Genomic DNA, 72089 nt, shown 5'->3' on the forward strand with positions numbered 1-72089 from the left:
ATTGATTGATTAGTACTTGGACACCGTTTTATTATTATCTGCAAATGCCTTGCTTTGATTGTTACATGAGTTTCTCTCATCCATGCAACGCCCGTCATCCATCCATGTGCCTACAGTATTTTAATCTTGCTGTTTAGTATAATCACTACTGCTATCTTTGTTACTCTGCTGTTGTTATTTCACTACTGCTACTGCTATAAAACTGTTACTACTGATAAACTCTTGCGAGCAAGTCTGTTTCCAGTGCAGCTGAATTGACAACTCCGTTGTTAAGGCTTTCAAGTATTCTTTGTCTCCCCTTGTGTCGAATCAATAAATTGGGTTTTACTTCCCGCGAAGACCGTTGCGATCCCCTATACTTGTGGGTCATCAAGACTATTTTCTCGGCGCCGTTGCCGGGGAGCATAGCTTTATTTGGAAGTTCACTTGGATTGATATTGTTCGCTGCAAATTCTCCATCATGGGTAAATCTCGCGATTCTAAAGTCGCCATATTACCATCCACTACAAGAAAAGGTACAACTCTGAGTACCTCTGCTGCTCTTGATTCACCATCTATGATAAGTCAACTTGTTTCACCACCGCAAGCTTCACTTGCTGGTACTTCTGCTGAATCTGAAAACTCTCATAATATTGATGATGTTTCTGCTGTGCTTGATGATAGCGGTTCATTGGGATCTTTTCTAGATGCTACAATTGCTAGGTCTAGACAAATTGAAAATGCTGAAACTCCTAATGAAAATGCTGCTACACCTGTTAATTCACCTGAGTCTGTTGATTATTCTAGCGATGATCCTAATGAGGATTATGTGGAGCTTAATGATGATTTTATTAATAGATGTAATGCTACTGCTGATGCAAGAAAAATTAAAAAGTTTCTCGCACAATATACTGTTAGATATAAGCTGTCTCCTGATCCTAAATTTGCCACATCTCCTATATGCATTAAGGATAAAGATTATGATTTTTCTCTTGATCTATCTCATATAGCTATTGTTGAGAAAACACCCTTTTGTGGTACTGAAAAAGAAAGTGCTGTAGAACACATGAATGAACTCTCTTCTATGAGTAGCTTGTTTTCTGATGATGTCAAGATGCGTACTTATTTTGTTGCTAAATTTTTTCCTTTCTCATTAAAGGATGATGCTAGAACTTGGTATAATAATTTGCCTCCTGGCTCTATTAAAAGTCCAGGTGATTTTCTTGATGTTTTCTTTCGGAAATACTTTCCTGCTTGTGCTCAACATGCTGCTTTACAGAAAATTTATAGCTTTGACCAGGAAGACGGAGAGAAATTGCCAGAAGCATGGGCAAGATTTTGCTCTCTTATCAGAGCTCGACCTGGACATGATTTGGAAAAGCATGATTTACTTGACATATTTTATAGTGGACTAACCGTTGAGTCTAGAGCATATTTGGATAGTTGTGCTGGTTGTGTTTTCGAGAAAAGAACTCCGAACGAAGTCGAAGAATTATTGGCTAAAATAGGCCGGAATCATGATGATTGGACTACACCTGAACCAGCCCCGACGCCGATATTGAAGAATAGGGGTTTGATTAAATTAAATGATGAAGATATGAGGGAAGCCAAGAAATCTCTTAAGGAGAAAGGTATTAAATCTGAAGATGTGAAGAACTTACCTCCCATAGAAGATTTATGCAAGATAATTCCCCCCTCATCCATGATTGAGGTAAATTCTCGTCAACGCTTTACTAGGGAAGATATTCCGTATTCAAAACCTCCTGCTCAATGCTTAGATGAGTTTGATAATTATATTGTTAAGCAAGAAAATTTTAATATGAGAGTAGAGAATCATTTAATGGAAAATTCTCAAGCTATTAGTAATTTGCATGATATTGTGGAGAGAACCTCCAATGATGTTAAGATGCTTGTTAAACATTTTCATATGATTCAAACTCAAATTGATCAACTCACTAAAGTGCAAAATGACTTGTTAAAAAATAGTTCTAAAGAAAAACATGCTTATGAAGTAACAACTAGAGGCGGTGTTTCTACTCAGGATCCTCTATATCCTGAGGGGCATCCTAAAAGAGTTGAACAACATTCTCAACGAATTGAACCTAGTGCTCCTTCTAAGAAAAAGAAAAAGAAGCATAAAAATGTTGTAGAATCCTCTGAACCTGTTAATGATCCTAATAGTATTTCTATTTCTGATGCTGAAACTGAAAGTGGTAATGAACATGATAAAGATAATGATAAGAATGATGCTTCTGATAAAGAAGAGGTTGAAGATGAACCTGAAAAGCATGCTAAAAATAAAAAGTACACTAGAGAAGATTTTATTGCTAAAAAACATGGTAATGAAAGAGAACCATGGGTTCAAAAACCAATGCCTTTTCCTGCTAAGAAACTAAAATCAAAGGAAGAAGAACACTATAATAAATTTTGCGATTGGATGAAACCTTTATTCTTGCAAATCCCTTTGACTGATGCTATTAAATTGCCTCCTTATTCAAAGTATATGAAAGATATTGTCTCTAATAAAAGGAAAATTCCTAATGAGGAGATTTCCACTATGCTTGCTAATTACTCTTTCAATGGCAAAGTTCCAAAGAAGCTGGGTGACCCAGGTATACCGACTATTCTGTCGTGGTATCGTCACGGCATATGCCATAGGGTGGCTAACTAAGGTGGTTCCTAGGTGATCTCACGGCGGTATCCGGATGCGGGTATGGGGACGAGCGACACGGCGACGTACCCAGGTTCGAGGCCCTCCGATGGAGGTAACACCTCTACTCCTGCTAGAGATGTATATGATGATCACACAATACAAGGTTGCTCCTTGAGCTGTGTCCGGCTGTTCCTGGGAGGCTAAGGAAGACAAAGTCTCTCTCTCAGGGCAGCGCTAAGGGAAGTGGTGAGGTGAGAATGATCGATCCCCTGCACGAGAGGGGGTAGTGCGGCTTATATAGGCGCCGGCACTTTACATATAAGACCCTATAGTCTACGCGCCGGCTTGGCCGGCTCCGGCTTCCGCTCCTTCCCGAGGCAATGACGTCAGGAGCCGTTGAGGCCTCATGACCTGTCCCATCCGGCTGCCGAGGTCAGCGGTATGGAGAAGAGGTGTCCCTGTCGCCATCAGCCACTGTAGCCAGTACGGATCGGCGTGTGCCATGATGGCCTGTCCGGCGCGTGGCACTATTGCTCCACAGTGCCCCGCGCTTTACGAAAGATGTCAGCGTGGACTTTGGGAACCCGGATCACCAACCCGGATCCTTCTAGTGCAAGACTCGCCAGCCTCGAGTCGGTCTGAGGTACAGACCCCCAGTCGGATATGGCTTGTAGAAGCCGGCCCAGCTACAGCATTGGCGGCCGTAGCCAGGCCGACTAGGACCTAGAGCCAGCCGGCTTCCGACCAGCCGGCCACGGCACCAGCCGGCTGCTCCTCAGCCGGCCTTTGCCGCGAGCCGGCCAGTGGCCAGCCGGCTGCTCCGCGTCCATTGCCCTACCCGGGGTCTTCCCCCCGACATTAGCCCCCGAAGCTGGCAAGGTCCTGCGTTTGGAAGGACCTAGGCAGGTTTTCCTGGCTTTTGATCTCTTGAATATACTTAGCGGCACTGGGAGGGGCCGACTGAGAATTTCCATTCAGCCGGCTGCGCCCTCATCCGGCTCGTTCCGGCCGGCTGCTCCTAGCCGGCTACTATTTGCACTTGTGCCGCTTTTGCTTCCTCACAAGTTTTGGCGATGTCTCCGCCTTGCTGGGCAAGTTTCGGGCCGAGTCGAATTTAATATCCGGCTCCGGCTTGCAGCGCGCCGGAGTCTCCGCCGCCTCGGGTCCTGCGCCCGACTTGACTGGTCTGACGTCAGGCCTCTGCCGCCGGTTCGTCTGGTCACATCACTGCCTCCTCCGGATCCGGTGCGGTTGTGGGCGACGTGGTGTGGCAGTTTTTAGTAACCGTAGCGGTCGTGGGGGAAGTTATTGCACAGAAAATCCGGGCGACGTGGCCACGTCCGCCACTTGGAGCCCAACCGTCCGCCGCGGGCGGCTATAAATGCCGCGCGGGGGGGAATCGAGGCGGCACTCCCCGCTCCTTTCTTCTTCCTCGCGCCTCCGCTCCGCTCCGCTCCGGTCGAGCTCCTCGCTGCTCTTCCTCGCATTCTCGCTGCTCCGGCGGAAGCTTCTCACTGGCGAACTCCGGCGAGCGTGTCTCCGTCAAGCCGCCACCGCCACTCCGTCGAGCCGGCGCCACGGGGCCCCGAGTCTCAACCGTGCGCCCTCCGCCGCCGCCGTCGCCGCCGCCGTCGCGAGGTTCCTCCTCTCCGTTCCGTCTCTCGTGGTCCTCTTCTTCCTCTTCTTCGTCGATGGCCTCCGCCAGTGGATCTTGGAGGGGATCGTACATGAGGGACGATGACATCGAGCGTCTGGTGCGCCTCTGTCGGATTCCGTCGACGGTGACCACGAGGGCGCCCGGCGCGGAGGTCGAGCCCACGCCGGAGCCCGGCGAGCGCGTCGTCTTCGGCGCGCACCTCGACCGCGGGTTGGGCCTGCCGGCGTCCAACTTCTTCCGGCACTTCCTCGAATATTTCGGCTTGCAGCCGCACCATCTGCCGGCCAACGCCTGCGTCCTCCTCAGCTGCTACGTGGCCTTCATGGAGGCGTACGCCGGCTTGTGGCCGGATATAGATTTCTGGAGCCGGCTGTTCTTCATCAAGGCGCAGACCACCGACGGCCACCTACGGACCTGCGGCGCCGCCTCGATCTACCCCCGGCCGGGTACGCCCTTCCCCAAAATTCCAACGGTTGACTCGGTGAAGAATTGGCATATGTCATTCTTCTACGTGCGCAACGAGAACCCGCTCTTCGACCGGATCAACCTGCCGGAGTACAATCCGGCTCCTCCAGTCGGCCGGATCAACTGGGGCTACAACGCCCGCACGACGGACCCGGACGCGGAGGTGAGCCAGCTCTGGGACTTCCTGGGGGCCGCCGTTGCGAACGGGCTGACTGCGGAGGACCTCCTCTGCACCATCGCCGAGCGCCGGGTGCTGCCGCTTCAGATGCGCACCCACAAGATCGGGCACATGTCCGGCCGGTTCGATCCGACCCGGACGTCCAAGGCGCCGCTCACCAAGGCCCAGGTGGCCCGCCGGGTGAACAACATCACCAAGGCCGCCATGCTGGAGGACTGGAACTACGGGCTGGCGCCCCGCAACCGGGACTTGCCGCCTGATCTGGTAAGCTTGTTGTTTTGTCGACTTCCAGCTGGCGGCTGCGTGGCCGACTTCTTTCTCTGCCGACTTCCGGCTTGCTGTTTTACTTGTATCTTCTGTGTTTCTAGCTCTTCGACCGCCAGAACGCCGAGGACGGCGACCTGGCGACAAGGAGGTGGACGCCGGATCACGTCGATCCGGCTGACCAAGCCGGCGACCAAGCCGGCGACGACGACTTGCTGCAGGCGCCTGACCAAGGCGGCCAAGGGGAGCACAATCCGCCTCCTTCGCCAGAGCAGCAGGAGGACGACGAGCCGGCGACGTCCACCACGGGGCCGATCACCGCAGTGCCCCTGCGCGCGAGGCCGCCTAGCACCACGGCGACTTCGGCGCCCAAGGGGAAGAAGCGGGCCGTCGACCCCCGCTCCACCGTCGCCCTGGAGGCGAAGGCGAAGAAGCTGCGTCGGGCGCAGCCGAAGAAGGTTCCGGAGCAGGCCGGGTGAGCTCTCTTTTTATCTTGTTTGATTCCTTTTCTTTCCTTTCTCTTTGTATTTATCTTTTTCTTATTTGATCGGCTAGGGCCCCTATCAAGTTCACCCAGGGCGGCGGCTCCCGGCAAGCTCCCCGTGTCGTGTCGCCGCTTCCGCGACAAAGGAGGGAGCCGACGCCACAGCCTCCGTCGCGTGCGCCTACGCCGCCGCCACCTGCGGGTACTCCGCCTCCCGCGGGGGCGCCTTCCTTCGCTGTGCCACTGGCTACAGCACCTGGCCGCGGGACGCGGGCCGAGCCGACTCGCCAGCCGATGCTGGACGACATGTTCCCGCGCCGCGCTCGTCTTCTGGACCCAGCCGCTGGGGCCGGCATGGGCATGCCGCCTTCGACCCGAGCTGGAGCCAGCGGGGCTGCGCCGCCTGCGACCGGGGCCGGAGCCGGGCCGAGCGTGGTGGTGCTGCCGGAGAGCCCGGAGGGGGAACCTCAAGCGCCGGAGATGGCTGCTCCGACCGGGCCGACTGCTTCGCCCGGAGCGCCTCCGCCTCCGGAGCCGACAAGGGAGGAGCCGGCCAGGAGGGAGCCGGCAAGGGACGAGCCGGCGCGCATGGAGGACGCCGACTCGCGCGCGTTGGTGAGGACGGAGGGCGCGTCGGCGCCGCTGGGGGGGCTGCATGTGGCCAAGGGCGCCCGGCTTCTGCACGTGCCGTCCGCCTCCGACTCCAGCCTTGGCTCGGCTGGCACTATGGAGCAGGCGTGGCTCCGCGCGGACTCCTACGAGGTGACCAGCCGGGAGGGGAACCCCGGCCAGGCGTCGGTGGAGATGTTCTTCTCCGGCTTGCAGGCCAACCTCAAGGCCAGGGCTGCTGAGGCCGCGGCCAACGTCACCAAGGTGGAGGAAGCCAGCAAGGTGAGTACTTCATCTGTTTTTCAATTTGGTTATTATCCTGGTAGCCCTCCGAGGCATGGGCCGACTGCTCGGAGCCGGTCCGGGTTTCGTCTGGTTGTCTGACTCCTTTTTCCTTAGGCGGTTTCGGAGCGGCGCACCCAATTGTACAACCGCGTCGTCACCCGCTACCACAAGGCCAAACTTGACCGGGCCGACTTGGCTCGCGAGCTGGAGGCCGTCAAGGGTAAGGTTTTTCTTTTTTCGACTTGATATCTTCTCTCTGATTTTGTTTAGCTGACGCTTTTTTTTGGCTGTCTTACAGCTGAAGCCGCCAAGGTCCCGCGGCTAGAGGCGGATCTTCGGGCTGCCCGCGCTCAGTGCGCCGAGAGCGAGGAGGCGGGCCGGCCTGCTTCCGCCAAGCTCAAGGTGGCTGAGGGGGAGCTGGTGCGGCTGCGCCGGCTTGAGGAGAACCACCTCAAAGAGCTTGCCCTCCTCAGAACGGCCGAGAAGGAGAAGGTGGAGGACCTGAGCAAGCGGCTGACTGAGGTCGAGAAGCAGCAGCTTTCGCTTCAGGAGGAGGTGACCGCCAAGTCAGCGGAGCTGTCGGCCACCGCCAAGCGCTGGGTGGAGGAGATTGGCAAGCTTGACCGCGGCTTGTCGGGTGAGTGCACGTTCTTTTTCTTTCTTTCTCTCCCTTTGCCGGCTTTCGGCTGTCGGCTGCCGGCTTAGGTTGGCAGCCGGCGGCAGAAACTCTGATTTTTCCGCTATCTCCATCTTCGGGCTGGGGGCAGTCGGTTCTTGCCAGCTGCCGCCAGTCTTTTTCTTTTGTCCTTCGAAATCTCCATCTTCGGGCTGGGGGCAGTCGGCTCGGGCCGGCTGCCGCCAGTCTTACTTTAGAGCTTCGGAATCTCCATCTTTGGGCTGGGGGCAGTCGGTTCTTGCCGGCTGCCGCCAGTCTTTTTCTTTTGTCCTTCGAAATCTCCATCTTCGGGCTGGGGGCAGTCGGCTCGGGCCGGCTGCCGCCAGTCTTACTTTAGAGCTTCGGAATCTCCATCTTCGGGCTGGGGGCAGTCGGTTCTTGCCGGCTGCCGCCAGACCTACTTTAGGACTTCGAAAATTCGCATTTTTCAACTTATTTCGGCTTCGACAACTTCTGACGTTTCTTCTTTGCAGCGGCCTTCCCGGAGGCGCAGGATGCGGCGTTGGCGGCTGTTGGTGTCGCGCGCGAGGCCAGGAGGTGGGCGACTGGCGAGGGCAGCGCGGAGTACTTCACCATGGAGGATTACATGGCCTCCATGGCCGCCCGCGTTGAGCCCATCACCAAGCTCGGCTGGGAGCTCCGGAAGGCGGCTGAGGAGCTGATCCAGACGCTGTGGCCGGCGGAGACGCTGCCACAAGATCTCTCCAACCTCATCTCCTGGCTGGAGCGGGCGCCGGATCGCTTCCTCGACTGGAGGGAGTCTGCCACACGCGCCGGAGCCGACATGGCGCTGTCCTTCGTCCTCTCCTGGTACAACGAGGTGGACCTTGGGCAGCTCGAGTACCGGCGGGCCGGCGTGGAGGACAAGCTCCCGGAAGAGATCAAGACCGCCCGGCTCCTCCGTGCCTGCGCCATCGCCGACTTCGTCGACAAGGGCCTCTTCATCGCGGACCCGAACCCGCCGTCTGAGAACGAGTACGAGATGGACGATGAGGAGGCGGAAGACGCGCCTGAAGACGACCCGGCAGCTGGCTCTGCTGACGCTCCTCCGGCTGGTCCTCCTCCAGCCGGTGCTTAGTTTACCTGTTCTTAGGTGTTTATTTTGCCAAGACAATTCGTTAAATCCCCGGGATGCCGGGTGCACGTGTATGAATATTATCATCCTTTTATTATGTCACACTTTAATGTGTTTGTTAATCATGTGTGTGCCGGCTTGCTTTCTTTCGACTTGTTCGCTTTTTCCCATCCGCCCCACTCTTTGGCTTTGCTCTTGCCGATCGTACGTCCGACTTGCGATCCGTCGCCGGATCAAGAGCGGGCCGCTGGGTGAGGCCGACAGTATTTCAGTCGAACGAGCCGAGTTCGGCAATTCGACACTTTTATGAAAAGTTACAAGTCAATTCGCTTTCACTCTTTCCCTTAGTCGTCTTTCGCGTGCCGGCTCCCTAGGCCTTACTCCCGCCAGCCGGATAGCCGGGTTGCGGTCTGTAGCTGGTCGGAAGCCGGCTGTCGAAAAACCGGATCACGTTACTTAGCCGGCCACGTGAGAGGGTGTAAGCCAACTGGCGAAACAAGGCAGAATACGCGAAAAACTTGTTGGAAACGGCGCTCTTGGCGCATGCTTTTTCATAGCTTACAAAAGGGATACAAGGGATACATACATTCCTGCTCTAAAGTGTAAAATGGGTGGAGCAAGTTGACATTCCAGGGACGTTTAGTCTCCTCGTCAGCCTTGTCCGGCTTGTTTTCTCTAGCCTCTTGGGCATCTATGAGATAGTAGGAATCATTGCCTACTGCCTTGCTCACGATGAAGGGACCCTCCCATGGGGATGACAGCTTATGTTGTCCGGCTGTCCGTTGGACCAGCCGGAGCACTAGGTCTCCTTCTCGGAATGCTAAGGGCTGGACCTTCCGGCTGTGATAGCATCGGAGGCTCTGCTGGTAGATAGTGGATCTCGATGCAGCCAGCAGCCGGGCCTCTTCGACCAGGTCGACTCCATCTTCGCGAGCTTCTTTGGCTTCGGCTTCTGTGTAGAGCTTGATCCTTGGCGCGTCGTGCTCGATATCAGTCGGCAGGACGGCTTCGGCCCCGTATACGAGGAAGAATGGTGTGAAGCCGACTGAGCGGTTTGTCGTTGTGCGCAGGCTCCACAGCACATTGGGCAGCTCTTCAATCCAGCCAGCCGGCTGCTCGCTCGAGCGGCTCCACCAGCCGGGGCCGGATGCCGGCTAGGACCAAGCCGTTAGCCTTCTCCACTTGTCCGTTAGACTCCGGGTGCGCCACAGAGGCTAGGGCCATCCGGATCCCCATTTCCCCGCAATAGCGAGAGAAGATGCCTTGGGAGAAGTTGCTACCGTTGTCGGTGATGATGCTGTGGGGGTATCCGAATCTCACGATGATTTCCTTGAGGAATGTAACGGCTGTGGAGCCGTCCAGCTTCTTGATTGGCTTGGCTTCGATCCACTTGGTGAATTTGTCAATCATCACCAAGAGATGTGTCATGCCGCCTCGCGCCGTTCTGAACGGGCCCACCATGTCCAAGCCCCATACGGCAAACGGCCATGTGATGGGGATGGTTTTCAAGGCGGAAGCCGGCTGGTGTCTCTTCTTAGCGAAGCGCTGACAGCCGTTGCACTTCTTCACCAGCTCTTCTGCGTCTCTGAGCGCAGTCGGCCAGTAAAACCGTGCCGGAAGGCTTTGGCCACTATGGCTCCGGATGAGGCGTGATGTCCGCACTCTCCCTGATGGCTTTCCCGTAGGAGTTCAATCCCTTCAGCCGGCTCGACGCACCGCCGGAACACCCCACTTACGCTGCGTTTGTACAGCTGGTGGTTGATGATTGTATAGGCCTTGGCCCTTCTCTCAATCCGCCCGGCCCGGACTCTATCATCGGGCAGCACACCGTCGGTGAGGTAGGAGAGGAATTCTTGTGCCCATGAAGGTACGCATCTTATCTCGAATACGCTAACCAACAAGGCCTCCTGCGTGGGAGCTTCCGGATTCGATCGCATGGTCGCCGGGTTCGGCTTGCTAGCCGGCGGGTTCGGCTTGCTAGCCCCCGAGTTTGGCGATGAAGCCCCCGGGTTGGACTGAGAAGTCCCCGGGTTCGGCATGATAGCCGGCGGGTTTGGCTTGTTAGCCCCCGACTTGGGCGATGAAGCACCCAGGTTCGGCTGAGCAGCCCCCGGGTCAGCCGGCACGAATATTGAATCCGAGTCCGGTGACGGTGTGATGGACGGCTTCTTGAGAACCGCCAAGGCGACACCCGGTGGAATGGCTTGCCGGGTTGAGCCAATCTTGGACAAGGCGTCAGCCGCCTCGTTGTTTGCCCGTGGTACATGGTGAAATTCGTAGCCGTCGAAGAAGCCGGATAGCTGCTGGACGTGGAAGCGGTATGAGGCCATGTTGGCGTCCTTCGCGTCCCAGTCGCCAGATGCTTGCTGTATAACCAAGTCGGAGTCGCCGAAGCAGAGTATGCGACGCACGCCAATCTCCTTGGCCAGCTTCAGCCCATGAATGAGCGCTTCATACTCCGCCACATTGTTGGATGCGGCGAAGTGGATCTGCAGGACGTAGTCCAGCCGGTCTCCCTTGGGAGAGGTGAGGACGATGCCGGCTCCCAAGCCGTTGCGCATCTTCGAGCCGTCGAAGTGCATCTTCCAATGTGTGAAATCCGGCACCGGCGGCAAGTATTGCATCTCGGCCCAGTCGACGAAGAAGTCCGCGAGGATCTGCGACTTGATGGCTGTGCGCGGCTCGTAGAGGATGGTGTGGGCGGCTAGCTCCAGAGCCCATTTGGCAACCCGGCCATTAGCGTCCTTGCTGCCAATGATTTCCGCCAAGGGCGCTGTGGCAACCACCTTGATGGGGTGCTCTTGGAAGTAGTGCTTGAGCTTCTTGGCCGCCATGTACACGCCGTAGGTGACCTTTTGGTAGTGGGGGTAGTTTTGCTTCGACTGGGACAGCACTTCGCTGAGGTAGTAGACTGGGCGCTGGACCAGCTGCTCCCTGTCGGCTTCTTTGCGCTCCACCACCAGGACAACGCTAACCACTCGATTGGTGGCTGCGATGTACAACAGCATCGGCTCCATTGAAGCCGGCGTTGCGAGGATTGGCGCGGTTGAGAGCACGCGCTTCAAGTCACGGAAAGCTTCATCCGCCTGCGGTGACCAGACGAACTTGTCCGCCTTCTTCATCAATTGGTACAGGGGCAGTGCCTTCTCCCCCAGCCGGCTGACGAAGCGGCTTAAGGAAGCCAGGCAGCCAGCAAACTTCTGGACGTCCTTGAGGCACTGCGGCAGTTCCATCTTCTCCAGGGCACTGATCTTCTCCGGGTTGGCTTCGATCCCTCGCTGCGAGACGAGGTAGCCAAGGAGCTGGCCAGACGGCACACCGAATGTGCACTTGGTCGGGTTGAGCTTCATCCGGAATCTTCGCAGATTGGTGAAGGTTTCTCTCAGGTCATCAAGGAGGGTAGTCGTCTCCTTGGTCTTTACAACGACATCATCCACATATGCGTGAACGTTTCTACCGATTTGATCCTGCAAGCATTTTTGCATGCACCTTTGGTAGGTGGCGCCTGCATTTTTCAAGCCGAACGGCATAGTCGTGTAGCAATAAGCCCCATACGGGGTAATGAACGAAGTCTTTATTTGATCATCCGGATTCAAAGGAATCTGGTGGTAGCCCGAATAGGCATCTAGAAAAGACAACAGTCCACAGCCGGCAGTCGAGTCTATGACTTGATCTATGCGCGGCAGGGGAAGGGGTCCTTCGGGCACGCCTTGTTCAGGCTGGTGTAGTCGATACACATGCGCCAGGAGCCGTTCTTCTTCAAAACCAGGACCGGGTTCGCCAACCAGTCCGGGTGCAGCACTTCCATGATGAAGCCGGCTGCCAGCAGCCGGGCGATTTCTTCACCGATGGCCTTCCTTCTTTCTTCGGCGAAGCGCCTGAGAGGCTGCTTCACCGGCTTGGCTTCAGGCCGGACGTGGAGGTGGTGCTCATCAAACTCCCTCGGCACACCCGGCATGTCTCTTGGAGTCCATGCGAAGATGTCCCGATTCTCACGGAGGAAGCTGGTGAGCTCGCTTTCCTATTTCCTGCTCAAGCCGGCACTGATGGTGACGAACTTGTCCGGCTGCGCCGGGTCCAGCAGGATCTTCTTGGTGTTGTCGGCCGGCTGGAAGTGAGTCGTCCCAGCCGGGTTGCCTGCAGCCGGTATGTCTGTCTGCGCGGCCTTGGCGAGGGCGATGGCGTCGTGGATGAGCTGCTTCTCGGTGGCGATGACCAGCATCTGGGCCATCTTGGAGCTCTGCGTGGCGCAGTCCATGGAGCGGCGATAGTCGCCGGCTACGGTGATGACCCCTTTAGGGCCAGGCAGCTTCATCTTCAGGTACCCATAGTGGGGCACCGCCATGAACTTGGTCATGGCCGGCCTGCCTAGGAGCGCGTGGTAGGGACTGACGAGGTCCACCACCTCGAACTCGATCTTCTCGGTGCGGAAGTGATCCGGCTTCCCGAACATCACCTCCAGCGTGATCCGGCCAATCGGCTGGCAGCAGTGGCCCGACACGATGCCATGGAAGACGGTGGGGGTGGGACGCAGCTCGGCTTCTTGGATGCCTAGCTTGCGGGCGGTGTCGCGATAGAGGATGTTGATGCTGCTGCCGCCGTCGATGAGGACGCGCGAGAAACGCACGCTGCGCCGGGTCGTGCCGATGGTGGGGTCGAGGACCATGGCGTAGCTGCCCGGCTTCGGCAGGACAGCCGGTGTGTCGCGGCGATCAAAAGTGATGGCCTGCTCTGACCAGTTTAGGTACTGGGGGACCGGTGGTATGACCGCGTTGACCTCGAGGGAACGGCGCGCTGGCTCGTCTTGTCCTCGGGCTCGGAGGTGAAGATGATGTAGGTAGCATCTTCGGCCAGATATCGGCCATGGTGCACTTGGTTAGCCTCGTGGTGCTCGAGGTTGGCGTTCTCTGCGCCGGCTGCGCCACCCGGCCCGCCGGCTGGAGGTGGCGGGGGTGGAGGCGGGAGGGGTTCACCGCTTGTCAGCCGCTTCATGAAGTGGCAGTCGCGGGTGGTGTGGTTGGAGGGGTTCTTGCCGCTGTGGTACTTGCACGGCGAGTCGAGCATCTGCTCAAAGGTGTACTTCGGCTTCCATTGCCGGTCTTGCTTCTGGCGGCGGCTGCCGCCTGCCGCGTTGTCTGCCACGGCGGCCACATGGGCGGAGCCGTACCGGCGGTCCGGCTGGTCGCTGTGACGCTTGCCGCGGTAGTTGTCCCGCCGGCTGCCATGAGAGGCGCCGTCCGCCGGCTTGTGCTCAGCCCGACTTGTGGTGGTCCCGCCCGGAGGGAGCCGGCGCCGGTTCGGCCGTCGCCTTGCCGGCTTCTTCGGCCGGGCGCGTACTTGTCGGCGATGGCCATGAGGGCGGCCATGGACTTGGGCTCGCTGCGGCGCAGCTTGTGCCACAGCATGGTGTTGGGCCGGCAGCCGCCCATGAAGAAGCTGATGGCCTGGATCTCGTGCACGCCCTCGCAGGAGTTGCGCATCTCGCACCAGCGCGTCAGGTATGCGCGATCCGTCTCGTCCGGGCCCTGCTTGCACATCTCGAGCTGCTGGGGGCGACCCGGCCGGCGATAGGTGCCGGTGAAGTTGCTGATGAAGGCCTCCTCGAAATCAAGCCAGCCGTTGATGCCTGCCGGCTGGCAAGTTGTTGAGCCAGTGCGGGCGGAGCCGACCGAAGCATCGGGGGAGTAGCGCACCGCCCAGCGCTTGTTGCCTCTGGAGATGCCGACTGCGGTGGAGTAGTCCTGCAGCCAGTCCTCCGGCTTGGCGGTGCCGTCGTACTTGGGCGTGTCGTGGGGGAGCTGGAAGCCGTCAAGCATGGGCTCGTTGGCGATGCGGGGCCCGAAGCATTTGGGGCAAGCCGGCGCCTCCTCTTCCGTGATGCGGGACTCGACCAGCCGATCGAGGCGGTCTCTGGCGTCGGCGGGCTCGATGCGGGGGCCCAGGCGGGAGCGTGCCGGCTGCCGGGTGCCGGTTCGCTCGGGAGCCGGCCTGTGCTGGCGCCTTGGCGCCGCCGGCTCGGAGTCATGCTCCTCGTTCCGGTTTGGTGGTGGCCGGCTGCGGCCGCTGCGGCCGCTGTCCAGCCGGCTTGTCCGGCTTGAACCTGCGCCGATGGCGCGGGAGTCTCTGTGCCGGCTTGGTGCGGGCGAGGCGGACTCGGCCGTGTCTCTGTGAGGGTCCTTGCTGGTGCCTGCAGCAGCGCGGACGTGAGGGGCTTTCGGAGCACCATACCTGTGGTCCTTGGTCTGCTCAGCTGCAGCCCGGCACAGGTCAGCTACGCGCTGGGTCTGGCGGCGCAGCTCTTCTCCTTCGAGGAGGGCTAGCTCCTTCGCAGCGGCTTGGGCTGCGAGGATGTTCTTGTCGGGGGTGTTGTAGACGGGCAGCTCCATGGAAGGAGCCGGCGCTTCAGCGCCGTCGCGCTCGATCTCGACGCCTAGGCCGCCTCCGCGCTTGCGGATCATGCCGGCTCGGCTGGGGTTGTTGCCGCCTGGCGTGAAGCCATGGGCGTGCTCGTACTCGCGCTGGGTGATGGCCAGCTGGCGCTTGGCCGCAGCCAGCTCGTCGGCCTGCTGGAGGAGGAGCTGGCGATGTGCCTCCAGGTCCGCCTCGACGGTGGCGGTGTCGCCGCCTGCGGTGAGCGGAGAGCTCAGCTTCGTCCGGACTTCGTCCAGCCGGGATGGAGGTGGAGGCGCCTTTGGGCCCGAGCCGGAGGCGTTGGGGTCGATGTTGCGCTCCAGGTTGGGGCCGCGGGTGCGCGGGTTCTTGGTGGGGAGCTCCTCGCCAGCCATCATGACTTGCACGACGGCGGGGCTGGCGGGAGCGCTGCTGCCGGCTCGCGGAGGAGGGCTTGCGCAGCGCAGCACCTGCCGCGGGTAGCGCGGCAGTGCGACGGTGGCGACGTAGACGTCGTGGCCGCCGAAGGAGATGACGCTGCCGCCGGCTAGGAAGGGCCGGTCGACGAAGCAGCCAGCGTTGTCGCTGACGCAGTCGAGGGAGCCGAATCTCCAGATCAAGCCTGAAGCGACTCGCTCGCCGGTGGTGATGGTGAGGCCCGTCCGGATGAAGACACCAGCCGAGGATGCTGAAGGCCCCACGGTGGGCGCCAAATGTCGTGGTATCGTCACGGCATATGCCATAGGGTGGCTAACGAAGGTGGTTCCTAGGTGATCTCACGGCGGTATCCGGATGCGGGTACGGGGACGAGCGACACGGCGACGTACCTGTGTTCGAGGCCCTCCGATGGAGGTAACACCTCTACTCCTCGCTAGAGATGTATATGATGATCACACAATACAAGGTTGCTCCTTGAGCCGTGTCCGGCTGTTCCTGGGAGGCTAAGGAAGACAAAGTCTCTCTCTCAGGGCAGCGCTAAGGGAAGTGGTGAGGTGAGAATGATCGATCCCCTGCACGAGAGGGGGTAGTGCGGCTTATATAGGCGCCGTCACTTTACATATAAGACCCTATAGTCTACGGGCCGGCTTGGCCGGCTCCGGCTTCCGCTCCTTCCCGAGGCAATGACGTCAGGAGCCGTTGAGGCCTCATGGCCTGTCCCATCCGGCTGCCGAGGTCAGCGGTATGGAGAGGAGGTGTCCCCGTCGCCATCAGCCCACCGTAGCCGCACGGATCGGCGTGTGCCATGATGGCTCGTCCGGCGCGTGGCACTATTGCTCCACGATGGCCCCGCGCTTACGGAAGATGTCGCCGTGGACTTTGGGAACCCGTATCACCAACCCGGATCCTTCTAGTGCAAGACTCGCCGGCCTCGAGTCGGTCCGAGGTACGCACCCCCGGCCGGATATGGCTTGTAGAAGCCGGCCCAGCTACAGCATTGGCGGCCGTAGCCAGGCCGACTAGGACCTAGAGCCAGCCGGCTTCCGGACCAGCCGGCCACGGCGCCAGCCGGCTGCTCCTCAGCCGGCTGCTCCTCAGCCGGCCTTTGCCGCGAGCCGGCCAGTGGCCAGCCGGCCGCTCCGCGTCCATTGCCCTACCCGGGGTCTTCCCCCCGACATATTCCTTGTTCTATTAAGAATAATTATGTTACAACTGCTCTATGTGATTTGGGAGCAGGTTTTAGTGTTATGCCTTTTTCTCTTTATAAGAGACTTTATTTAGATAAGTTGATACCGACTGATATATCTTTGCAAATGGTTGATAAATCCACTGCTACTCCTGTTGGTATATGTGAGGATGTTCCTGTTCAAGTTACTAATAACTGCTTGATATTAACTGATTTTGTTGTGTTGGAAATGCCTGAAGATGATAATATGTCTATTATTCTTGGGAGACCTTTTCTTAACACCGTAGGGGCTGTTATTGATTGCAATAAAAGAAAGGTTACTTTCAATGTCGATGACAAGGAACATACCGTTTATTTCCCCAAGAGGATTGATAAAGTATGTGGAGTTAATACCATTTCTAATGTGAGAACTATCAAAGTGGGAACTATTGATTGTCCTATATATGAGCCTAAAGAAGGATATCAAAATCTTATGATTGGATCCATATCAATACAATTCAAGGTAACATGATTGATTTGAGGTTTATTTCTTCTTATGCTATGTAAAATTTATTTGGTGGCAAGACTTGATCAACCTTGTTAACAAATATCTTTTATATGCATAGAGGAGGTAAACAACATCTCTTTCTTCCTCCACTTGTTCTACTTGCTGTAGCACTTTTGTTTTGCAAAGTTCTTTAGTTGTATAGAGATTTCAAAATCTTTTTCTGCCCAGTAATAATAAATTTAACACCCAGAAATGTGCATTTTTCAAAGTTTTCAAAAATTCACAAAAATTATACTGTTGGTCCTGTTTTTCGAAGACGCACCTGGGAGCACCTGGGGATGACCAGTGGGGCACACCAGGGTGGCTCCCCACAGGCCGGCGCGGCCTGGAAGGGGGGCGCGCCACCCTGGCGTGTGGGCTCCCCCTTGCCCCACTACTTTATCTCTTCCTCCCACTCTCTTCTCTCTCCCGAAAAAACTCGCACCAGATTTCTCTACTCGTGTTTCTGCTCAAGAGCTCAAGATTTCTCGATCTCTTTGCTCAGCCCAGATTTCTGTCTGTAATTTGGCACATTTGCTCTCCGGTATGTGACTCCTCCGATTATCCAAGTAGAATTTTATTTGGTTGAGTATATCTTGAATATTTTGCTGCTGTAGATAACATGTTTAGTGAGCTTGCATGCTTGTTCTAAGTTGTAGAAACTAGTTTTGATGCATGATTAGCACTCTAGCAAGTTCCTATAGTAGTTTCCCTCAATTATATGTCACCAAATAAAATTTTATAATGTTTGTTGAAAAATTTCAGAAAAGGAAGATGGATAATTTTAACTTTGGAGAAGTGTTTGAGAGAGAGACGACAAGCACGGGAAGGCCCTCTAGGACCGCCACTCGATTCAGGCGATCCTACAATGAGGATGTCATCGCGCCAAGCTTCGAGCCCGAAGAAGACAACAGAGTCCCTAACGCTTCATCTTTCCCATGTTATGACTTTTTGAGTAATGCAGGGTTGCTGGATGATTTCTTGACCCTCGTTGATAAGGCGGGCTTAACCGCCTATATGGGAGATGAAAGGGAGCAATACCTCATGCTCACTAAAATCTTCGTTGAGAGCTTCAAGTTCGACAACAAGCACTATCACCCGACAGTTGCATTCAAGATCTATGGTAATCCTGTTACTATGAAATTGAAAGATTTTTGTGTTGCATTGGAAATTGCCCCTGTAGGTACAGCGAAGAGGATTGAGGATAATCCCAGGGCCTTGCTTGAGCTCTATCGAGAGATCACCAATGATGACTGCCGCACCATTTAGCGTGGCAAGATAAGAAACATCCAACTCCCCGCCATTAAGTATTTTGCTTATTACCTTGCTACTAACATTCTTGGTAGGGAGAACACTAGCAATATTTCTAGCTATCATCTTGCTTTCTTAATTGCTGCACTCACTGGAGAGACACCTTATCATCTTGGTGCTCTTATTGCTCGCCGCTTGTCTAACAAGGGGCCTATTTTTGGAGGAATTATTGCATCACGCATTTTAGCACATCTACAACTTCCTCTTGATCCTTCTGATGTGCAATTAACTCCTATAAGACTTGATATTGCTGCTATGAAGAGCCATCATTTTGTTACAGCTGACTCTAGTCCAGATAATATGGTCTATAGAATGTTGTTTGCTGACGGGGATGAGATCCCTTTGCCACAACCAGATTTGTTCAGTATTGACAGGAAACCATGGTCGCGCTCTAAGGAGGAGGTGGATGAGAAAATGAAGATACAAGGCTTTCACCAGCAGCATGACTCCGAGGACGCCGAGCCCTCCTACGACTACACCGTCACGTATCCGGGTGCTTCTTCCAGCTCATACCCGGAATATGATCCATCTTCGTCGTACTACGGAGGTGCTAAATCATGGGCACCATGGGATTGAACTCCACTTAGGCCAAAAGCCTAAGCTTGGGGGGAGGTATACCAGCATCACTCATTCTTTGCATATTATGGTTGCTGGATACTTGTATATACTTGTTTAGTTTCTTTAAGTGGTTTTCTAATGAGAGGGAGATGATATTTGGGGAGGTGCTGCCTGAAAACAGATTCTGGACTGTTACTAAAAAAATTCTCAAAAATAGCCAGAACGTTATTTTGCGAAGCCAATTTTTGTGCATGTTCCCCAGGTTGTTATCTAACTTTCATTAGTTGAACACTTTTTCGATTTGAGCAGCGGAAGAATTTATTAAAAATCGATTACTGAACTGCTGTCAAGTTTGACGAATTCCTGCTGATTTGTGTTTATGTGACTCTTCTAGTTTTCATTTTCTTTTTTTTGCTTTGTTTCTTTCCTAAAACACAAAAAGAACAAAAATATTTCTGTTGTTTCTCTTCACCATTTATTTATTTTGGTTTCTTGCATTTATTTTGCTTTATTTGCTATCGTTGGTTTGCTATAAGAAAATCCAATTTTTTTTTGCTTTGTTTGCTTGTTTCTTTTTGTTCTTGTTTCCAATTTGAAAACACCAAAAATATTTGCCGTTCTTCTTTGGTTTGTAAAGTTCATTATGATTTCAATGGTCTCCGGTGGCTGGAGCGTAGTTTTCATTTCATATTATCCAAGCTACACAAGTGAAAGGCAATAATGACGATCTACGACAATTCGATTGTGGTGAGAGGCTGGTATGAACTCTATTTGTTTTCATTTTTGTACATATACTCATCCATGTGAGCATGCTTAGTTGGTTCATGTGAGCTATATGTCATTTAAGAAAGTCTAGTAGTTCATGATCTCTCATGTTTAGCTCCAATTTATTAATATGAGTAGCATGTCATGGATGTTTGCTTGCATTGTTTTATTCATAAATATGTATGACATTGTGGTATCCTCCTCTGAATAATTCATTCAAATCGACTTGGCACATGCTCACGCATGCATATGACTGAACAAAAGTCAATTAAGCCTCGATGATTTACATTGCTTCAGAGTTCTTGTATCACTTTTATGCCTCCGTCAATTTATTTTGCCGCAAGCATGATTATGACAATGGATCGCTCTCTTGATTTGTCGCTTCCCGCCTATTGCTAGCCTTCACTTGTACCGAGCGGGAACGCTGCTCGTGCTTCCAAACCCCTGAAAACCAAGTTGTTCCAAAGTGTCCACCATAAATACCTATGCATGGCATTTCAAACCATTCCAAGTAAATTCTCATGCGCTACCTTTAAACCTTCAAAATGCTTCTCAATTTGTGTAATGTTTTATAGCTCATGAGGAAGTATGTGGTGTTTATCTTTCAACCTTGTCATTTACTTTTGACGGACTTTCATAATAAGAGCTGGCAACGGGGTGCCCAACCCCAATTAATAACTTCATTAATAATTCTCTTCACATGTTTTGCTCTGATTCATCGTGTAAGCAACTTAATTTTGCAAATAGACACTCCTCCATGGTATGAGATTGATGGAAGGCACCCGAGGATTCAGCTTAGCCATGGCTTGTGTAAGCAAAGGTTGGGGGGAGTGTCACTCATAATAAAAACTAAAGTACGTGTGTAAACAAAAGAGAAGAGGGATGATCTACCTTGCTGGTAGAAATAACGTCCTTCATGGGAGCCGCTCTTGAAAGTCTGGTTGGCAAGGTAGTTGGTGTACCCATTACCATTCGTTGACAACAACAAACACCTCTCAAAATAATTTTACTCCTGTTTTAAATGAAAAGCTCTAGCACATGTTAATCCCTGCTTCCCTCTGCGAAGGGTCAATCTTTTACTTTTATGTTGTGTCACCATACTTTCTTTGAGCACTTTCTTGAGAGCACAACTGTCATTCTTAGTATAATATGCTTGTCTCAAAATATGATCGACTGTGGTATAACTTTGATGCTTTTACCTTTGACAATCTCTACTTCTAGTCTTTCTATGAACCTCAGAGGTGCCTGGGCATTTATGTTTTGCTGTTCAAATTCGGGCAAGCGAGATACCACTTTATCATATCCTTTTATGAACATTGCAATCCTGCTTATAGACATGATTCATGATGCTTATTATTAATTGTTGGTACCTTTCCATGATTGACATAGCTATTAGATGATCTTATTTGCATGTATCTTATTATGAACTCCCTAAGTGTTAGCCATATCATGAGAATATTTACATCATATGAGCAAATGTGTTCGTGAAAGTTCTTTTATCGCACTCAGTTGTTAACTGAATTGCTTGAGGACAAGCAATAAGCTAAGCTTGGGGGAGTTGATACGTCCAAAACGTATCTAATTTCCCGAACACTTTTGCTATTGTTTTGCCTCTAATTTGTGTATTTTGGATACAACTAACACGGACTAACGCTGTTTTCAGCAGAATTGCTCTGGTGTCTCGTTTTTGTGCGTAAATTCAACTTTCGGGAAAATCCTCGGAATTTATACCAAAGGGCCTATTTTACCAGAAGACTCACAGAGCCAGAAGGGCAAGCCAGGTGGAGGCCCGAGGGCCCCACACACTAGGCCGGCGCGTCCCAGGGGGGGCGCCGCCCTAGCGTGTGGCCCCCTCGGCTGGCCTCCGATTCCCTCCTCTGGACTACTTAAAGGGTTCGATCTAAAAACGCGAGCCAAGAAGTCGAAGTCGCCAGAAACCCTCCAGAACGCCGCCACATCGCGATACTCCGTCTCGGGGACCAGAAACTCCGTTCTGGCACTCCGCCGGGACGGAGAATTGGAGGAGATCATCGCCATCATCACCACCGACGTCTCTCCATCGACCAGCAATGCTTCCCCCATCCATGTGTGAGTAATTCCCCCGCTTTAGGCTGAAGGGGATGGTAGGGATTGGATGAGATTGGTCATGTAATAGCATAAGATTGTTAGGGCATAGTGCCTAGTGTTCGTAATTGGTACTTTGATGATATTGTTGCAACTTGTTATGCTTAATGCTTGTCACTAGGGCCCGAGTGTCATGATCTCAGATCTGAACATGTTATTGTTTCATCATAATATGCATTATTTTATGATCTTACCTGCAAGTTGTATACACATGTCGCTGTCCGGAACCCGAGGCCCCGAAGTGACAGAAATCGGGACAACCGGAGGGGAAGGCGGTGATGTGAGGATCACATGTGTTCACGAAGTGTTAATGCTTTGCTCCGGTACTCTATTAAAAGGAGTACCTTAATATCCAAGAGATTCCCTAGAGGCCCGGCCGCCACCGGCTGGTAGGACAAAAGATGTTGTGCAAGTTTCTCATTGCGAGCACGTACGACTATATACGGAACACATGCCTATTGATTGATTAGTACTTGGACACCGTTTTATTATTATCTCGCAAATGCCCTCGCTTTGATTGTTACATGAGTTTCTCTCATCCATGCAATGCCCGTCATCCATCCCCGTGCCTACAATATTTTAATCCCGCTGTTTACTATAATCACTACCGTTGTCTTTATTACTCGCTGCTGTTATTTCACTATCAGCTATCGCTATAAAACTCGTTACTATCGATAAACTCTTGCGAGCAAGTCCTGTTTCCGTGTGCAGCTGAATTGACAACTTCATCGTTAAGGCTTTCAAGTATTCTTTGTCTCCCCTTGTGTCGAATCAATAAATTGGGTTTTACTTCCCGCGAAGACTGTTGCGATCCCCTATACTTGTGGGTCATCACCACCCCATATCAACAGAGGCAGGCATATGACGAACCGATCCCATTGAATTATCAATCGGTGTCGTCTGCACAGTCCCGCAACCGAGGGCCACATGCATGCGACGCGGTGGTTACCGAAGATCTGCGACCCAGCTGCAGCATCGATGCATGAGCACGACGTCGGCGCCGATTGAATCCGATGCCTCGATATACAAGTCATGCAAAACTGTGATTGTGGTTGACGAGGGTGTTTCTCGGAAATACCCACCATGAGGGGTTTAGGGTTGACGGAATCTTGCAGGCTAGCACGAGATATTGGATACCGAACAAATGGAGAGAGATTTACTCAGATTCGGGGCCCTCGATGAGGTAAAACACTTACTTCCGTCTTATCTAATCTTGATTATCGAATATATCAGGTTACAATGGGGTAGCCGATAGGCTTCTATGGTTGACTCGCCGAGAGGCATGTATTTTAGGATTTGTGCTCTAAGTTGCGGTGGTTCTACGTATTATTGTTGTGTTCTTCGGCAGGCCTCTCATGTCCTTTATATAGCAGGCTAGGACCCCAGAGTCCTATCCGAACTCGACTAGGTTACAATAAAAACTATTTTAGTCTTTCATTTAACGATGTCTTCTTGCCTTGTTCGTCAAGAATATGTCTTCTGGTATGTCTCCTTCGTTGAAACCGACGTATGGATCCACCTGGATCTTGGACAATCTTCAAGGGCCCCTAGTTGAACCAAGGAAGGTAGACTAATGTCGGGTACCTAAAGGGTAATACCCACATAAGTGGTGTTTAGGAATATTTACATGAAAAAGCTAAATATTACCGATACTAACAATTACTGTCGATCAACTAAGAAAGGAGGTTTCATAGGATACTTGAAAGTATAGATTGCATGCAATGAGAGTAAAAGAATTTGTCTTAAACTTGGTAGGGGTAGTATAGCAAACCGATGGATGGGTGAATTTTCACACACTTAAAGAGTCCATATAACTTTACAACAGGTGGACACAATAAGCAATGTACTAATTTTTTTTTTTATCACAGAAAGTAAATTTGATTTCACCAAAATCACGCTGGTTATTTACCGGTGTATAACTTTGTTCCGTTCATGGTCGTCACTTCGAAGCTTGGAGAACCGCGACCTCTTTACGGAGGTGTCTACACGGTTGAAGAATACGGCTAAGGAGTTTGTTTCTCAGCATGGGTGGCTGCATAGTCGTAGGATCAAAGCTAATGGAGCTTCAGACTAGTTGGCTTTTCCCCTTTCATTTTTATCTTCTTTGTGCTTGATACTGAATTCTTGAATGGCAGTGTGCATTCTAGTTACGCAGAGGTTGAGTGTAATGTTTAAATTTTTTTAAGTAATAAAACAACCACAAAAAGTAAATTTAATTTCACCAAAATCACAATGCGAAAGACCATCCAATCTGGGCTTTTGCAGACAAGCAGATGGGAATTTGGAGCGGAGGCCCGGATGGACTGCACTTGACATTCACACACACGCAAGGCTCATATTGCCCCAACGGAGGCCCAATACCCATAACGCAGCGCAAGAGGCCCAGAGGTTTCGTGCGACTGCGACCAGTGTCGGGGTGCCAGCCAGCACCACCAAGTTCGCCAACTCTTCGGCCGACGCGACAGACATGGGCACATCACCCTCCCTCCCTCCTCCACCTCCACTTCGTCTTCCCCCCACCGATCTAACGACGAAGCAGGCAGGGAGAGAGACTCCCCCGCGACCCCGCCCCGCCGCCCACCTCCCTCTCCACCTCGCCACCCGAGGGCGCCGCCATGGCCTCCACCTCCTCCAACCACACCAAGCACCGCCGGATCGGAGAGGACGACGAGGAAGACGAGGAGGAGGAGGTACGCCCGCCCGCACGCTTCTGATCGCTCCAACGTGCGCACTTATCCGCTGCCCCCGTGCCCTAGCTTGCAGTTGGTGTTGGGGGTTCAATTTTGTGTGCCAGACGTGTTGTGGTGCCGTGCTTGCGTGAGGTCACGGTAATGTGATGCGGTAGACTCAGTAGTCAGATAATTGGATACTGTACCGTGATGCGGTTGCTAGAAGGCTGTACAGAGTCGGGTGATTGAATGTATTGGCCTGTCGGACTGAGAAGGATTTGTTGCTCTAGTAGATTTGTCACCTATGAGAGTGCGTACTTCTGCAGGAGTACGCATTTGGACGTTTCCTTCTGCAGATTGTTACTTAGGAAGTTTGCAGGGATCCTCTGTGCTTTGTTTACTACTCTTGGCCTCATCCATTTAGATTGGTAGGTCCTTTCAGATGTGATGCTGTTACTTTTGTCCTTCTGCGTGTAGATCTTAGGATTTACCATTCTGTTTCTGTTGAATATGTTTGAGTGGTTAATCATCTGTTGATTATAATATTCTCTGCATCTATGCAGCTCGAGCGGTTTGATGATTTCACCATCGCTTCATCATGGGAGAGGTACTGCGGTTCCTGCCCAACTTTGTGATTATTAGTTAACCCATTTAAAGTTATCCTCAAAGGGCCAATTCAGCATGACAGCACTTGATATTTTCTTGCCCATCTAGGTTTATATCCGAGATAGAGGCTATTTGTCGTCAATGGCTAGCAGACGGCCCAAAGAACTTGATGGTATTGCACTTTCCTGGACCTTATTTGATGTTTCGTGTGATATATATTTGATTTGTCAACTACATACATTCTTGTAGCAAAAAGGTGCGGAGAGTGTGCCTTCCTTCGAAAACTTGTGCATGGTTAAGCGCGAACTGAAGCATGGGAAAAGAGTCTACTCTATGGAGTATCATTTTATGAAGTCTGCAAAAGGTGAGACAAGATTACGTGTTTACTTTCTTCAACAAGTTATGATGTTATCATCTATTTTTCGATTATTTTTTACTCAGTTATAAATACCTTTCTGTAGGGAAATATTCATACTGGGATGATGATACACATAGCACACAACTATCTTTTGGAGTGGATGAGTTTCTGGTGCGGTTTGACTCTATTGCTGCATACATATAGATACGAGCATACTGATCAGATATATCATGCATTTTTGTTTGGTGTATTAGTCGATTTCTCTTTGCACTGTACTTTTATGTATTATATCAAATAACTTCGCGTGTTTCCTTGTTCGGACATGATCCCTTTTTCTGAAAAAATAAGTTGCATCAAATTGCCCATGAAATCTGGAAACCATTAAATCTAGTACATCATAAGTAGCCACTTACATCTTCAAATTGCTGCAACAAGCTATCAAACATTGTGAAGGGCAGATAATGCGCATAGGCTTGTTTACATATGTGCTCAATAAACTCATTATGCTTCTTATATGCTCTCAGATAATTGCTCCCTTGAGTGCCAGCGGTGTCGTTCTTGATGATCCTGAATCAACTAAGCTTTTGAGTTCTGTAGCAATTGCTCTGTCCAATTGTGGCAGGTTAGTGACTTTTGACTACTTATGAAAATTTCAGTGAATAGTTTATTCGATTGGATGGTCAGCAGAGATAGTAGTATATGAGGTTAGCACATGAATATTAGCAGCGATGGTTTATCCACTGTGTTCCAAAGAGACTGCTTCATCTTTTTTACTGGGCTCCACAATGCATGAGAGCTTGTTGGCATCTTTACGGGCCATTGCTTACTTACTAGAATAGCCGCAGCCATATTATTTTACTGACATGAGTTTCAATTTTAGCAATTGGCCAGCATTTGTACCAGTGCATGACCCTTCACGAAAAGCATATATAGGAATCCAAAACATGGGAACAGTCTTTACTCGAAGGTTTGAAGCTGATCGAATTGGTAGCCAGGTCCCAATACGACTCATGCATCTGGAGGGTTTACATGAGCTATTTCTGTCAAAGTTTGTGAGTGTATCCTGCAACTTACATTGCTTTTTATCTTTCATGAGACTTTACTGGATTGTTGTCAATTTTTTTGTCTGTTCATTAACTAAGTTTATCATCACTAGTTAGTTGCTTAGAAACAAGTTCCATCACATGCTTCCCGTTGTTGTTGAGGTTTATCACAACATTGTCATTTGGATTTCATATTGAGTTTCTGTTGCAACTTTGAACATAGATGATCATATAATAATGTACTAAAGCTTATGAGTTCTGGAAAGCTTGCTTTACCCCATACATCAGAAGTATACAACCTTTCTAAAACAATGCTGCTGCAACATACAACTGTTGAGATATGAATGGAAAAAACAAAAAAAGCACCAGCTAACCACTATCAACTCTACCTTTGGACTTTAAAACACAACAGTTGCCATTGCTCAGCAACTATGTTTGTCTATGGCTCTTCAACATCACAAAGTTGTCCTGGATTGCATGTTGCACGTGTAAACTGTATTTGTTCTGTTTGTAGGTCCTATCCTCAACAGATTTTCCAGCAAAGGTAAAGGTAAACTTCTCAATGAAGCTTACCTACAGAACTCCTGAACATGATTATGATCATGAGGAGACTTTGGATTCTGAAGCTACTGAGTCGATACCAGAAAATGGCATTGCAAGCCAACCCAGAAAACAATGGGATGATGATTGCCCTTGGGCAGAGTGGTACTCTGCCGAGGATCCTGTTAAAGGTAACTGCAGCCTTATACTACCTCCGTTCCGGAGGTAAAATCTTTTACCAGTAATGTTGCTAATAATAACTAGTCTCAAGAATAGATAATGGGAACTGCACACGGATTGTATTTATAATGATCACATCAACCATTATAAACAACCCAATATGGACCAAGAAATATGAAAAAGTTGAATTTGTCACAAAGACTTGAAATATAATAGTATACCTTGTCCAGAATTTTCATATTTCCTGCTAGTAGCTGACTGATATGTGTATATTATCCTATAAATGGTTTTGGTTTACCTCATATTTTGGCTTACTAGAAGATATGTATAATTAACGCATGTTGTCTTAGGTTTTGAGTTGACAGCCATTTGGGGAGAGAAGATGTTTGAAGAGAGCCTTGAAATGGCTGAGGTGGAAAACGCTTCGTCGTTTGATGCTGATAGTTGGCTTCTACATCCAGTTGTGTCTCCATATATGTAAGATTCTTTTGTAAAATCATCTTGATATAAGTATCATAGTTGTCCATATTACATTCATTGTTCCAACTCATGATGTATTCCCTTTCTTTTTTAGGGTCGACGATTCTATTGGGAAGTTTGTTGGGTTTGCATCCCAGCTACATCTTCTAGTAAATGCACTTGAATCGTCAGGAGAGGCACAGTTTTTGGAAGATTATGTTGCAGGTTAAGAACTTCATGCAAGTCAGAGTTCTTTTGAAGCAGCGACAACTATCTTTTGTAGATTTTTGTTTCTGATTTTTAATTTATCATGTTAGAGAGCAGATAATTCAGGTCCAGACAATTTGAAATCTTCTGTTGCTGTGCCTCCACCATCTGTCGTCGATCGTGTAATGAAAGATATTTTCAATGATGGTATTTATCCATGCTCCTTTCTGATCTACGGATTTCCTTGATAAACCAATATATAACTAAGCGTAATTAAGAAAATATCTTGGGTATGTCTAGCAGTTAAGGAATCTATGCACATGACCAGATCTATAAGCTCAAACTCATAGACATAATACCATGGTAAAATTTTCATGTCATGCCTGTTACATTTTTATGTATTTCAGAGGTTGGAAAGTCAAATTATGTAGAAGCAGAAAGTAAATTTGGCCGTGCTTTGAAAGGAGCACCTTCGGATTCTCTCTTTGCTCAGTTCTGTTTGCACGCATTGTGGTTTGGCAACTGCAATATACGCGGTTTGTGTCCTGTGCTTAGTTTTTTCATAAGATCATTATTTTAATTTCATGAGCTATATTAATGATGGTCTTGTTTGTTATGTCAGCAATAGCAGTCTTATGGATTGATTTTGTGCGCGAAATTGTTGGTGCTGGGAGGAATCAGAGCAACTACCGAGGATGAAAAGCTCTTCTAGTATTGACCTCTCTGCTTGTCTGATCCACCAAAAACTACAAATGGTACTTGTGCTAATTTCCTTGAAGTCCTTACTCAATGAATCATTTCCACGAATTAGCAGTCTGTGTCTGTGAGTGTGAGCAAATGTTGCTGTATATGCTGTCCAGTGTACACTGATATCGTGTAAAATCGTTAGTTGAGTTTATGTCATATACATGGATTATTCATTTTGTTGGTTAGGGCTAGCAAGATAAGACACTAGCCAGTACCATCTTTTTTTTTGACACTCTTTGCAAACCACCGTTTGTGAATGTGAAGTTGTGAACTAATAATGCAACATCCTTTTAGTCATCTAAAAAGAATCCTTTTAGTCACCTCTTTCACTTCTGACAGACTGACATTAAACTATCGAGCAATGTTTGTTCGTTTCTCCAAAATGCTCAATTGCACAAATCTATTCATTCAATGTACTGGGTTTTTTCGCTTGTGTTCTGTGAGTCTGTAACATTGCTCCAAGCTAAACTTGGTCCTCCCTTTTGTAGACAATCAGTTTCCGTTAGATCAACATACTTACATAATTTTTCCTTTTGTTTTTGCTCCCTGTAAGCTTTCGATATGCATTGAGAGGAAGAAATCGTTGAATCATGAGAAGGATACTAATCATGCACATAAAGAAGGGACTTCAAATAGCATGGTAATATGCATTCATGCCCTTGTTATATATTTAAAATTGAGAAAAGATTTGATACTAACATTTCTACTGAAGAACAGGCACCTAACAAAATTCGTAAAGGATCTGCAGGCATTGTCCCTTCACTGATGCTCATTAATACATTTCAGGAAATGCATATTCCGTATACTCAGGTTCTGCTTAGCATCGTTTTTATTCAGACTTAACAACAAGATGTGCATACACCCCCTTATTTTTTCCATTAGTTTCTTAGGATGCACCTTTGATGACAGAAGATATGCATGAAGAAAGGCTCCATGCAGCTGAGGCTTTTGGCAGTGCTGCTGTAAGTTCTTGAACTCACATTACCATGCCTTTATTGTCCTTTTTTTGGTCCATTTCTTGCATAGATACTGTAAGCTTACGTAAATGCAGTACACCAGTAGGAACATATTCATTTTGTTCCGGTCTGATGCCAGCTACTCTGTATTGTACTTATCGGTTACCTCAAAATTAGTGCAATATATCATGCAATTCCTCTGCTATTGCAGGGTTTATCTGGTCAACTGGAAAGGGATATATTAGCTTCTGGTAAGGTTTATTTATGCCCCCTTACCTCAAACTGTGCATTACTTAGCTAATTATTACTTCTCTCTCTTGAAGAATTTTATTTTCCTGTGCTATACGAACAATTATAATTGTTTCTAGAAGACGTGTGATTCCTATTATTGTAGAATTTATTCACCTGTTACTAATTAAGCTCTTATCCATGCTTAGACATGTCTGCTTTTAAAGCCGCAAACCCAGATGCTGTCTTTGAAGATTTTATTCGGTGGCATTCTCCTGGTGACTGGGTGAGTGAGGGCAATGGTGATGGGAATTCAGCCTGGCCACCTAAAGGAAGGCTTTCTCAGCGTATGTCAGAACACGGGAATATGTGGCGCAAAATCTGGAATGATGCGCCAGCTTTGCCTGTCTCTGAACAGAAATCTCTGCTTGATTCTATCCGAGAAGGAGAAAAGGTGGGTTGCTCTTTCTTATCCTAAGTTCCTACCAAAAGTGATTACTTCATCACATCGAACGGTGCGACCTAAATAGGTTAGAGCAGGGGGTTTCGTGGCAGAAAGTGGGTGTTCACTATACAATTACTAGTAGTTTGTATGTAAAAGTCTACAATGAGGATAATAATAAAAAACTCATAAAAGTGATTGGCATATCTTCAGTTGCCAGACGGAACCTTGAAATTTAGTGGTTTTGGATCACTTGAAATTTAATTAGAATGGCGCTCCACATGATTACAAGTTTCATAAGATTATTTGCTTGTTAGTTCCTAACCGAGCTTTGCATATTCGTGATATGCAGGTGGTTCATTACCTTGAAACTTTGAGACCACAGCAGCTCCTTGAGCAAATGGTCTGCACTGCTTTCAAATCATCAGCTGACATTCTGAACAAGACAACATATGGTGGCTTCAAATTAATGAAGACTAAAACGGATCAACTTTATGCTACAATGGCGTCAACATTAAAATCTCTTCAAGGTACATACTTGCTGTACAGTTGTGCATAAACTGTAGACTTACATATTGTCTTTGTTTTGTATTGTGGGCCCTGACATTTAGAGAGCCTTATTCTGAGTTCTGACTTGAACCTTTTGAGCTTTCAACTCTAGTGCCCTTTTATTTGGCCAACAAAATTACCAGTTTAAATAAATATGGGACATAATTATTAAATGAAGACACTATTCGGGGGAAAGAACTGTCTAGGATTATTAGTTCCCTAGCAGATAAATATCTGAACTGATTAGGTTGGAAGCTAGCTAACCTTTAGTTACCAGTGGGCCCAAGGATAATTGGATCTTCTTGCCAGCTTAAATACTGATATTATTTTGACAGGGAATTCAGACACAAGTGATATGGCTGGAGACTTGAAGCGACTTTGTCAAGTTTTTGAGCACATCGAGAAGTTGCTGATTTTTGCTGCTTCGATCCACCGAAAACTTATAGATGCTCCAAGATTGGCTCAATCGGTTTTTACTGACTACTTCAATTACTATCTCCCGAAAATGGGAACCAGCTTGGAAAGTATTTGTTATGAAAAGGTAACTGCTATTCTTATCTGCTGGTGCTCTACTACCTATAGTCTATTCCCTCCGATTGTCGTTATAAATTACGACAGAGCCAAATAGAAGTTCGTAGGTTGTGCAATGGTGAGCTGTCCTGTTGTTTTTACATTGTCCAAACTAATCCAGTGGGACGGGGCCTGGCTTTGATTGCCTGTGTCATATCTAATTTATTACGAAGTTATTTACAGTACCTGGCCATTGTTTTTATATCAAATTTCCATGGTCATATTGTTGATTTCCTTCTTAATCTCCTATGTTAGGAGTTCACTACTAAGCAAAAGGTGGGGATGCTCGAGAGAGAGGCTGTATCAAGCCTGTTTCGCCCCCCTACAGCTAATCAGTCATGGAGGAAAGTTTTGAGCATGGGAAATCTTTTGAACGGCCACGAGCCAATACAGAGAGAGATTGTTTTCTCAGTACTGGAAAAACTAAGCAACGGTCACTATTCGAGCCCAACTCCGCTATGTACAGATGAACAGATTGTGACACATCGGATGTATATATCTGGTACATCTAATGATCTCTGGGTTGCTCTATCCGTGACATCCTGGGATTGAGGTGCTTGTACATACAAAGAGCAACCACAGGAATTAGGGTCTTGTGTTTTGATATTGCAGATGTATTGGGCTGATGGCTGTGTACCAGAAGAGCAAACCTTGGCAGGACAATAGCGGCTGCACGTTTAAGCACAAACCCAGTGTTCACACAATTTTTTTAGTGTCAACTTGTCATCCTCGAAAACAGTGGGATCTACATGAGGCAGGCCAGTCCAGCGACCAGAATTCAGATGCCCAGACCATTTTTACGACTTGGCTTTTGTGCCTGCAAGCACCGAGTAAATATTTGTATGTTCTGTGGAGAATGGAGATGCAAGCTCCATTTTAGGTCATTATTTACACGGCTCCATTTTGCATAGGTGGTTTTGTTTACTCAGCTTTCTGCCATTCGTTTTTGTAAGTTGAAGGAAAGAAATCTATAAAATCTACAGTTGAGTGGAAGTGTGGAACTTTGCAGTGGAGGGCCATTGTCACGTCATTGCTGGATAAATGTATCAGTAGTAGTTAATTGTGGTTTCAAGCATACTTTCGTGACACCAGTACTCGAAATAACGGCCAAAAGAGACAAATGGCTGCTGGTATTGCCTCATCGCCTTCTGTCATTTCTATCACTTCCGTGCATTGATACAGCGTCTCTACAAACAGAAGCGGGGTTGCGCGGAGGGAGGAAATTCTCGTCCAAAGCTGTCTTGAAGCGAAATGGAGAGGACGCAGTTATAGCTGGTCTAACTGACTAACTCAATAGCAAGTGGCAATCAGATGCCTGTTCTCGGTTTATCGTTTCTGCTTTAGGATTAGACGTCATGGTATATCATTCATGAACTGGGGTCTTTCAATTCATCACGAGAAGACTGTTAATTGTCACCACTACATCGATTGTACAGTTTTAAGCAACTAATCCATGACGGTAGAAAGAATGTTGCTTTCTACTTTTAAGATCGAGGAATCTTGGTGTACAACCAGTCTGTCTTCCTCGTTGTCGCGCGAAATGACGATAACACTGGCCCTCACGCTTGTAGGGATCGTCTCCTTGCAGATGCCCCTAACGCCTTGTTCGGTAGAGGTGGTTTGACCGGATTTGTTGCGTGTAATCCCTCTTGGCCCACTTTGAATCCACCAGAAATCACTGCCGTGGCATTCCGTAGGCTGGTCTTGGGCGGTGCTAGCTTCAATAACCGCTGAGAGAGAAGTCAAATTCACCCCCTAAAACTTATCTTAAAGTTCAGATTACAACCCTCAACTTTTCTTTGGTTCAACTTTCAACCTTGAATTCTAAAAACGGTTCAGAATCGCATTGTCTTAAGCTATTTTTCCTTGTCACGTAATGTATTGTATTGGTAACATAGTGTCTACATGTATTCTATGTCTTTAACTCTTCATCTTCAACTCTATGCTTCATATTCAACTTTTCACCCGCCGGAATAAAAATGCCTCCCCCATGGCTCGCTGTGCTGCGTGGCGGTTGCCCCATGCTGGCGGAAGGCTGGGCACGGGACATGTGAAGTAGAGGGCAGATGCCAAAGCCTGGTATTATTGTTCGTCGGAGGCACCCCTCCGTGGTCGCCATGGCCTCGTTCTAGGGAGGAAGACGATCATGATGAGGCATGAGGTGATCATGCGATATGGAGAAAGAGAAAGTACATATATCGTGTATGTTGTATGTTGATGAGTTGGCACAGTATATAGGAAGAAAAATCGCTAACTCGCGAGAAAAATCGGTTCAAAACATGTCAAAAAAAGGATAGAAGGTTCAATTCCGAACGGTTTATAGAATCCAGGGTTGAAGATTGAACCAAAGTAAAGTGAGGGTTGTAATCTGAACTTTAAGACGAGTTTAGGGGGGTAAGTTAGACTTCTCTCGAACTGAAACGCTCGCACCTGGTCGTGTTTATCGTTGTTGGCCATGCAGACCACACGATGTTGGATGGTTTCCACGACCAGAAGTGCATGTGATATCAGCACAATATGCTGACCCATCCATCGATTCATTTATTTCCATTTATCCTAGCTCTGCTTATCTTTTCTTCTTCATCTCACTAAACAACATCTTTTTAGCGAAAACAATATTTTAGTTTTACGAAAAGTTCACCGATCTATTCATAATCCTCAGCAATAGTATAAGAAAACCTAAAAGTAATAAAAATTATAAAAAAAGTCTTTGAACCACTTAGCGATGACTACAAGAATGGAGTCGCCACCGTTGCATCTTACCGAGCAGGACACAAATCCTAAACAAACGGAGGAAACAACAAAAAAGGAGCCCTCTTGCCGGCAAGGACTGGGATCCACCCCGCCTCCATGGCCCTAAGGCCACATGAAGCGAGGCCTATCCGCGACGACACGACATGGGTAGGGAATCCTAATTGCATGCCTCTCTCTCTCTGGAACGAAGGGGTATTAGCGAACATAATTTTGTAAAGAAGGATTTGTAGGGGATTAGGATAGAAGGATTAGGGAGGATTGTGTGATGGAAGTGTTTCATCCAAAACACTAGGAATAATATGCTGAAATATGCTCCTGTCGAACAAGGCCTTAGGATCGACGGCGAAAACACACACAGCGAGTCCTTTGGCCAAGGCCCAAGGATGTGCCGTGCCCTTTGTTTTTCCTCTTTCTCTTGATCCAAAGGTGTTACAATCCCTATGGCCTACATGCGGTATATAAACACGTACAACACGGTTCGCTAGGGCATGTCCTACATGGATTAGAACCTTAATATAGTTTAGTATGGCTAACCTAGGTACTCCCTTCATTCATTTATCAATATCTACAATATAAAATTTATATTAAAAGAACCACCATGAGATATAATTTGCATAGATATTGCAAGGATTAATATGTTTGTCTTCATATATGATCAAACCCTACAAAATTTTGACATTGGCTAAAAAAATATATGCAACACATCTTAGGATGGAGGATCGAGTATATGAGTCATGAAATAGTCTTTGAATTCATTGAGAGAAGAACATAATTGTCACGACTACAATTGTTGAACACACCTGATCAATTATTAATCGATCTTTTTTTTTTTTTGCGAGAAATCCACCGATCTATTAATAATCATCAACAGTAGTACAAATAGCCCAAAAAGTAAAAGAAATTACAAATTGGTACTCGGACCACCTAGCGACGACTACAGACACTAGCACGAGCCGAAGGCGCGCCGCTGTCCCTCGCCCTCCATCGCCGGAGTCAGGCAAAGCTTGTCGTAGTAGAGCTTGTTGTAGTAGACAGACGGGAAGTCGTCGTGCTAAGGTCCCAAAGGACCAACACACCAGAGCAGTAACCATCGCCAATGATGACAACCATAGATCGGAAGAGACTGACATGAAACCACACCAACTAACACGAAAACCGATCGGATCCCAGGAGATCCGACGGGCACACAACTCCACGCGCCCTCCGTCAGCGCTAGATGCACCACCGGAGCGAGGATAGGGCGGGGAGGACCTTATTCTGACTTCAGGATGTAGCCGCCGCCTCACCATCCCAAAAAAGAGACTGAAAAGCAAACTAAATTAAGAACGAAAACTCCCCGCCGGCGAGGGACCGTAATCCACCACACCTCCAAGGCCCCAAGGCCACCGGAGGTGGAGCGGACCAGCGGTATCGCCGGCGAGGAGGACGGAACCCTAGATGGGTTTTGTAGCTTCTTGCGCCGCCTTCTGATTGTTTCCGCTGGGTACCGGTTCAACTACAATTATTAATCGATCTACAATAGTACATAAAGAATTGCACTTCTACAGATACAATATCACTCATGAACTAGTTTTTCAGTTCATGGACAAACGATGCTAATACTCATTACGTCGTTTTACAACCTTAACTGATCCATCTATAACAGAAATAACTGTGCTTCTACACAATCAAGGAGTACTTTGTGCCCATCTATGATCCTTATGACCCGTTGTTCGACTCCGGTTACATCGATCCGTCTCCGCCAAGCTCATGACGTTCTCCACGGTTGAATCCCGCATCTCGCTCAGGCCGGCGACGTCCGCCACTCCAGCGCTTCGTAGTCTCCCTCCGGTCACGTCCTTGGACCAGCCAGCCGCTAGGGCACCTCTTCGTACGCTTCCCTGCTTCAAGAAACGTTGATCTTGCAGAACCGCTTGTACGCCACGCCGGCTGCCACGCTGCACCACGTCGTCGTAAGCTTCCTTGTTTCAAGACACCAACGATTGGATTGAGCTGTCACACCTTGGCGGCGTGGGCTTGCAGATCCGCTCGTGCTTCACGCCGTAGGCGTCGTCTTCTACCTTCTCCACGACGGCGCCCGGCAGCGCGACGGCGCCCACCCACACCCCTGCTGCTGGTACGCCGCGTGGCAGAGGGCGTCGGCGACCTGGTTGCCCTCGCGGAAGATGTGCTGCACCTGGCACGCCGGGAACTGGCCGAGCAGCGTGATGATCTCCTGTTGCATGTCCAGCGGTATGCGCGTGTACGTGTCCTCGGCGCGCAGGAGCCTCACCAGCACCCGGTCGTCTCCTTCCGCCACCATCCCCAGCCCTCCAAGGAAGTAATACCGCGCGAGTTGCAGCCCGCGGATCAGCGCCCGCGCCTCCACGATGCCCACCGTCGTGTGTTCTGTCCGCTCGGCGAACGCGATGAGTACGCGGCCCCTGCAGTCCCGGATGACGCCGCCGATGCTTGCCCGGCCGGACCCGTCGTTGTACAAGGAGCCGTCGAAGTTAAGCTTCACAAAACCATCGGGAGGAGGCTGCCATTGCACCATGATACGCGGCTGAAATGGCCGGGCTTGCCGGCGAGAGCGAGGAGGAGGACGGCTCCGGCGGCGGCAGCAAGGAGGAGCGAGGAGGAGTAGGATGGCTCTCGTACGCTGGCGGCGGCAGCACATGAAACGGCGACGGCGACGGCGTTCCACACCATGGTTGTGCAAAGTAGGGCGCCAAGGCGGCCATTTTTCTCTAATCGAGGAGAAATTAGGCTTGCAGTCCGAGATTGTAAATCTGACTCAAAAGGGTACGCGTTTATGTGCTGTCCGTCTCCAACAATTGACATGTAGGCCCCCTCGAGTGAACGTTTTGGGTAAGGCGTACACGCCGTAAACCGTAACACGGTAAGACACAACTGTGTGCAGGCAAAAACTAGAATTTGCGAAGCCGAGTTCTTTTGGACTAGGAGTAAGGCGGTGCATGTCCAAAGCTGAATAGGAAAGAAAGTAGTAGTTAATTCAACTTGCTTAAATTAACTAACCACTCGAACTAACTGGTGTAGTACTCGGACTGGCAAGATTATTTCCAAAACAGCCACGCCGGCGGCATGATTAGCTTATGCCTGCTTACTCCCTCAGCTCTAAATTATGTTGCATATAATTTTTAGTTAAACTTATTTAAAAAAAATTGGACACGAAGTCATTTTACCGGTAGATGTGAATCTGGCTGCTTTGCGATTCACTATGCAGAATGACTTATCGGTAGTGGATTTTCATAAATTGATGATTGAAAACATGGATGAAGTTGCTGATAAACGTTTAACTGCGTTGAGAGATATTGAGAAGGATAAATTGTAGGCAGCAAGAGCTTATAACAAAAATGTGAAGTTGAAGAGCTTCCAAGTTGGTGACTTAGTGTGGAAAGTAATCCTACCAGTTGGTTCGAATGATAGAATATTTGGCAAACAGGGTGGCTTCGAGATTTCTTGTGGGCACAGGCATCACAAGTCATTCAGTCTTATGGTTCTTCATTATCTGCATATGGTCTTTTTTTCTTAGGTGCTCATTTTGTCTGGGCCTTCAGTTTAATGTTTTTATTCAGTGGCCGTGGTTATTGGCAAGAACTTATTGAATCTATCTGGGAAGGTGCTTTTAAGGTCGTGAGAGTAGTTCCCGAAAGCTCATACTTAGTGGAATTTATGGAGGGAAATTTACTACCTCGAGCTCTCAATGGAAGATATCTAAAAACGTTTTAACCGAGTAATTGTCGCCCTTAGCATGCATGGCCGAAAGAAAATTATCGTTCTAAAAACAAATGGCCGATAGAGTGTTGACATCGTTCTTATACAAAATACAGTGCAAGTTATTTTTTTGCACACAAGTACCAAAAAATAGAGGGGCATGTGTTGACAACCGTTTTGGCTTGCAAAGGAGAATCCTGAAGATGTCCTTAAATGAAAAAATGGAAGAAATAAAAGTGATGCGTCTTATTAAAACAAGCAACTTTTTTTTTTGGATCATGCCAATCCGAGGTAGTTTCTGATCTCCAGAGCCAAAACAAGAAACATAAGTGAGGGTACACATGACATGTCCTATCCGGGTTCACAAATTCGTACCAAGAGCCTAGAGAGGACATGTCCTCACGCGGGATCAGCTCATGCCGAATTTGAATCGAAGTTAGAAGCAGGGGCAAACGACCTAACAGATCAGTTTGGATGGAAAAGTGGTCAACATGAAAGTTCTTCGCTTTTTTTAGACGAACAACTTTGCGGTATACGAGATTTAGATCTGAGATCGAAGGTGTAGACAAGTTTTTGATCGAACAATTACGGAAATTTCAGGTTTGCCTGTCCGAGTTGGACCCCAATTACGATTTACGACGTGAATCCAGCCCTTCATCTTGCACGGAAAGTCCAACCACCCTTTATATACATGAAGGGTTACAGTCGGTTGAACAACATCACACAATCGCAAAACCAATCTACAAACCTCTATGTTGGTAGTTAGATAAAATTAGATATGACATGAAGGTCTAAAATGTAAAAGAGGGGCTGATACTAGAGAGGATTGGAGAAGGATAAGGAGACATCTAGAAAACGCAGTCAGCTCTTCTTCTATCCTTCCTCTCACGATGTACTCTAGTAACATACAGATTAATCTGAATCTTTGATGTTTTCTGAGTGAGATTCTACATGGTATCAGAGCAGGACGAATCCAGTGTGATTTCCCTGCGATTTTGAGCGGATTCGAGGTCTCCGGCGAGAAATCAGATCGAGGCGGAGCCATTGTAGGTGCTGTGTCGCCTGCGCAAATCGACCTCCCTAGATTGCCGCAGAGCTGCTCCAAGTTCAAGTGTCAGCTCTCCATCTCCTTCCCCTGGAGTTCCATTCAGGTACTACACTACTACTTCTACCGCCGGCGGCTTGTTGTTCAGAGCTGTACCAAAACTGAAGCAAAGTTCTTGTCGTATGTGCATTTGAGAACTCGTACTAGCACATCCAATTGCCACCAATACTACTGCTTGTTTTGTTGCCGCAAAGAACAAATCCTGTGAGGCTATTTTTCGTATGGTGATTTAGCACGATTGACCTGAAGGCCCAACTACTGAGTTCTTTCTCCAGAATATAAATAGCAGTTCGGGGCTTTGTTCTCTGGTGTATAGCTGAGTTGCACCTAATGGCAGAGAAAAACAAGGACAAGTCAGAAGATTCGAGCATGGATAAAATGTACGAAATCTTCAGCAAATTATTGGAGCAGCAGCAGCAACAACAAGTCAAGGTATCGCCTGAAGCTGTTAAGTATGCACTTGAGCCAAATCCTGTCAAATTATCAGGTCCTGCCAATTATGTCAGTTGGGCACGTCATGCTCAGTTGATTCTGAGTTCACACGGGTATGAGAATTTCCTCATTGGTGATGATGAGAAGCAGAAGGATGGTCATGTCTACACAAAACAAAACAACGACCGAGTGTTAGTGTGGTTGCTGGGAAGTATGGAGCCAATTGTTCGGCAACAGGTGGAGATAATGCAGACCGTGTATGAAGTGTGGTCAACACTAGAGAAGCAATTTGCTGGAAAGTCAAATAAAATGCAAGCCACCCGTATCATGGACGAACTTACTCATTTAAAACAAGGCACGAAATCAGTGACAGAGTATTCTGGAGTGGCGAAACGGCTGTACAGAGACTTGCATTACTTTCATCCATTTGAACCAGTTGATAAGCAGGACATAGCAGTCCATCACAAATGGTTCGAGTCACTTGTAGCCAAGTTGTTCCTTGATGGTTTAAATCAAGAATTCAATTTAAGGCGACAACTTATATTTTCCCAGCCTGATTGGCCTAGTCTTGATGACATCATTTCAAGTGTGCTGGAGGAAGAAACTCGTTTGGCTCAGCCAAAGGAGGATAGGATGAGGTGTGGAGATGATAGTGCAGCCTTGGTGATGCAATCTCGCCGACCACCTCGCCCATTTGGAAAAACGGACAAGAGCAAATCCGTTTGTGATTATTGCAAAAGGAATGGACATACAAAGGAGACGTGCTTTGAACTGCATGGCTATCCTCCTTGGTGGGAAAAGGGCAAAATTTGGTCAGGGGGAGCTCATGGAGCAAACAAGAAGCAAGCAAGCAACATTGCATCCCTCCGGGAATCACCAGTGGTAGATGTTCAAGCACTTGAAGAGTTCACTTCCAAGCTTAAACTCTCTGAAGGCTCTTCCTCCTATCAGAGTTCCACTAAGGCTGACTCCGGTCTGATTGCCACTTCTAGTCAAGGTATAAAATCGAATCATGTTAACAATACCACAACCCGGTCAAGGTCTTGGATTATTGATACAGGGGCCACAAACCATATGACAGGAGCCTTTGATATGTTTACTTCTTATATGCCTTGTTCGGGTAAAGACAAGGTTCGTGTAGCAGATGGTTCCATGGCACCAATAGTTGGACGTGGCTCCATCAGTTGCACAAAATCTTTGTCCTTATCTCCAGTTTTACATGTTCCAAAATTCCCAGTCAATCTCCTATCATTTAGCTCTATTGCAAAATCACTTAATTGTGGAGGGTGGTTTGATCCTACTTGTTGTGTTTTTCAGGAGCTAAAGACAGGGAGAATCTTGGGGACTGGGACCGAGCATGATGGGCTCTACTACCTTGATGATGAAAGTGATGAATTGGCTCTCGCATCCTTCTTGTCTCCATGTCAAGAGTTAGTGTTACATCACCGTAGGCTAGGTCATCTTTCTTTTGAAGCTCTATCACGTGTCTATCCCAGTTTATTTAAGCTGTGTCCTAAGGATGCCATGGTATGTGATGCTTGCGAACTAGCTAAGCATACCAGGGGATCCTACCCAAGCATCGGTCTAAAAAGTAAGGAACCGTTTGAGGTGATTCACTCTGATGTTTGGGGACCCTGTGAGGTTGTCTCTGTTTCTGGACACAGATGGTTCGTAACCTTTATAGACTGCTTTAGTCGTTACACATGGCTTTATCTCCTAAAGCATAAGAGTGATGTTTTGTCTGTCTTTAAAGATTTGTGTGCTCTTATTAAAAATCAGCATGAAGCTACCGTTAAAATATTGCGTACAGATAATGGAACAGAATATATTAATCATGATTTTGGTCAGTTTCTCGCCTTAAATGGTATAGAACATCAAACCACATGTGTTAACACCCCAGAACAAAATGGTGTGGCTGAGCGGAAAAATAGACACTTACTTGAGGTCGCAAGGTCTTTGATGTTTACAATGAACGTTCCAAAATTCTTGTGGGGAGAAGCAATCAAAACTGCAACTTACTTAATTAATCGCATGCCCCTTCGTGTTTTAGCTCATAAAACTCCAGCAGAGTGTCTTTTAAATTCAAATGAATTTGTTGTCCCTCCAAAGGTATTTGGGTGTGTTTGTTTTGTACATGATTACAGAAGTTCGGTTGGGAAATTAGATCCGCGGGCCCTTAAATGTGTGTTCATGGGTTATTCTCCCTCAAAAAAAGGATATAGATGTTGGTGTCCTTCGGAGCATCGGTTTTTTGTAAGCATGGATGTAACATTTCGTGAAAATGAACCATATTATGGTCTGCCTACCGAGTCAGGTATTTATTTATCTCCGCCTGAAGAGAAGCAAGAAAGGGGGAGTGTTTATGATGATGGACCTACGTTTGTTCCTGTTCTTGCTCCTACTTCAGGTGAATCTCGAATTAGTAACAACACTCCTAGTCAGGGGGAGGACTATACTGCTGGTGATAATGATAATGGTTTTCATGAAGGTGAGGAGGATGCGATGAGGGATTCACCACTTCCATCACAAGATGTGGAGTCTACAATGCACGGAGACCCAGGCACCAATAGTAACTTCTATGATTCTGCAGCTCCTATTAACACTACAGGGCAGAGTGACAACCAGCCATCTACGTCTTCAGAAAATTTTCCTATAGCTGTACGAAAATCCCCTAGAACTCGAAACCCCCCTAGATATCTTAAGGATTTTGTTGGACATAAATATGATATAGCCAATTATATTTCCTACAAGTATTGTAACCCATCCTTCCAAAGCTTCATTGCTTCTTTGGATTCTACATCTATACCACATGACTGGAAAGAAGCCTTAGAGGACTCGAAATGGAGGGATGCAATGCTAGAGGAGATGAAAGCTTTGGAAAAAAACAAAACTTGGGAGCTTGTAGATCTACCACGTGGTAAGCAACCAGTGGGGTGTAAGTGGGTCTTTGCTATTAAACACACACCTGAAGGTAAAGTTGAGAGATATAAGGCTCGTTTAGTAGCGAAAGGGTATACTCAAACTTACGGTATAGATTATGAGGAGACCTTTGCCCCGGTTGCAAAGATGAACTCAATCAGGACACTCATATCATGTGCTGCAAACTTTGATTGGAATATCTACCAATTGGATGTTAAAAATGCCTTTCTACATGGTGATCTTCATGAGGAAGTGTATATGCATATTCCACCTGGTTTTGACTCCATTCAAACAGAAAGAAAGGTGTTACGTCTACGTAGGTCACTATATGGTCTAAAGCAATCACCGCGAGCATGGTTTGATAGATTCAAGCAAGCTATGCTAAAAAGGGGATATTGTCAAAGCAATGCTGATCATACACTATTTTACAAGCACAATTGTGATCTAGTTGCAATTCTAATAGTGTATGTTGACGATATTGTAATTACAGGAGATGATTCTAAGGAAATCCAAAATCTGAAACAATATCTATCACATGAATTTGAGGTCAAGGACATGGGATTTCTGAGGTACTTCCTTGGCATAGAGGTCTCGCGGGGATCAAAAGGTATTTTTTTATCTCAAAGAAAATATGTACTTGACCTGCTTAGAGAGACAGGTATGTATGGATCACGTCCTGCTGCTACACCTATTGAACAAAACCATCGGTTATGTAGCAATGAGGGGAGACCAGTGGACCGTGAACGCTACCAAAGATTAGTTGGGAGATTAATATATCTTTCTCATACCCGTCCTGATATTGCCTTTGCTGTAAGTGTTGTCAGCCAATTCATGCATGACCCCAAAACAACACATTTGGAGGCCGTGAATAGAATCCTAAGATATCTTAAGGGATGCCCAGGGAAAGGCCTATTATATATAAAACAAGGAAATCTAAAAGTTGAATGTTATACAGATGCTGATTGGGCAGGCTCCTTGGACGATAGGCGATCTACTTCTAGTTATTGTACTTTTGTTGGGGGAAATCTAGTCTCATGGCGAAGCAAAAAACAGGGTGTAGTTGCCAGGTCAACTGCTGAAGCTGAGTTCAGGGCAATGGCTCAAGGTTTATGTGAACTTTTGTGGTTACAGATTCTCCTGTCTGAACTGAAGTTATATAAGCATAAACCTTTAATGCTTTATTGTGATAACAAGGCCGCCATTGATATTGCTAACAATCCTGTTCAGCATGATCGAACAAAGCACATCGAAATAGATCGCCATTTCATCAAAGAGAAGCTTGATAGTGGTATAGTTTGTTTACCATATGTATCTTCAGCTAGTCAAGTAGCTGATGCCCTTACAAAGGGACTTCCAGAGAAGCTATTTTCCACCTTTTGTAGCAAGATGGGGCTTTATGATGTGTTTGCCCCATCTTGAGGGGGAGTGTTGGTAGTTAGATAAAATTAGATATGACATGAAGGTCTAAAATGTAAAAGAGGGGCTGATACTAGAGAGGATTGGAGAAGGATAAGGAGACATCTAGAAAACGCAGTCAGCTCTTCTTCTATCCTTCCTCTCACGATGTACTCTAGTAACATACAGATTAATCTGAATCTTTGATGTTTTCTGAGTGAGATTCTACACTCTACCTTTTCTCTCTCGCCCTTATTTTCTGCTCTTCAATCTACAAACCAAGGCGGCCATTTTTCTCTAATCGAGGGGAAATTAGGCTTGCAGTAGCAAGCCCTAAGATATATATACGACCGAGATTGTAAATCTGACTCAAAAGGGTACGCGTTTATGTGCTGTCCGTCTCCAACAATTGACATGTAGGCCCCCTCGAGTGAACGTTTTGGGTAGGGCGTACACGCCGTAAACCGTAACACGGTAAGACACAACTGGCTAGAATTTGCGAAGCCGTGTTCTTTTGGACTAGGAGTAAGGCGGTGCATGTCCAAAGCTGAATAGGAAAGAAAGTAGTAGTTAATTCAACTTGCTTAAATTAACTAACCACTCGAACTAACTGGTGTAGTACTCGGACTGGCAAGATTATTTCCAAAACAGCCACGCCGGCGGCAGGATTAGCTTATGCCTGCTTACTCCCTCAGCTCTAAATTATGTTGCATATAATTTTTAGTTAAACTTATTTTTTTTAAATTGGACATGAAGTCATTTTACCGGTAGAGGTGAATCTGGCTGCTTTGAGATTCACTATGCAGAATGACTTATCGGTAGTGGATTTTCATAAATTGATGATTGAAAACATGGATGAAGTTGCTGATAAATGTTTAACTGCGTTGAGAGATATTGAGAAGGATAAATTGTAGGTAGCAAGAGCTTATAACAAAAATGTGAAGTTGAAGAGCTTCTAAGTTGGTGACTTAGTGTGGAAAGTAATCCTACCAGTTGGTTCGAATGATAGAATATTTGGCAAATGGTGTCCTAGCCGGGAAGGTCCTTTTAAGGTCGTGGGAGTAGTTCTCGAAAGCTCATACTTAGTGGAATCTATGGAGGGAAATTTACTACCTCGAGCTCTCAATGGAAGATATCTAAAAACGTTTTAACCGAGTAATTGTCGCCCTTAGCATGCATGGCCGACAGAAAGTTATCGTCCTAAAAACAAATGGCCGATAGAGTGTTTGCCATCGTCTTTAGACAAAATACGGTGCAAGTTATTTTTTGGCACACAAATTTTACCGAAAAATAGGGGGGCATGTGTTGACAACCGTTTTGGCTTGCAAAGGAGAATCCTGAAGATGTCCGGAAATTCAATTCGGCTCCGGGTGCATATGCTCCCTCTATCAAAAAATTATATTTCAAAATGTCGAAAATTTTTGACAAAAAATTCTACATGTACATGTCCACAATATACGTACGTTCGTCAAGTTTCGCGAGGAACCAATATGTTTTGTGGTCTGTGTAAAAAAGAGAAAATTTATCTCCTGAAAAGGTTTATTTTCAGCATTAAATTTTGTCTTTTTTACACACGTCACACGACAAGTCGGATTTTTATGAAACGACTTTGTGAGCGTGTAGCACATGAAGATGTACGTTCGAATTTTTCGTTTCAATTTTTTGAAATTTCAAAATATATGTAACATGCATTTCAAAATAAAGGGAGCATATGCTCCCATGTGCCAAAACACCATTCCCGAAGATGTCCTTAAATGAAAAAATGGAAGAAATAAAAGTGATGCGTCTCATTAAAACAAGCAACTTTATTTTTTTTTTGGATCATGCCAATCCGAGGTAGTTTCTGATCTCCAGAGCCAAAACAAGAAACATAAGTGAGGATACACATGACAGGTCCTATCCGGGTTCACAAATTCGTACCAAGAACATAGAGAGGACATGTCCTCACGCGGGATCAGCTCATGCCGAATTTGAATCGAAGTTAGAAGGAGGGGCAAACGACCTCCAGATCAGTTCGGATGGAAAAGTGGTCAACATGAAAGTTCTTCGCTTTTTTTAGACGAACAACTTTGCGGTATACGAGATTTCGATCTGAGATCGAAGGTGCAGACAAGTTTTTGACCGAATAATTACAGAAATTTCAGGTTTGCCTATCCGAGTTGGACCCCAATTACGATTTATGACGTGAATCCAGCCCTTCATCTTGCACGGAAAGTACAACCACCCTTTATATACATGAAGGGTTACAGTCGATTGAACAACATCACACAATCGCAAAACCAATCTACAAACCTCTACTTTTTCTCTCTCGCCATTATTTTCTGCTCTTCATTCATCGGCGCTCTTCATGTTGGAGAGCTTCGATATGCGAGGTCCTAGGGGCGGGCGAACCGACCTAGGGTATCCCATCACCGATGTGCGTCCATACGGGGTCTCTCCTGGGCGTGTGGGGTTTATAATCCTCAAAAGAGCCTGCCAAATTGTCTTGCGTATCGCGCTTCCGGCAAGTCTCCTCCGGCGACGAGTCTTGTGTATCACGCTCAACGCCGGAGGTACACGGTGACATGTTCGTATGCGAACAGATGGCTACGCCTCCTTTACTCCACACCTCTGAAGTGATGCACCCCGTAGCACCTCCGTGGTGACATCCACGACAAGATTATTTCCGAAACAGCTAGGCCGGCGGCAGGATTAGCATATGCCTACTTTAGGTGCCTGTTTGTTATATCACTCATGAACTAGATTTTAAATTCATGAACAGAAGAACATTTTTTTGCGGACATGGAGAGAAGAATATTAGTTTGCCTTAAAATAAAAAACATTAAGTGTCACCACTACATTGTTGACACAAGTAATCAATTATAAGTCGATCATCCCGTCTTACATCTTTAACTGATCCGTCTACAACAGAAATAATTGTACTTCTACAATCAAGGATTTCTTTGTCCCCATCTATGATCTACTACGACTATATCGGGTCCGTCTCCACCAAGCTTCTTCTTCTTCTTCAGAATTCAGCTTTTCGTCAATAACATTAGTGGTCCAAGTTAAAGGATGAAAATCAGGAAGTTTTATTGATGTAACTTGTTTGAGATCGTGCCAAAAACATCGAGCCCAAGTGCACTCGAATAGAGCATGAAAAGTAGTTTCTTCCTTCGCCCCACAAGCTAGTTATACATAAACTGATCTTCTCCATGTGTCTCACTTTGAGATTATGACGACATGGCACAAAACATTTGATTACTCTCCACCAAAAAGCCCTAACTTTCGGTGGAACAGGTAGCCTCCAAAGCTTTCTCTAAGAAGAACTAGCTGATTCCCCTGATGTCGAGGGGTTATCATTGACCTGTGCCTACACTATTAGTGTCGTTGCATACTCGACGAGTCTCCGGTGATGGGGCCTCTCGGAGGGGAGAGAGGGAGAGGCATAGGGCGAGGAGTCTCCGGAACGGGGTCACACGAGTTACCCAGCTTCAAACTTCGCAACAATGGCGAGATCCTATGTGTTGCTATAATTTACTATAAGGCTACAGGTGCGCGGTTACAATCAGTTGAATCTTGCCCTAAGGCCTCACAGGATCTGGCTTATAAAGGCTCCAGATCTAGGATTACATGGAGTAGAGTTCCAACCGGATACAACTAGCCAAAATTGCGGTAAGCTATCTTGCCTTGCACGTCAAGGATCTGACAACTCCCTATGGCGGTGCGGATCCAACCACTCCCTATGGCAGTTCGGATCCAACCACTCCCTATGGCGGTTCGGATCCGACCACTCCTTATGGCGGTTAGGATCCGACCGCCACCTATGGCGGTTCGGTTCTGACCAATCGATTCTAGACTGGAATCCTCGATCTTGATTCATTCGCCAACTGGGCCGCCCGGTTGGGCCATAGGCATCACCATATTTTGTGATCACCATATTTTGTGGGCCATCCGGGCTTGCCGGAATTGAGACAATGATGTGGTATACCTAGTTAGCATATCCACAACAGCTAGGGCCCTGTAAGCCGACCTAACAGAAATTTCCTCGATTTTCTAAAGACCAAGCCCAATCATCTTCAGAGAAGGCCAATAGGTATAGCACAAATTGCTTTCACATCAACGTGGATGAAGTTTTCTTGCGGTGTATTTTTGTCCCAGCGGCACAAATTTTTATCTACTAACTCTTGCACTAGAATAACCTTAGATTCCGGGTCTCTCACTAGGGGTCTCATGGAATGATTACTGGGAATCCAAGGATCATCCCATATAAGAAAAGAAGAACCATCTCCAGCTATTTTAATCAACCCCTTCTTCAAAGCTTCTCCCCCGAAAAGAATCGCATTCCATGTATGTGATGCATTAGTTTTCCTTTTTGCCGACATGAATTCAGAATCATGGTAGTACTTCCCTCCCAAAACTCTAGCACATAATGAGTCTGGTTTAGTTATTAGTCCCTACCCTTGTTTGGCTTGCAAAGCCTGGTTAAATAGGGTGAGATCCCTAAACCCCATACCACCTTCGCTCTTTGGGATCGCTAGACCTTTCCAGTTCCTCCATTGGATTTTCCGCTTAGTCAAGCCTCATGAAACATAGCATGAGCAAGTGGATGCGATGTTTGATCAGAACCTATTGTATGATCAAACAATGGTATTAGATCAAGGCACTAGGTTCTGAATAAACATCTCTCCAGTTGCTTAGCACTAGCATCTAATCATCGCATTAACATTAAAATACCCCAATCTATCTACAAATCAACCTAAAAACCAGATGTGGCCTTAACGGCAAGATCATAGATACGGAAATAAGGTAAGTGAACACCGATCTACAGATTTGAAGAACTATTCATGCTAGAAAAGGAAAAACAACCGAATATAACCACCAAATAACTAGTTACTGCTAAGTACATAGATCTACCATGCATGCGTGAAATAACCCTACATCATACATAACATAACCATATATCTATGAACATTCAAGCCTAAAAACTTGGATTCGAGCCTTATAATGCTATGGATGTCCTTGCTGAGCAGAGCTTGAACCGGAGAAGAAGGGTTCCGTGTACGCGAGGAACAAAGATTTGCTTGATGGCTTCCCTGAATGCGGGTTCTTGAGTCATCCTCGCGGTGGTCTTCGATCTACCAGCGACAGCACAACCGCCAAAAGTGAAAGGAGAGAGAAGGGATAGGAGAGGGCGAGTGAGAACGAGCAGGAGTGAGAGGTGAAAGGGGGCAGTGAGGGGATTTATGGTGCGCTTTCTGGAGGCGTTGCGGCGTCTCCCACTCTTCCCGGCACGTGCAACAACCCCCCCCCCCGCACTCGCCAGCGCCTGGCCAAGAAGAAACAGACGAATCAAGCGTTCTTGTCGAGCCATATTTTGCCTGCATCTAGGCTGCTTTGAGAATTGTGTTGTGCAGGGAATCTTTTTCTCTGTGGCCTACCAAACGCCTGGTTTTTTGGCCCAACCCATGCGAGAAAATTCGCGACCAACGAAGCACATCCAGAGCGTACAGAGCGTACGCTAGTACTGCTGTTACAACGTGTGTATTTTGGTCAGCAGCCACCCAACAATTGACATGTAGGCCCCCTCGAGTGAACGGTTTTGGGTAGGACATGTTCAAACCGCCACATGTATGATGGCATTGTTTCATCCCTAGGATCCAATCTGAGTCTAGAGAAAGTAAGACACAACTCAGTGCAGGCAAAAAAAAGGGTGTGCTAAGAATCCTTTGGAGGTTGTGAACCCCGAACCTCCGGATGAAGAGCTCGACACATGTTCCCTATCGATAAAAAAATAAAATAACGATCACCTCTCTTTCTTTATTTACCTTTCTTCTGCTTTCGGCCTCCACGTGCAACGCACCGACTGAGCCCAATCTCATGCATCGACCTCCACCCCGCCCCGCTGGCAAAACCACCAGTAGCATGTGTGGTCAGGCCAGCAACACTGCCACTTGCTCCTTACAGCACTGTTGTACGCCCATGGTAGCACCGCCCCCGCCTATGCAAGCATCATCGCTAGACCATCACAACACCGCCAGCCATGGCTGGTAGCACCCCTAGCCATGGATGGTAGCACCGCTGTCCACCAATTGAAGCGTCATATCCGCCTATGGCAGCACCACCACCTTGATGGCAACTTCGTCGCCCCCGCTAGCAGCAGCGATGTCGCTTGCTAGCACCGCGGTTGACCTTTGCATCTTTCCCCACCGTCGCTCGCAACAACGCCGGCCGCCGCTCGTAGCTTTCATGTTAACCGCTCGCTGACGCATCCCCTTGTAGCACCGACAACTACCGCTCGAGGTAGCGTCGGCCCATCGCCGCACCAACATCGTTGTTGCGCCATAAAGGTTGCAACGCCGATGCCGAAGATATTTCGCGAGGCATGGAGGAATCTAGCCATGTTGGAGCTTGCAATAGTAGCAATTCAGGGAGAGTGTGAGGAACATCGGAGGTGGAGGAGGTGGCGGCGTTGTTCGTGCGCGCGGTGGTGGAGCACGACGGTGAGCTAGATTCGAAATCGATCACCACAGAGACAACAAATGGAGGAGACAAATGAAGGAAAGAATGAGGGGGGAAGGAGGTGACCGTCGCTATTATATTGGAGGGCAGTGGAGTTTGCTTGCCACCGGAGCCAATGCGGCACACATGACACAGAAGGAAAGGAAGGTAGAAGGGGAAGGCTCGGGGCTCGGCCGCTCACGAGAGAATAAGCAAGAGACGAGGAAAGGAGACACATTGAGAGTGGGATACATGGGGGCACGCGTAACAACGTCAAGGGTGGAGGTTGCGAGACGCTGTGCCTTAGAAGGATTTGAATCCTTTTCCATTTGCGAAGCCGAATTCTATTAGACTAGATAGGAGTAATGTACAAGCTGAATAGGAAAGTAACTAAGAGCAACTCCAGCCGCGTCCCCCAAAACGTCCTAAAATGGTGCTGGATCGAGCGTTTGGGGGACGTGTTTTGTTCGTGCCGCGTTTAGGGGACGTCGCTTCCCTGCCGGGTCCCCCAAATGCCGCTTCCAAAAATTTTTATAGGGTTTTCGAAAACACAACCATTGATTAAATATAGTATACAAATAAATAAGTTTGTCGAGATTGTTTACAAATTAAAATAAAACAAATAAACAGATTTAATAAATGGGGCTAGATCAAGGTGCCGTGGCATTTGCTGATAATCCTTTGATCCTCCACAAATGCTCGACGAGTTGAAGTTGCTCTTGAATATTGCTGTCACGGATCTCTGCGAGCATGGCGAGGAAATCAGCAAAATCTATTCGGATGTAGATTTTTCGTGGGAACATTTTGATATATTATGCGGTTTTTTTCGAGTTCGTATGCAACCAGAAATCCAGTTTGATGATTTTCCCACGCAATTTCGCAAAAAAAGTCGAAATTATTGTTTGTTAATTCTCAGTGGTAAAAGATGACATAATACATGGGCATCTTGAAGGAATTTATTTTTTGAAATTTTTATGTATTTTTCTTATTTTTTAAAGAGGTAAAAAAGGCGATCCAGGGGGGGGGGTGGAGTTGAGTGGGGAGCCCAAAAAACTTCGGTGGCGCATGGAACTCATGTGCGCCACAGAAATGTGTAGTTTCTGTGGCGCACCATCCCACGTGCGCCACAGAAAGTCTTAATTCAATGGCGCACAAGGACCAGTGCGCCACAGAATGTCTTATTTCTGTGGCGCACGTGATCCTGTGCGCCACAGAAATAGTGAAACCAATGATTGGGGCTGGTCCCACCAAATTTCTGTGGCGCATGGATCCATGGTGCGCCACAAAATTAAGCTATTTCTGTGGCGCACCGTGCCTGGTGCGCCACAAAATAACTTCTGTGGAGCATTTTTTGTGGTGCGCCACAGAACTAAGCTCCACCTATAAGCGTTTTCCTACTAGTGATGGTAGCACCACCTCCCACCAATGGAAGCTTCGTCATCCGCCTATGGTAGCACCGCCGCCCGCCAGCAGCGTCGATCGTCGCCCGCACTAGCGACATCGGTGTTGCTCGCTAACACCGCGGTTGGCCTTTGCAAAAATGGCTAACGTCCTTTGCAGCTTTCCCCACCGCTGCTCGCAGCTATGCTGGCCACCGCTCGTAGCTTTCACCCCGCTATATTAATATAGCACACAACTGATACAACATAGAATCCATGGCTGGGGAAAACATCACAAGCATGCCCAAAAGAAAACACAAAAGAAAGAAAAGAGAAACTAATGCTGAAAAGGTCGGATTGACGAAAACGGGAATGCCTCGCAACCGCTGGAGAATTCCCACCACGCTCCTAGCACTCTGAAGCCCCGCGTACCAAGCAACACCTTCAAGAAGGGATGCGACCACGACGATGCTGCTTCCCGGAGTGGTCCTAGGGTTTCCCCGTACGCGCAAGGACAGGGAAACATGGCTTCACCCAACGCCCTTCAAGAATGAAGGGTGGTGCCTCCAGACATCACCGCGTCGGTGTCGGCAAAACTGATATGGATTTCTCCCGACCCTCGCAACCCCGCCTCGGATGCTCCATCGCGCTCCACCACACTCGCCGCCCACCACCTCGCGCCACCACTTCACCCAACGCCCTTCAAGAATGAAGGGTGGCGCCGGCGGCAGGACTAGCATATGCCTGCTTTAGGTGTAGTGTTGGTAGTTGGTACCCCCTCCATCCCAAATTATGCTGCATATAATTTAAAATTAACATTAATTTTTAAAATTTGAGCAAATGTATATAAAAATTTATCAATATCTACAATATAAATTTATATTAAAAGAACCACCATGAGATATAATTGGCATGTTGTATGTAGATATTTTTTTCGATAAAGGGAATATATTAATATCAAAACGATACCAATTACACCCAGCCTCTGCAACAACGCACCACCCTAATGGCACTACGGATGCGCACAGCCAAAAAGAAGAAAAAAACTAAGAAACAAAAGTCCCGCTACAGTATCTCGGGCCTAACAACAGCAATACATCCACCGCCAAGACAACACCTGAAATACAGAATCTCCAAAAACGACGCCTCCAAGAAGGGAACAGTGCGCGAACACCATCGTCGCCCGATCAACAATCTTAGGTTTTCACCCCGAAGATAGTCCCCGCTCTCAAAACAATGCCTCCAACAAGGTCATTGCCGGGCACAACCAGTTAAGGCCGGACCTTGGGTTTTCACCCCGAAAGGTAGGACTCGAACTTCACCTGTGTTGTCACCCCCACTTTCATACCGCTGCTGTGAAGCCCGGAACACCAAGCAAGTCCCTCAACAACGCGGAGACTTGAACCTCCCTTAGCTAGTCCTCCCCTCCGGCCTTCATTAACTTCTCTTCTGCCGACTTTCATCATGGATCCATAGTCACTTGATGTCAACACAGAAAAAGAGCTTCGCGCCACTCCCTCCAGAACCAATCGGTCGGAATAAAAGCATGGGTGCGCACGACCGAATACCACCGATCCAGCAAACTCCAGGCAAAAAGCACTGTTACATTCGCCGGCGGAGCCTTCCGGAACTCAACACTCCGGCTAGATCACGAGTCCAGGCCTCCGGTAGGTCTTCCTCTTCACGCAAGAGAGACCCTAGGACCACCGCCTTTATTCAGGTCGGACCCCCACGTCGGCGACCATCCCGGGCTGGCCACTCCAACCCTCCACCGGCGACTCCGTCGCCGGCTTCCAAGCATCTCCATCTCGCCGCCGGAACGCGGTGATAGATCGATAGATCCACCACCACCAACCGCAGGCCAACCCTCTCCGGCGAAGAAGAGGGCCACCTCCACCGTCTTACCCAAGGCTGCTGCCCCGGGCGACCTCGTGTCGCGGGTGAAGCCCGAGATCGCCTCCACTCACCGGCGAGAGGCGGGGGGAAATTGGCGCAGGTCATAGCCTGGCCGCCGCCCACCACCAGCCCCTGTCGGAGTGCTGCGAAGAGCCGACGGGAGGAGGGAGGCCGCAGCGCTGGTCGCCGCCGCCCATCCCAACCGTGCCGGCCGAGGGAGAGCCGACGGGAGAAGGGGCGCAGCGCAGGCCGCCGCCGCCCAACCCATCCGCGCGCCCGCCATGCGTCGAGGAAGGGGATCCGGCCGCCATCCACCAGGCGTCGACGAGGAAGGGCCCCCGCCACCGCCACGCCCCGAGGGTCTTTCCCCCGGCGGCGCTAGAGGCGGCGGCGGCGTTTAGGGCTGGGGAGGAGTTACAGGAGGGCTGGGGCGTTTAGGGCTCACGGAGGCTGGACGGTGTTGTATGTAGATATTGCAAGTATTAATATGTTTGTCTTCATATATGGTCAAACCCTACAAAATTTGACACTGGCTATATATTATATTCAACACATCTTAGGATGGAGGATCGAATATCGGAAATCCTAGACCTACAGACTAGTTGCTACGGAATGCACATACGGACTGACGTGGGGATCGTGGGTTGGTTTGATTTTTTGACCTCCCCTGATTTTCGGATGCAAGGCCAAATCTGCAACTGACACGTCCGTCCGTAAACAATAATCCGTAACAAACAGCCCGTATCACTCATGAAATAGTCTTTGAATTCATTGAGAGAAGAAAATAATTATCACCACTACAATTGTTGTACACACCTGATCAATTAGTAATCGATCTAAACAGTACATATATAAAGAATTGCACTTCTACAGATACAATATCACTCATGAACTAGTTTTCAGTTCATGGAGACAACAATGCTAATACTCATTGCATCGTTTTACAACCTTAACTGATCCATCTATAACAGAAATAACTGTGCTTCTACACAATCAAGGAGTACTTTGTGCCCATCTATCCGTCTCCGCCAAGCTCATCACGTTCTCCACGGTTGAATCCCGCATCTCGCTCCGGCCGGCGACGTCCGCCACTCCAGCGCTTCGTAGTCTCCCTCCAGTCACGTTCTCTTGGATCAGCCGGCCGCTAGGGCACCACTTCGTGCGCTTCCCTGCTTCAAGAAACGTTGATCTTGCAGAGCCGCTTGTGAACCACGTCGTGGAAGTCGCCTTGTACATTGTCTCTCCGGTCACGTTGTTCGATCAGCCGATCAGCCGGCTGCCACGCCGGCACCACGTCGTAAGCTTCCTTGCTTCAAGACACCAACGATTGGATTGAGCTGTCACATCTTGGCGGCGTGGGCTTGCAGATCCGCTCGTGCTTCACGCCGTAGGCGTCGTCTTCTACCTTCTCGACGACGGCGCCCGGCAGCGCGACGGCGCCCACCCACACCCCCTGCTGCTGGTACGCCGCGTGGCAGAGGGCATCGGCGACCTGGTTGCCCTCGCGGAAGATGTGCTGCACCTGGCACGCCGGGAACTGGCCGAGCAGCGTGATGATCTCCTGTTGCATGTCCAGCGGTATGCGCGTGTACGTGTCCTCGGCGCGCAGGAGCCTCACCAGCACCCGGTCGTCTCCTTCCGCCACCATCCCCAGCCCTCCAAGGAAGTAATACCGCGCGAGTTGCAGCCCGCGGATCAGCGCCCGCGCCTCCACTATGCCCACCGTCGTGTGTTCTGTCCGCTCGGCGAACGCGATGAGTACGCGGCCCCTGCAGTCCCGGATGACGCCGCCGATGCTTGCGCGGCCGGACCCGTCGTTGTACAAGGAGCCGTCGAAGTTAAGCTTCACAAAACCGTCGGGCGGAGGCTGCCATTGCACCATGATACGCGGCTGAAATGGCCGGGCTGCCGGCGAGAGCGAGGAGGAGGACGGCTCCGGCGGCGGCAGCAAGGAGGAGCGAGGAGGAGTAGGATGGCTCTCGTACGCTGGCGGCGGCAGCACATGAAACGGCGACGGCGTTCCACACCATGGTTGTGCAAAGTAGGGCGCCAAGGCGGCCATTTTTCTCTAATCGAGGGGAAATTAGGCTTGCAGTAGCAAGCCCTAAGATATATATACGACCGATTGTAAATCTGACTCAAAAGGGTACGCGTTTATGTGCTGTCCGTCTCCAACAATTGACATGTAGGCCCCCTCGAGTGAACGTTTTGGGTAGGGCGTACACGCCGTAAACCGTAACACGGTAAGACACAACTGGCTAGAATTTGCGAAGCCGTGTTCTTTTGGACTAGGAGTAAGGCGGTGCATGTCCAAAGCTGAATAGGAAAGAAAGTAGTAGTTAATTCAACTTGCTTAAATTAACTAACCACTCGAACTAACTGGTGTAGTACTCGGACTGGCAAGATTATTTCCAAAACAGCCACGCCGGCGGCAGGATTAGCTTTTTTTTTTTATGTAACCATATATTTCATTAGACAATCTACAGAGACTACACATATGGTCACCACACAAGACAAACATTTGCATCAAACAACTTTGCACAAGAAAACTCACAAAAAGTAAAACAACAAGTTCACCCTTGGAGAAACCTGTGCCTGGCCGAAACATCGTCCATCTTCCTCCACTGCCACCATGGTAGCGCTGGAAAAAGAGGCGAACAACCACCACACCTAGATCTGGGAGAGCACCATCGCATTCAATGATGCTAGCTTATGCCTGCTTTAGGTGTTGGTACTCCCTCAGCTCTAAATTATGTTGCATATAATTTTTAGTAAAACTTATTTTCAAAAAATTGGACATGAAGTCATTTTAACGGTAGAGGTGAATCTGGCTGCTTTGAGATTCACTATGCAGAATGACTTATCAGTAGTGGATTTTAATAAATTGATGATTGAAAACATGGATGAAGTTGCTGATAAACGTTTAACTGCGTTGAGAGATATTGAGAATGATAAATTGTAGCTGTAGCAAGAGCTTATAACAAAAATGTGAAGTTGAAGAGCTTCCAAGTTGGTGACTTAGTGTGGAAAGTAATCCTACCAGTTGATTCGAATGATAGAATATTTGGCAAATGGTGTCCTAGCTGGGAAGGTCCTATTAAGGTCGTGAGAGTAGTTCTCGAAAGTTCATACTTAGTGGAATCTATGGAGGAAAATTTACTACCTCGAGCTCTCAATGGAAGATATCTAAAAACGTTTTAACCGAGTAATTGTCGCCCTTACCATTCATGGCCGACAGAAAGTTATCATCCTAAAAACAAATGGCCGATAGAGTGTTTAACATCGCCCTTAGATAAAATACGGTGCAAGTTATTTTTGGCACACAAGTTTTACCGAAAAATAGGGGGGCATGTGTTGACAACTGTTTTGGCTTGCAAAGGAGAATCCTGAAGATGTCCTTAAATGAAAAAATGGAAGAAATAAAAGTGATGCGTCTCGTTAAAACAAGCAACTTTATTTTTGTGTGTGGATCATGCCAATCCGAGGTAGTTTCTGATCTCCAGAGCCAAAACAAGAAACATAAGTGAGGGTACACATGACAGGTCCTATCCGGGTTCACAAATTCGTACCAAGAGCCTAGAGAGGACATGTCCTCACGCGGGATCAGCTCATGCCGAATTTGAATCGAAGTTAGAAGCAGGGGCAAACGACCTACCAGATCGGTTCGGATGGAAAAGTGGCCAACATGAAAGTTCTTCGCTTTTTTTGAGACGAACAACTTTGCGGTATACGAGATTTCGATCTGAGATCGAAGATGCAGACAAGTTTTTGACCGAACAATTACGGAAATTTCAGGTTTGCCTATCCGAGTTGGACCCCAATTACGATTTATGACGTGAATCAAGCCCTTCATCTTGCACGGAAAGTACAACCACCCTTTATATATATGAAGGGTTACAGTCGATTGAACAACATCACACAATCACAAAACCAATCTACAAACCTCTACTTTTTCTCTCCCGCCCTTATTTTCTGCTCTTTATTCATGTTGGAGAGCTTCGATATGCGAGGTCCTAGGGGCGGGCGAACCGAACTAGGGTAGCCCATCACCGATGTGCGTCCATACGGGGTCTCTCCTGGGCGTGTGGGGTTTCGAATCTTCAAAAGAGCCTGTCAGATTGTCTTGCGTATCGCGCTTCCGGCGAGTCTCCTCCGGCGACGAGTCTTGTGTATCGCGCTCAACGCCGGGGGTACACAGTGACGTGTTCGTGTGCGAACAGATGGCTACGCCTCCTTTACTCCACACCTCTGAAGTGTGCACCCTGTAGCACCTCCGTGGTGACATCCACGACAAGATTATTTCCGAAACAGCCACGCCGGTGGCAGGATTAGCATATGCCTGCTTTAGGTGCCTGTTTGTTATATCACTCATGAACTAGATTTTAAATTCATGAACAGAAGAACATTTTTTTGCGGACATGGAGAGAAGAATATTAGTTTGCCTTAAAATAAAAAACATTAAGTGTCACCACTACATTGTTGACACAACTAATCAATTATAAGTCGACCCTACATCGTCTTACATCTTTAACTGATCCATCTACAACAGAAATAATTGTACTTCTACAATCAAGGATTTCTTTGTCCCCATCTATGATCTACTACGACTATATCGGGTCCGTCTCCACCAAGTTTATCACATTCTTCACAGTAGAAACCTGCATCTATACTCTCTCGAGAAAAGAGCCGCTCGGGTCGCTCCCCCTCCTGGGCGACCTAGGGCGGAAACCCTAGCCGCCGCCGCCGTCCTCCCCTCCTCCTCCCGCCCTCCTCGTCGTCCCCGGAGGTCGTCGCCGGCGAAGCCGGGCGCGGCCGGTGATGGGGGCGGCGGGGCTCCTCGCGTGATCCCTCCGTGCGGCGGAAGGAGGCTAGCCTCCGCACGGGGGGATGGCCCCGGACCGTGGAGGGTGGTGGCGGCGCGGCCCCTCGCCGGGCGGCCGGTGTTGGTGGCGGCGGCATGGCCTTGATCTGGGGGCACAGCTCTCCTCTTCCTCGTCGTGACCTTCGGGCGGGCGGTGATGGGGGCGGCGTAGCAAACCCGGAACATGGCGGCGCGATCCTCTCCTTCCGTCCTAGCCTCGGCATCGCCGGGCCAGCGATGATGGAGACGGATCTCGCACTGCTCCTCCTCAAGGTTTGGGACCACGGCACCAAGGGCGGCGGCCCTGGATGGCGTTGGCGCCGTCGACCTGGTGGCAGGTGGCGGGCGTGGTCCTAGGGTCTCTCTTGCGTGAAGAGGAAGACCTACCGGAGGCCTGGACTCGTGATCTAGCCGGAGTGTTGAGTTCCGGAAGGCTCCGCCGGCGAATGTAACAGTGCTTTGTGCCTGGAGTTTGCTGGATCGGTGGTATTCGGTCGTGCGCACCCATGCTTTTATTCCGACCGATTGGTTCTGGAGGGAGCGGCGTGAAGCTCTTTTTCTGTGTTGACATCAAGTGACTATGGATCCATGATGAAAGTCGGAAGAAGAGAAGTACATGAAGGCCGGAGGGGAGGACTAGCTAAGGGAGGTTCAAGTCTTCGCGCTGTTGAGGGACTTGCTTGGTGTTCCGGGCCTCACAACAACGGTATGATAGTGGGGGCGACAACACATGTGAAGTTCAGAGTCCTACCTTTCGGGGAGAAATCCTAAGGTCTGGCCTTAACTGGTTGTGCCTGGCAATGACCTTGTTGGAGGCATTGTTTTGAGAGTGGGGACTATCTTCAGGGTGAAAACCTAAGATCGTTGATCGGGCGACGACGGTGTTAGAGCACTGTTCCCTTCTTGGAGGCGTCGTTTTTGGAGAGTCTGTATTTCAGGTGTTGTCTTGGCGGTGGATGTATTGTTGTTGTTAGGCCCGAGATACTGTAGCAGGACTTTTATTTCTTAGTTTTCTTTTCCTTTTTTTGGCTGTGTGCATCCGCAGTGCCATTAGGGTGGTGCGTTGTTGCAGAGGCTGGGTGTAATTGATATCTTTTTGATATTAATATATTCCCTTTATCGAAAAAAAATGAAACCTGCATCTGGTTGTTCTATCTGTTGCCACCATAGGACATGTCTTTTAGTTCCATGTTGAAGTCAAAGGCGAAGAATGGCATGGAAGCCAAGATCTCAGGATTAAGAATGGTGGTTCATGTCTTTGTGACGATGGGAAACTTGCTTGTGATTTGGGCTTCTTTGCAGCGGCATGCATGAGGGGCCGGTAGCACATGAGAAGTTCAATATCTGATCTTTCAGGGTGAAAATTCAACTTCCGACCTTAACTGGTTGTGCCTGATAATGACTTTGCTGAAAGCATTGTTTTGAGAGAGTGGACTTTGCTTAGGGTGAAAGCGTAATATCTATGATCGGGTGATAACGACGTTTGTGCACAGTTTTCCTTCTTGGATGCGTCGATTTTGGAGAACTTGGACTTTGGGTGTTGTCTTGGTGGTGTTTGTGCTGCTGCAACAAGGACTAAAACATTATAGTGGGACTTTTCGTTTTAAGCTTGTTTTTTCTTTGGTTATGTGGATCTGTACTAAGATTATGATATTGAGTTGTTGCATAGGCTGGTGTAACTGGTATTTTCGCGATATTAATATATCCCCTTTATGAATAAAAAAAACTCGTAGATACCGTAGATGATTGTGAATTATCATTTCTTTCAGTTCTCGTACAGTAATTGAAAAGTTACAACAGGAGACCCATAAGGTTGCAATGAAATGAACGAATAAAATTCAGATTAATTTCGAAATCAGGCGTCTTAAAACATATGGAAATAAAATCATTTATGCTTGCTTTAGGTGTAGTCTTGGCCTGTGTTTTGTAAAAAAGAGAGGTGTAGTCTTGGTATATCATTGATGAACTAGTCTTGAATTCATCGAGAAAACAACATTAATTGTCACCAATACATTGTAGTCTTGGTATACCTGATCGATTAACCGATCTACAATAAAAGCATCGTGCTTGTACGGATACAAAGCATCTCTGCTTTAAGAGTAGTGCGTCTTGGTATATCACTCATGAACTAGCTAGTTCCTTCAGTTCATGGAGAGACAACAATGTTAATTGTCACAACATAGTACATCCTTAACTGATCCATCTACAACAGAAAGACTTGTACTGATACAATCAAGCAGTGCTTTGTGCCCATCTATGATCCGTATGACACGTTGATCGAATCCGGCTACATCGATCCGTCCCCGCCAAACTCATCACGTTCTGCACGGTTGAATCCCGCATCTCGCTCCTGCCAGCCACGACGTTCTTGGATCAGCATGCCGGCCGCCACTCCACCGCTTCCCTCCGGTCACGTTCTTGGATCAGCCGGCCGCCAGGGCACCTCTTGGTACGCTTCCCTGCTTGAAGAAACCTTGATCTTGCAGACACGCTTGTGCGCCACGTCGTGGAAGTCGTCTTTGCACCTTTCTTCCTCCGGCCACGTTCTTGGATCAGCTTCGTAGCTTCCTTGCACCTTGCTTCAACACACCAACGATGGGATGGAGACGTGACACCTTGGCGGCTTGGGCTTGCAGATCCGCACGTACTCCACGCCCTGGGCGTCGTCTCGCGCCTTCTCCCAGACGGCTTGCGGCAGCCGGACGTCGCCCACCCACTCCCTGTCCCCGGGCTGCTGGTACGCCTCGTGGCAGAGGGCGTCGGCGACCTGGTTGCCCTCGCGGAAGATGTGGTTCACCTCGCACGCCGGGAAGCGGCGGAGCAGCATGATGATTTCTTCTTGCATGGCCAGCGGTATGCGCCTCTCCGTGTCCTCGCCGCGCAGGAGCTTCACCAGCATGAGATCATCGCCTTCCACCAGCAGCCAACTTCCCGGGAAGTGACGCAGCGCGAGTTGCAGCCCGTGGATCAGCGCCTGCGCCTCCGCTATACCCGGCGACGAGGGTTTCGTCCGCTTGGCGAATGCGACGAGTACGCGGCCGGTGCAGTCCCGGATGACGCCGCCGATGCTTGCCCGGCCGGACCCGTCGTAGTACATGGAGCCGTCGAAGTTAATTTTGACACAGCCATCGGGAGGAGCCTGCCACTGCACCGTGGTAGTACGTGGCTGAAATGGCTCCGCTGCCGGCGAGAGCGAGAAAGAGTAGGACGGCTTGGGTGGCGGCGACGGCGAGGAGGAGCAAGGAAAAGTAGGGCGGCTCTGGTACGGCGTCGGCGCCAGCTGAAAGGGCGGCGGCGCTCCACACCATGGCTGTGCAAAGTAGGGCACCAGCAGGCAGGCCATCGATTAAGGGGGAAATCTCTCTAGGGAGTGTCAGCCCTATGACAGATAGAATACTTTTTTTATTTTACGAATGATGATATATGGAATACAAATAGTACTGGATTCGACTTTAAGTCGGACTCAGAGAGGATACATACGCGTTTTAAGTTGAACCGACCTGAGAGCCTATTCTCTTTCCATTTGGCTGCACTCCGAGTCTGCCAGCTCCAACACAACCGGCCCTCCCTAGCTTTTCTTAATTTTTTATTTTATTTTTGCGATTCAGGAGTTTTATTGATCAATCACTTGGGTTACAATCCTTCAAAAGAATATCTTCTAAAAATTGTGGAACAAAATTTATCCACACACATCTCCTAGCAGCACTAGCTCTAGCTATATGAGCACAAGAATGAGCCCCCATATTAGCCAACCTATTTACATGAATAATCTCAAAGCTAGAAAAAAATCCACTAAACTCCTTCACTTGTTGGCATATACTAGCAATTGTAGATCTACTAGCGCCAAGATCTTTCAAGAGGTTGACGAACCTCTAGAGCATCTGTTTTCACAACCACATGTTGTAAACTCATGTCAACAGCCAGCCGAACTCTATCTCCTAAAGCCTCAGCTTCCATCACTAGGACAGACGATCCCTGATTATACCAAAGGGCTTGTGCATTTAGAAGTTTACCTGTATGGTCACGTGTAACACATCCAGATGTGTCCTCATTGCTCTTTAAATTAAATCCAGCGTCAAATTTTATCATGATAGTACCTTGATCCGGCGGTTTCAGCTTGAGTTAGTTCTTTTTGATGGAACAGTTTTCTTTTTCCCAACCTGGCGGAGATTAATTGTAGTTTTAGTAACCCAGTGTACCAACTTTTTTTTTCGAATGCGGGAAATATCGCCCTAGTTTCTGCATCCAAATGATGCACACGGCTTTTTTTATTAGATTATTCACAAAACCTTACAAGAACAATACAAAAGATCAATCTCAAAGCAACCTTACTATACCTACAGTGGGATGAAGAGGGTGACAATACACCAACTCACATCATCCAAAAACTAAATGCCTTCCCAAACCGCCCAATAGCAGGTGAGAAGGACATCCAGTCAAGCAGACTCACAGCGCAACCCAGCGTACGAACTGTGCCACGGACCAACCTCCCTCGCCATGCCAGATCGCGTTCTGCTACGTCCAGACAGCCCAAGATCCACATATGATCATACAAGCTTCTTCTTCAGAATTCAGCTTTCCGTCAATAACATTAGTGGTCTAAGTTAAAGGATGAAAATCAGGAAGTTTTATTGATGTAACTTGTTTGAGATCCTGCCAAAAACATCGAGCCCAAGTGCATCCGAACAGAGCATGAAAAGTAGTTTCTTCCTTCGCCCCACAAGTTTTACGGAAACTGATCTTCTCCATGTGTCTCACTTTGAGATTATGTCGACATGACACAAAACCTTTGATTACTCTCCACCAAAAAGCCCTAACTTTCGGTGGAACAGGTAGCCTCCAAAGTTTTCTCCAACAAGAACTATTCCCCTTGATGTCGAGGGGTTATCATTGACATGTTCCTGTCGTTGCGTACTCGACGAGTCTCTGCTGAGGGGGCCTCACTGAGGGGAGAACGGGGGGGGGGGATAGGGCGAGGAGTCTCCGGGACGGGGTCACACGAGTTACGCAGCTTCAAACCTCGCAACAACGGCAAGATCCTATGTGCTGCTATAATTCACTATAAGGCAGCAGGTGCGCGGTTACAATGAGTTGTATCTTGCCCTAAGGGCTCCCAGGATCCGGCTTATAAAGATGCCAGATCTAGGGTTACATGGAGTAGAGTTCCAACCGGATACGACTAGCCAAAACCGCGGTAAGCTATCTTGCATTGCACGTCAAGGATCTGACCACTCCCTATGGAAATTCGGATCCAACCACTCCTTATGGCGGTTAGGATCCGACCACCACCTATGGTGGTTTGGCTCTGACCAACCGATTCCGGACTGGACTCCTCCATCTTAATTCATTCGCCAACTGGCCCGCTCGGTTGGGCCATAGGCCTCACCACCATTTGTGGGCCACATGAGCTTGTCGGAATTGAGACCATGTTGTGGTATACCTAGTTAGCATATCCACAACAGCTAGGGCCCTGTAAGCCAACCTGACGGTGAAATTTCCTCGATTTTCTAAAGACCAAGCCCAATCATCTTCAGACAAGTGAGCAACATGTATAGCACAAATTGCTTTCACATCAACGTGGATGAAGTTTTATTGTAGTATATCTTCGTCCCAGCGGCACAAATTTTTACTCCCTCCATTCCTAATTATAAGCCATATAATTTCTGTCACAAAAATTAAAGAATGCAAATTTCGGAAAAATTACACCATGTTTGGAGGGGATTAACCCTAGGCAATTAACATGAGCTAATAGAAAACTTTGCATAAGATAAGAAAACGTAATCAAATTTCAAAAATATTGTACATATAATTGGCGCAATGCAATACACCTTATATTCTGGATTTTTTTCTCAGAAAACTATATAGCTTATATCTTGGAACGTAGGGAGTATCTACTAACTCTTGCACTAGAATAACTTTAGATTCCGGGTCTCTCACTAGGGGTCTCATGGAGTGATTACTGGGAATCCAAGGATCATCCCATATACGAATAGAAGAACCATCTCCAACTCTTTTAAGCAACCCCTTCTTCAAAGCTTCTCTCCCAAAAAGAATCGCATTCCATGTATGTGATGCATTACTTTTCCTTTTTGCCGACACGAATTCAGAATCATGGTAGTACTTCCCTCGCAAAACTCTAGCACATAATGAGTCTGGTTTAGTTATTAGTCTCCACCCTTACTTGGCTTGCAAAGCCTGGTTAAATAGGGTGAGATCCCTTAACCCCATACCATCTTCACTCTTTGGGATCGCTAGATCTTTCCAGTTCCTCCATTGGATTTTCCGCTTAGTCAGGCCTCATGAAACATAACATGAGCAAGTGATGTGATGTTTGATCAGAACCTATTGCATGACCAAACAATGGTCTTTGATAAAGGCACTAGGTTTTGAATAAACATATCTCCAGTTGCTTAGCACTAGCACCTAATCATTGGCATGAACATTAAAATAGCCCAATCTATCTACAAATCAACCTAAAAACCAGATGTGGCCTTAACGACAAGATCGTAGATGCGAAAATAAAGTAAGTGAACACCAATCTACGGATTTGAAGCAATTATTCATGCTAGAAAAGGAAGAGCAACCGAATATAACCGCCAAGTAAGAAGTTGCCTCTAAGTACATAGATCTACCATGCATGACCGAAATAACCCTACATCATACATAACAGAACCATAGATCTATGGATATTCAAGCCTAAAAGCATGGATTCGAGCTTTACCGCCATGGATGTCCTTGCCGAGAAGAGCTTGAACTGGAGAAGAAGGGGTCCGTGTACACGAGGAAGAAAGATTTGCTTGATGGCTTCCCTGAATGCGGGTTCTTCAGTGGTCCTCACGGTGGTCTTCGATCTACCGGTGGCAGTACAACCGCCAAAAGCGAGAGGAGAGAGAAGGGAGAGGAGAGGGCGAGTGAGAACGAGCAGGAGTCAGAGGTGAGATGGGCGGTGAGGGGATTTATGGCGCACTTTCTGGAGGCGTTACGGCGTCTCCCACTCTTCCCGGCGCGTGCAACACCCCCCTCGCTCTCGCCAAAGCCTGGCCGGGAAGAAACCGACGAATCATGCGTTCTTGTCGAGCCATATTTTGCCTGCATCTAGGATGCTTTGAGAACTGTGCCGTGGAGGAAATCTTTCTCTCCGTGGCCTACCAAACGCCTGGTTTTTGGTCCAACCCATGCGAGAAAAGTCGCGACCAACCAACCACGTCCAGAGCGTATGCTATACTGCTGTTACAACGTGTGTATTTCGGTCGGCAGCCACCCAACAATTGACATGTAGGCCCCCTCGAGTGAACGGTTTTGGGTAGGACATGTTCAAACCACCGCATGTATGTTGGCATTGTTTCATCCCTAGGATCCAATCTGACCCTAGAGAAAGGCATGCACGCTGTAAGACGGTAAGACACAACTTTGTACAGGCAAAAAAAGGGCGTGCTAAGAATCCTTTGGAGGTTGTGAACCCCGAACCTCCGGATGAAGAGCTCGATGAAGAGCTCGCCACGTGTTCCCTATTCGGTCAAAAAAGCAATAATGATCACCTCTCTTTCTTTATTTACCTTTCTTCTGTTTTCGGCCTCCACCCGCAACGCACCGACTGAGCCTAATCTCATGCATCGACCTCCATCCCGCACCGCTGACAACACCACCAGTAGCATGTGTGGTCCGGCCAGCGGCACTGCCACCTGCTCCTTGCAGCACTGTTGTACGTCCTGGTAGCACCGCCCCCACCTATGAAAGCATCACCGCTAGACTATCACATCACCGCCAGCCATGGCTGGTAGCACCCCTAGCCACGCATGTTAGCACCACCGTCTAGCGATCAAAGCGCCGTATCCGCCTATGGCAGCACCGCCACCCTGATGGAAACATCGTCGCCCCCGCCAGCAGCAGCGACGTCGCTCGCTAGCACCGCGGTTGACCTTTGCAGCTTTCCCCACCGTCGCTCGCAACAACGCCGGCCGTCGCTCGCAGCTTTCATTTCCACCGCTCGCTAACGCATCCCCTTGCATCACCGACAACTGCCGCTCGAGGTAGCGTCGGCCCGTCGCCGCACCAGCATCGTTGTTGCGCCACCATGGCTACAACGCCGACGCCGAACATATTTCGCGAGGCAGGGAGGAATCTAGCCATGTTGGAGCTTGCAATAGTAGCAGTTGAGGGAGATAGATGTGAGGAACATCGGAGGTGGAGGAGGTGGCGGCGCTGTTCGTGCGCGTGGTGGTGGAGCGTGACGGTGAGCCAGATTCCAAATCGATCACCACAGAGGCAACAAATGGAGGAGACAAAGGAATGACGGAGGTGTGGGGGAGGGAGCTGGCCGCCGGTATCATAGTGGAGGGAGGTGGAGTTTGCTTGCCATCGGAGCCAATGCGGCTCACATGACGCAGAAGGGAAGGAAGGTAGAAGGAGAAAGCTCGGGAGCTCGGCCGCTCGCGAGAGAAAAAGTAAGAGACGAGGAAAGGAGACACATCGAGAGTGGGATACATGAGAGCACGCGTAACAATGTCAAGGCGGAGGTTGCGAGACGCTGTGCCTTAGAAGGATTAAACTCCTTTTCCATTTGCGAAGCCGAATTCTATTAGACTAGTTAGGAGTAACGCGGTGCATGTACACGCTGAATAGGAAAGTAACTAACTAGTAGAACAAACTGGTGTACTGGTGTAGTACTCGGACCATGGCAAGAGAACGGCCGGCGCAGGATTAGCGTATGCCTGCTTTAGGGCATCTGCGGCGCGACGTATTTCGGACACATAAAATGTTCGCGGGTATCCGTTTACGTCGCCTGGCGGACGCGGAAATGGTCGTGCGTCCGTTTGCGTCTGGGCTGGCTCCAGCGGGGCGACGCATTTTCGGCGTAGGTCAGAATTCAAAAAAGAGGAACTAGCGTCAACTTCGCACGAAATTTTACAGCCGCAAATTGAGGGCTGAAACAAGTTCATCACACTTTGCAGATGTCACGGCGCAAAGTGGAGTCCAAAAGGGCACAACAAGGCCTGAACAACAATAAAAATGTCCAAAAGGAGGCCAAGGTGCTGGGCGCATGGCGCCGGCGATCAGGCGTCTCGCGCGCGGATTTCGGCGCGCCTCTTCATGAACCAGGCCCTGGTGTCGTCGTCGACGCTGCTCAAGTCGGCTAGCATGATCCTAGTGTCCTCTGCAAGGATCTTGGCCTTGCCGTCCATCCTCCTAGCCTCGGCGTCAAGCAATTTGGCCTCGGAGTCTGCCTTCTGGATCTCAATTACATCTTTCGCGAGGTTGTGGTAGATGGCAGCTGCGGCCTCCTTTTCCAGACGCCTCTTCTCGTCCCTAGCAGCCAAGGCGGCACGATTGTCGGCCATTATCTTCTCCATGCTCTGGGTGAACGCAATGGCATGCGCCTCCGGACAAGATCAGCCTTGGTAGCCTTATGGCCTCGTGGACGAGGTGGAAGGGCTGGACGGCCTTGATCGCCGTCTTCGCCATCGAGGTTGATCGATGTCCCATTCCTCACACACTGCTGGAAAACGGGGCTATAGGCCCGGTCCATTTGGGCCTTCAGTCCCGGTTTCCAAACCGGGACCAATTAGGAGGGACTAAAGGGTCCCCCTGACATAGGCATCCCCAATGTGCCTGCCGAAGATGGTACCCGGGGTTTACTGAAAGCCCATGACTCGAAGAATAAGAAGAATCGGAAGCCCAAGTTATTATTAAGGAAAGCTAGAGTTGTATTAGGAAGTACTATTTGTAATCTTGCAGGACGGGTTGGAAACCCTCTCGGACTCTGTAACTTGTGTATTACGAATCCCTCGGCTCCGCCTCCTATATAAGGGGGAGTCGAGGGACAAAGAGAGGATCGAATCTATTGTTAACACAACCCTAGTTTCATAATCGTCGAGTACTTTTCGGCTGAAACCTTCGAGATCTACTTGCCCTCTACACCCAACGAAACTCTAGTCTACAATCCGTAGGCATTGACGAGTTAATACCTCGTCAATTGGCGCCGTCTGTGGGATCTAGAGGTGACAAGGAGCTGATCTCGATGGCACGTTCAAGATCGTCGACTTCGTCGGTAGCAAGCAACAAGATGGATCGAGGTAAACAGATCGAAACTGGCCTAGTCGATTTTATTCCTCACCCGCCCTCCCGTTTGAATGCATATGAGTATCTGGAGGAGCCCATGGAGATGACGGTCGGAAAATTCCGATTCTACGTCAAGAAAGAAGGGTCGTATCGTATTGAAGTTCCGATTTCGTCGGGATTGTCAGCGGTCGACTCCGATTTTTCATCAGGCGAAGAGGAGATTCCGTCGCCACGCCTCATCAGCTCCATGGCAAGCGAAAAGCTCGCCAAGATCTTCAGCGACATGTCCTTCGAGTCGTCTGCGGACTCTGATATAAGCAGCGACTCAGACAGCGTCGACAGCTTCAACTTCATCGACAGATCTGTTGCTCTTGGAAAGGTCTTCACCAATCTTTATGATGGTGTCACTAATCCAGACAAAAGTCAAAATTCAAAATATCATCAGATCTACGCAATTGAAGAAACAAACCGAGTAGAGCCGGAGACGTCAGAGGCTTTCGACAATGTGGGAAACCCATATGTTGATCCCGCTGACCTTAGGCGAGGTTTAGGCACTAAATATGTCGAGCCTACACCACGTCTAAGAGTTCAACTCCCGCAAGAAGCATGGGATAGAGCTGCAAGAGCCATGGATGGTACAGAACCAATGACCACAACTGCTACGGCAGAAGAATTACAAGCTTATCAATATAAACTCGCTCGTGTTGGCAGAGAGTTAGAAAAACAGACAGCTGCATTAAATAGAAGACAGGAGGCAGCCTCCGCGTCAAGCAGGCGAAGAGCAGATCTAAGTCGACAATCAGGAAATTCGGGAGATAGTCACAGAGAAGCTCGAAGGAGAGCAAGATCTCGGCTGCAAAATATACCCGAAGCAGAGAGGGAGAATTTAGTTCAAAACCTCGACATGTCTTTCATGTCAATCGACACGAGGGGAAATATTATCCCTAAAACACCGGAAGCTGGGTACATGGCAACGCAAGCTTTCATCCTCGCGTCTAGGCCACCTCCCAGAGATCCAAGAGAAGCGTTGTATAACATGGCCATGGCAGGATGTGGAGCCATGGGAGCAGCGTTCGCGGCTACACCTCCCGAAGGAACTGCAAGGCAAAATAGTCCACGACCTACTGCAGCAGTGCAAGATCCACCGAGAGCAAGTGAAGTCAGAGATACAGCGACTCAGGCTAGAGTGGATAGAGCGCGACAAGATAGAAGAGAACATCGGCAGTCACCAGAACTCGCTAAAGAAGATATGTGTGGACTCCCATGTTTTACGCGACGGGTTAGAAAAACTCGAGTCCCGTCAGGATTCAAGTTGCCAGACAGTTTCAAAAAATTCGATGGCCTGCAAGATCCCGAAGATTGGCTTGTCGATTACCTTGAGACGGTGAAACTGATAGGTGGCACCAGAGCAACAGCCATGCAAAGTATTCAAATACACCTGAGCGGAGCCGCAAGATCTTGGATCAAGAAACTCCCTCCAGGATCCATCGACAGCTGGGATAGTTTCGAGGATGTATTTGTCAAAAACTTCCGATCAACCTGCAAAAAACCGGCATCACTAGAAGAGTTGAGGTCGTGTCGACAAAAGCATGATGAATCAATGAGAAAATACATCCAAATGTGGAACATCATCAAAAACTTGGCAGAGAATATATCTGACGAGAGAGCAATAGATGCGTTCGTGGCAGGAATTCGACGAGGAGATTTTGTCGAAGACTTGGGGAGAACCAACCCAAGGACAGTGTCAGCATTGATGATGATCGCGAATAGATGGGCAGACGGAGAAGATGCTGTTCATAATAAGCGGCACATGTCATCGAAAGAGGACCGTAGCCGAAATTCTCAAAATAGAAGACGGTTTTCTCGACAATTCTCGAGTTATGATGCTCCTGGCCAAATATCGGCTGGTTTCGGGGAAACACTGGAGGAAACAATAGAGATGAGTATCAAAGGAGTAACGAGCAGCGAGGCGACAGTAGAGATGACTCTCGAAACAACAGGCAAAATAGTGGGTCAAGGTTTCAGAGACCTTTCATAACTCCCGAGGATATGATGAACGGGCCATGCCAGATGCATTTCTATCTCGACAACAATGGGAAGAGGCAGTCAGCACATCTGCAGAAGGACTGTCGCAATTTTCAAGCAATGTTGCGGGTTGCAGGGCTAGCCAATGCTCAAGCAATAAATAGAAACCCCCAGGGGCCCAGGAGTGAGATCCACCTCCCACCTCCTCCCGCGATCACGGAAGAAAATTGACACCAGCTCAGAATAGCGGCAACACCACAACCACCTCCATATGTTGATCCTAACTCCAATGGCGCGGTCTCGATGATTCAGAAAGCTAGGCCATCTAATAGGGCTCAGAAAGTAATCTCGCGACAAGTGTTCATGGCAGAGAAAATGCCCCCACCAACGATAGAATACTTAAATTGGTCGGGGCAAGACATTGGCTTCACAATTGCGGATCACCCGCAAGCAAGTTCCTCGACCGAGGGCGGTCGAGCACTTATCTTACCAGCGAGTGATCGCAGGATTCGACGTATCTCGAGTTTTCATAGATGGAGGCAGCAGTCTAAACCTTATGTATGCGGATACACTAAGGAAGATGAACATATCCCTGGCAAATCTAAAACCAACTGACACACATTTCCATGGAATTACACCAGAGAAGCCGAGTTATCCGTTGGGAAGGATCAATCTCGACGTCCAGTTTTGGACCCGAGAAAACTACAGGATAGAAAGGTTGGAGTTCGAAGTTGTGGATTTTCCGTCGCAATATCATGCTTTGTTGGGACGACCAGCATATGCTAGGTTTATGGCGGTACCACATTACACGTACCTGTTATGGAGGCTACCTGGACCTAAGGGACCAATTACAGTTAAAAGGAAGTTTCGCGTTAGCTGATAAATGCGACAAGGATTTTCATCGACTGTCAGAAACCTTCGGGATGCAAGCGGAATATATGGCGTCAAGGCTCACGACTGATTATGATGTGTTGCCAGATGCAGGAAGGTCACTCAGGGAGCCAACCTTCAATACTACTAAGGATTCCAAGGAGGTGCAGATTCACCCGACAGACCCAAAGAAAACGACGTCCATTGCAACAAATATGGACCTCGCATAGGAAAGCGCGCTCGTCGAGTTCCTCCGTGAGCACTGGAAAATCTTCGCATGGTGTCCAGCTGACATGCCGGAGTACCCGGGGAACTTGCCGAGCACCACCTAAACTTGGATCCAATAGCGAGACCAATCAAACAACCTTTGCGGCATTTTTCGGAACCAAACCGCAAAGCTATGCTGTCAGAGATTGATCGACTCAGAGAAGCTGGTTTTATCAAGGAGATACATACAGAAGCCACATGGGTAGCTAACCCAGTGCTGGTCCCGAAAAAAACACGAAAGTCCTTCGCATGTGTGTCGACTTTACGTGTCTCAATAAACACTGTCCAAAGGATCACTTTCCCCTCCCAAGGATCGATCAAATCATCGACTCCACGGCAGGATGCGAACATCTTTCCTTCCTAGACGCATATTCTGGCTATAACCATATCAGATTAAAAGAAGATGATGAGGTAAAGACAACATTCATAACACCTTATGGCGTGTTTTGTTACAGAACAATGCCTTTTGGTTTGAAAAACGCGGGAGCAACATATCAGCGGATGATGCAGAAGTGTTTGGCAACACAGATTGGGAAAAACATACAAGTATACATTGATGATGTCGTCATAATATCAAAAAAGGGGACAACATTGATCGAGGATTTGAAGGAAACTTTCGACAACCTTGACAAGTTCCGCCTCAAGCTGAACCCGACGAAGTGTTCTTTCGGCGTCCCTGCAGGAGAACTTCTTGGGTTCCTAGTATCCGCAAGAGGGATCGAGGCTAATCCAGAGAAAATCCAAGACATCGTA

The 72089-nt window shown here is 48.4% G+C and overlaps 1 protein-coding gene across 1 annotated transcript; it reads left to right on the forward strand.

Annotated features, from left to right (window-relative positions):
- Positions 1-14822: 14822 nt before the first annotated feature.
- On the forward strand, positions 14823-32185 carry LOC124695356 (rab3 GTPase-activating protein catalytic subunit-like). The gene is given in 23 exon segments (XM_047228212.1): positions 14823-14911; positions 24163-24313; positions 24856-24899; positions 25007-25070; positions 25148-25262; positions 25360-25427; positions 25781-25878; positions 26137-26308; positions 26814-27030; positions 27370-27496; positions 27594-27703; positions 27803-27892; positions 28093-28221; positions 28308-28343; positions 28346-28440; positions 28986-29072; positions 29150-29242; positions 29323-29394; positions 29600-29639; positions 29826-30070; positions 30411-30588; positions 30943-31148; positions 31433-32185. Coding segments are annotated over 23 exon segments (2823 nt in total). The 3' UTR covers positions 31730-32185.
- The last annotated feature ends 39904 nt before the right edge of the window (positions 32186-72089 follow it).

Source organism: Lolium rigidum, chromosome 3 (assembly GCF_022539505.1).
Source record: "Lolium rigidum isolate FL_2022 chromosome 3, APGP_CSIRO_Lrig_0.1, whole genome shotgun sequence".
Lineage (NCBI taxonomy): Eukaryota > Viridiplantae > Streptophyta > Magnoliopsida > Poales > Poaceae > Lolium > Lolium rigidum.